This window comes from Rhinopithecus roxellana, chromosome 10 (assembly GCF_007565055.1).
Source record: "Rhinopithecus roxellana isolate Shanxi Qingling chromosome 10, ASM756505v1, whole genome shotgun sequence".
NCBI lineage: Eukaryota > Metazoa > Chordata > Mammalia > Primates > Cercopithecidae > Rhinopithecus > Rhinopithecus roxellana.
In genome coordinates this window covers 10,306,890-10,368,648 of record NC_044558.1, presented here as the reverse complement: position 1 = coordinate 10,368,648, position 61,759 = coordinate 10,306,890, and the positions used below count along the sequence as shown (strand labels likewise).

At 37.8% G+C, this 61,759-nt stretch overlaps 1 protein-coding gene across 2 annotated transcripts; it reads right to left on the bottom strand.

Annotated features, from left to right (window-relative positions):
* Positions 1 to 23,676: 23,676 nt before the first annotated feature.
* Positions 23,677 to 36,404, bottom strand: KLRB1 (killer cell lectin like receptor B1). Of its 2 annotated transcripts, none has more exons than XM_010376693.2 (6): positions 36,233 to 36,403; positions 29,979 to 30,077; positions 29,189 to 29,263; positions 27,923 to 28,077; positions 27,468 to 27,583; positions 23,677 to 24,544 (listed from the first exon to the last, which is right to left on the bottom strand). In XM_010376693.2, the coding sequence occupies exons 1-6, from the start codon at positions 36,315 to 36,317 to the stop codon at positions 24,391 to 24,393; spliced, it is 684 nt and encodes a 227-aa protein (XP_010374995.1). In that variant the 5' UTR covers positions 36,318 to 36,403; the 3' UTR covers positions 23,677 to 24,390. The 2 variants fall into 2 exon arrangements, with proteins under 2 accessions (XP_010374995.1, XP_030795579.1); XM_030939719.1 differs by lacking the exon at positions 23,677 to 24,544 and adding an exon at positions 24,572 to 25,607 and having other exon boundaries at positions 36,233 to 36,404.
* Between the last annotated feature and the right edge of the window lie 25,355 nt (positions 36,405 to 61,759).

The window sequence follows — 61,759 nt, the reverse complement described above, 5'->3', positions numbered from 1 at the left end:
CAAGACCAGCTTGGGCAACATAACAAAAACTTGTCTCTACTAAATTTACACAAAGAGTTAGCTAAGCATGGTGGTACAGTGCCTGTACTCCCAGCTAGTCAGCAGACTGAGGCAAGAGAATCCCTTGAACCCAGGAGGTCAAGGCTGCAGTGAGCCGTGATCATGCCACTACACTCCAATCTGGGAAATAGAGTGAGATCCTGACTTAAAAACAAAAATTTACTCAAAGATTATCCTAGCTTACAGAGGTAAGTCCTTTACAATGGCAATATCTCTTCAAAAGACATATTTTCATTCCAATTCTCAGAACTTCAGGTTGTTTGGTATGGGGTTGATAGTATGGGGTTGAAGAAGAGGGAGAGGGTGGGTTGCCACCAATGGTGAATGGTGTTAAAGTTAGACAAGACAGGAAAGACAAAACAAATATGTAAATGAAGTGATGATTAAAGTTTGATATATATTAAGTATGAGGTACTGCTGTACAACAAAGAGGTGATATCAAGTTGAGGGTTGAAATAAATTTCACACTCTGGAAAAGAGAGATTTAGCTATAGATTTGGGAATTATTGTGATATATAGATAATATTTAATATTAAGGACATTATAAAATTACACAGGGAAACCATTTATAATGGGAAAGAAGGTAGCCAATTATAGGAAAGACTGGTGAAGATCTGACTACTCTGCTACTTGAGCTGAATGATAACTACAGGCATGGGGCAATGTTAGCTAATTTCCTTAGTGCCACTGAGTTGAATGTAAGACAATGCCTTGAAAAGTTGCTTTGACATTATATGCTTTACAAATTTTTAAACAACAGAAAACATTTCGTTGATTTTCCCAGCTGCACCATTAGTCATAGTACATTTTAAGCATCAAAAATATAGAATCTATTTCAGTTCTTGAGAACATCTTGAACTTCTGGTTCACCTTTATGAAGTGTTTTCACCAACACTACAAATAAAAGTATTGCCCAAGTCCAGTAATGTGTAGGCAGTTAATCATGCTGGAATACAAATAAAACTGTTCCATTCTTGATATTGCAATCCATTGAAAGGAAATCACTTTTTCCTCATAAAGAAATAAGCTGCTTGACAAGTGAAATTGCTCCTCTTGAAGTCAGATGTTTATCTCTAGCATCAAAGATTGATTGTCATAGTTGCCAAGAAATTTCTAGTTATAACACCCACCTGTGGATGAGTGATCAAAAAAGTAATGGGGGAGAGGCAAGTGGATAGTGAAGAGCCAGGCATGTATGATGTGACTGGGTTTGGAGAGTCATATTTTTTCAGCTCTGCAAATTTCAACAGTGTCAAAGATACAATTTTATCCAAGGTCATTTAGGATCAGTTTTTATCGTTTCATTTGCCTAAGAGTCTTCTAATCCTGAATGATATCACACTACCCAAGCAAACAGACTGTCAGACATGTAAATAAACAGACAAATGTCAAACAGAGTCTTACTAAATGCTACCACCATTATGGTAGTTCAAACATCTTTAATTCTTTTTTTGCGTTAATGAAATGCAACCGTTATCAGTTATATATATTGAGGTTACATAAGATTGGATTCAGGGGGAAATGGTTTCACTGTTAACAAATGCTTAAGAACCACTGATAATATAAACACGAGAACTCTGGGCTTGAAAAATGAAGACTTTGTTTCATACCCATAATGCACCAGTGCCTACCTAGCTCAGTGATCTTGAGCAAATTACTTAAAAGTTTTGGTCTTCAGTTTAAATCTATGACACAAGAGAGAATTGTGTTAGCATTTTTTTTTTAAATCAGGAAAACAAATAAAAATAACCTATATGAGTAATACTATTTGAATTTATGTCCGTGCCCCTTGCTGGGGGATGGATTTCTCCTTTGCTGTTCTCATGATAGTGAGTGAGTTCTCATGAGACCTGGTTGTTTAAAAGTGTATAGCACCTTCCTCTTTGCTCTCTTCCTCCTTCGGGCGTGTAAGACATGCCTGCTTCCCTTTCCCCTTCCACCATGACTGTAAGTTTCTCTTAGGCCTCCTCAGCCTGTAGAACCATGAGTCAATTAATCCTCTTTTCTTTATAAATTACCCAGTCTCAGGTATGTCTTTATAGCCATGTGAGAATGGACTATTACAATGAGGATTAAAAATCTCAAGAGATATCTGAATATTTAAAAAGAAGCTGGTTGGTGCAAAAAAAAAAAAAAAAAAACTCTAGTAGGTGACAAATGTGGAAAAATGATCTTTTTCTCAGATTCGTCTTAACTCATTCATCTCATCTCATTTGTCTCATCTAATCTCAGCTACATAACACTCCCTTGCACTTTCTTTACTTTAGCTAGTGACCCTACTTATCATGATGCTCAGAAAAATATAAAGGCCAGTATAGAGAATTCATAAATACCCAAGGGCACCATTGTAAGGTGTATTCTATGCCTACTCTTGAAGACTTTGAGGTTGACTTTCACTAGATGTGCAACATACTTGATGAGATTCTCACACCCTGAACTTGCCTGATCTCATCAGACATCTTTAATCCCACAACTCTTTTCTTTACTAGAGAACATAGTAAAAGCTGGAGGTGGTGTATAGATGAGGTGGTGGAAGAATGCCAAATAATGATTTAAAAACATAGCATTTATAATTATGAAATTCACTACTAAAACCACTCTCCCTCTGAAAATTTTGCTACCTTACTTGCAGAAACATGGCCTTAGCAAAACAGATGTGATAATATTATGCATTCAATGTAGAGACTTATTCATTGACTCAAGAAATATTTACCAGTATGTATTTTAGGTGTTGTGACTGAATGGAAACTAAGAAAATGATATATGATTTCTTTTCCTCAAGCATATAGTGATATGCTTAGTGAGATAAACACACAAAAAAACCCATTCCAGCTCATGTAAGACAATGGAGAAACAGACAATTTAGGAAATCCACCTTGAGGAGGGTAGGATCAAACGTGATTCCACAAAAGGGGTGCCACTTGAAAATCTTCCCACTTCAGCCTCTTGAGCAGCTTGATCCACAAGAATGCACCATCATACCTGGCTAAGCTTTGTATTTTTTTTTTTGTAGAGACAGGGTTCTGCCATATTGCCCAAGCTGGTCTCAAACTCCTGGGCTCACGCAATCCTTTTGTGTTGGCTTCCCAAAGTGCTGGGATTACATATGTGAGCCACCATGCCTGGACAACATTTATTTTTATCTAAAAATCAGAGATCTTAATCTGATGTTGTATTTCATAACCAGGACTTTAACTCAAATAAGCTAGATAAATCAGCAGTAAAGAAAACACAGAAGTTGGATTATGAAACTTTAGAGCCACAGAAAAATTTGAATTTAGATAGTGGATGTTAGTTAGGCTTGAAAATACGATATTTTTTCTTTCCTCCTTATAATAAAAGGAGAGAAAACTTAGCTAACCTGGCATTCTGGGTTCCTCTGAACTGGTGGAACTCTTCCTCCTTCAATCATTAATTCCTAGAATGATAAAACCAATTAAAGTAGCACTCCTTTGAAGAAAAGGAGAGGGACTGGGAAGTTGTATCTTTATTTTCTTTGTATCTTTTTTCCTTTTCTTGCTATAACGAAACAGTAAAATAAAGTAAACCAACATTAGCTAAGTAGGTCTGACCTAGTGCACTGTGATTCTGGGCAATCTTCAAACTACCTTGAGTAATATTTCTGGCCTGGACACCTAGCTCACCAGGATTACTGTGGTGATACTTAAAATATTGTTTATATATGACTCATTACATATTTCACAGAATTTTACACTTCAGTCATTCTATCACTTTCTAGTATCATAGTGATACAGTAATGACACATTTAATGGAAATAAGTTATATTACCCTAGCCAGAATAGTATTTACAAAAGTCCTTTGTCACATCCTATTTGCCCTAAGGTAGTCCAAATTTCCTTCTGACTCTGACGTGCCTCCAACGGTAAATATCAAGCCTATTAAGTTGAATTGTTATTATGACACTCATGGAACAAGATACGACATAATTCAATAATTTGGCACAATTACTACTCTACAATCAGAGTTTTTAAGGATGGCTCCAGGTAGATTACCAGGTTGCTAACTGTGCATGACACACGAGAGTTCATCATTTCCGCCTTTTCTTTGGAGTCTTGTCAATGTCTGTAACCAAAGTGTTGATCGAAAAGGCAGTGAACTGGGCAGTGAAATAAAATACAGGATAAAGTTTGCAAAATAATTACTGAATATTTACTATGTTCCAAGCATAGAAAAAGGTACTGGGAATTCAACAATTAAATAACAAACATACATGACTCCCACTCTCAGAGGTTTTACAACCAAATGGGAGAGATATTTTAAAAACTGGTCTTGTACAATGTGACAAGTGCCCTGAGAGGAGCAGTGTCAGGTGCAAGAGGAACCTGTAAGAGTGGTGCCTACCCTGGACCTGCAGAAGAAGAGGCTGCCTTCTAGATGTCACTGGAGGTCATTGTCTTAAGTGGAATAGCTCAGAAACAGAAAATCAAACACCATATGTTCTCACTCATGAGTGAGAACTAAATAACATGTACAGATAAACAAAGAGAGTAGAATAATAGACGTTGGAGACTTGGAAAGGGTGGAGGTTTAGAAGGGAATGAAGGATGAGAAATCACTTAATGGGGACAGTGTACACTATTTGGGTGATGGTTACACTAAAATCCCAGACTTTACCACTATGAGATATATCCATGTAAAAACACTGTACTTGTACCCTCTAAATCTATTAAAAAGGAAGAAGAAAAAAAGTATGATATCTCATGTGAAAAATAGGTATACATTTATAATGGAAAGATATATCTGTTGTTAGAAAAAATAGTTGGTACCTGCTATGGTTTGAATGTGTTCCCCAAGAAGCATGTGTTGGAAACTTAAGCCCCTGATGCTACAGTTTTGGGACATGGAGTCTAATGGGAAGTGTTTAGATCATGAGCTTCAACCTCATCAATTGATCAACGTCAATTATAAAAGGGCTTGATGCTGCATGTTTAATCTCTTGCTCTCTCTCATCCACTCTTTGTTCTTCTGCCATGACATGACACAGCAAGAAGACCCTTGTCTGATGCCAGCCCTTGTATCTTTTTCTTCCCAACTTCCAGAAATGCAAGTCAGTAAAGTTCTGTTCATTACAAATTTACTCAGTCGTAGGCCTTCTGTTGTAGCAGCACAAAACAGACTAAGACAGTCCCTGATGAAGGTAAAAAGTATGCCACAACTTGTAAGTAAGACAGAGTCTGTCAAGTACAAGGATTTAGAGTGGCCAAAGTGGCTAGAATACCAAAAGACAGGGTAGGATGCAGTGAGACTTGGGATAACAAGAAAATTGAGGTGCCAAATTATAAGGTCATTTTGCTCTGTGTCCAAATGGCAGCTGGAATCTATTTAAATGTTTTAGGTATGGAGTGACAGAAACAACTTTTTGGCTAGGAACTGGGATAAGAAAACTCCTAAACTAATAATATTTATTCAAATTAGCTGATTAAATTTTTTAGAAAATCTAGAACAAAAATGCTGTTTTACATCTGTCAATTCAATCAGCATCTCTTCAGCATGTAAGAGCACGCTTTTTCCTTTTGGGGGGAATGTTCGGTGAATTGTTTAATATACCTTATTAAGCTCAGTGATGGATTTATACTTGGAGAACATATTTGACAAACAAAAGATTTAGAAGCAAAAATAAGAAAGCAACATTTAGTTAACATTTATTACATGCTAGACTCTACTGGGTACTTTCATGTAAATTTTCTCATGCAAATTTAGACAGGGACAAGGGAGCAAACGAGGAATGCATTGGATTAAGTGACAACTAACTCTGCTGCATATGGCTTCTGATATGGTTTAAAGTCACTAACTACAGTCATAAAACAGGAAATGAGGCAGTGATGTTTCTCTAGGAAGACTTGCCCTGTAGTTTTACAGACCCACCGTCTTGACACAGGAATATCTTTAATTCTTTAGTCTCCAAAAGCAGGTTTTCTCAGTCCTTCCACTATTGGGCTTCATATATGGCTCACCCTCCACACATAGATCCTGATACTTCCATCCCAGGAAGCAACAAGGAAAGGAATAATTGGAAGGGAAGATAGGAAGGGAAAATTAGAAAGGGACAGTGGGAAGGTTATATATTTTATTATTTATTTTAGTCAGGAGTTTCGTGAATTACTTTTGTAAAGTCAATCTTTTTCTTTGCTCTCTTTTTTTCTTTGTAAAAGATATCCATGGTTGTCTTCTAAGCTTGTTTGGGTTAGAGGGCTAGTTATGCGTAAAGAAACATCAAATGTTGAACCCTTGCAGGATGAAGGTAAGGAAGTGTGGCCTGTATTGTAGAAGTCAATGAAGGTTGCAGGAGAAGAAAACAGAACTGAGGCTTGACCTATGAGGGCCTGTAAGGCTGGATACTGCCTACTTCTGTATCCTCAACTGCCTGGAGGAGAATTATGCAACAATTAATGCTTCATTCAGGTAACTTGCCTCTCAGCCTCCAGGTTAGAAGAGTAAAGGACCTTTATTCCTCCCCTTCCGCTTACTACTTGGGTGAGAACACTTCCCATCAGATGCCTGGAAGTCTTCTCACATTCCCTAACCCAATCCATGGGAACTCCGGTCCTTTCTCTTTCAGAAACCCATGCTTCTGTTGGCAACCCATCCATCTTCATCCCCCCAAACTGTCAAGAACTATGAAGAATCTAAGATGTTTATCCTACTTGCAAACTAATAAGTTAGCCTGTGGGTTTCATGAATTCTGACAAAAGACCTGAACCTCCTGAGTCAGAGAAAAAGGACCCTTATTATTCATACATAGCCAGAAGAGTAAGTTGTACTTTTGCTTTAGTTCCCCTTGTCCATTCAAAGTCTGAATATTCATTTCATATATCATTATCTGTGTACAAACATTTCAAAGTATCCTTCTGAATTTTCCAGCTACACAATAATATTACCTTCAAAGAATGACAGTTTCTTACACATATATTCTGCTTTTATTTAGGGAGAAAATTCTCCAGATTATAATTATGAAAGAGGAAATTCAGATTCTAGTTATGGGCATAGATTTTTCCTTTCTGCTTATTGATTAACTCATCACATTTACTGGGTGTGTTCTGTGTATATGAGTCTGGGAATCCTTATCCCAAAAAGCAAAGAAAAGGAAGAGGCCGGGGTTTTGTTCGTGTCTCAGGAAAAAAATGCATTATTTGTTTGTAAATTAAGATTTACTGATATTTACTCTGCTGCATATGGCTGATATTCTGATTTACTGATCAGAAAAGGAAAAAGGTTTGGTAGTATTTGATTTGCAAATAAGCATTTGTTGCTTATTTTTGAGGTATACTATATTAAGTGAATTTAGTGTTGAACTGCTTGCTACATTTCATAAAAAGGTCAATGATGAGAACAGACATGCAAAAGCAATTCACCACTGTCTAAACGGATAAATACAATTCTATTATACTAGATTAAATAAATATAATATAGTTTAAATTATATTGTTAATAGTAAAGAATAAGAGATGTAAAACATGACTACTATATTCATATAATAGTAAAAAAATTTCTGTACAGTTTTACCATTTGAACACATTGATTGGGTAACACTGCTAGATATAAAGTATTAGAGAGATGGAATATATTGTATTTAAAGTGTAGACTCTGAAGTCTGATAAGGTTCAAATATAGGCTTTTTTACTGACAAACTGATTGACATTGAGCATGTTGACATCTCTTGGGAATCGAATTTGTTCATCTGTAAAATGAGAAAAATAATAATGCCAACTTTATAGGGTTCTCATAGGGATTAAATGAGTTACTGAAGACAAAGTGCTTAGAACAGTGCTTGGCACATAGTAAACGTTCAGTACATGTTAGGACATATAAGGTGAGAGATGAGAAATTGAATTTGAGCAAAGAAGCAAAGTAAAAGTCTTTGACCTGGCCTCATTTCTGCTTTTGTAGAATGTGGCCGTTGTACAATCTCTATGATTATACATTGTGCAATCTCTATGATTCCATCTAAGTTTATACAGCCTATTTCTGTGGTTAGATTATTCAAACTTCCAGCCAGAGACAGGATCAATTGTTAGAAAAGCAAATGGTCACTTGCTTGTTGCCAGGGCAATGATTTGCATTGTTCCAGGAAGAAGGAAGGAACATAAATGTTTTGCTATGAACTGGACTCTGCCTAATTGATCTGGCATTGTGTAAACTACTGAAACAATATTTGCTTAATTTAGTCCAACACAAACGTGGAGAAATGCTTCTTCACCTACTGCTTCCTCCAAGATTCAAAAAAACAAAACAAAACAAAAAATTCAAGTGCTACTGAGCTCTTATAAAGGCGAGGCATTTCTTTTGTGAACTAAAGATCGTGTAAGGCATTATTGGGGATTAGAATATATTTTAGAATTCATCTAACACTAACATCTTTGTTAAAAGCCTTCTAAAGATGTGAATTGTGTGTATTTCCTTTTGTCTATTGACCAGTTATATCTTAAAGTATTATAAAGAAGAGAGGACGTTCAAAGAAAGAAAGAAAAAAAAAGAAATGGAGCACCTTTTTTTTTTCTGATAAAATCTTTATTATTTAAGATAACCCTGACCAAGAGTAATATGCTCTTATTTTTACTCATGGCCCAGTAGTGAAGAAATAAGATTCTAAGTAAGCAAAGTGGATCCTTTTGGTGTTGTGGAGAACTGGTGCTCTTTCTTTGTAAGGATTTCATTTACACAGCTTTCTAGCAATACAAATTTTCTATTTATAACTTTCTTTCATGTTTCAAACCCTAATATACAATTTAGAAAGTCTGAACTCAAGAAACTCTGTAACAAAACCAAATGGTTTAAAAAAAATTTTGCCCCACTTCAGGTTGGGTGCAGTGGCTCACGCCTGTAATCCCAGCACTTAGGGAGGCTGCAGCAGGTGGATCACTTGAGACCAGGAGTTCAAGACCAGCCTGGCCACCATAGTGAAACCCCATCTTTATTAAAAAACCAAAAAATTAACTGGGTGTGGAGGCACCCGCCTGTAATCACAGCTACTTGGGAGGCTGAGGCACAAGAATTGCTTGAACCTGGGAGGCAGAGGTTGCAGTTAGCTGAGATTGTATCACTGCACCCCAGCCTGTGCGTCAGAGACAGATCCTGTCTCCAATAAATAAATAAATAAATAAATAAATAAATAAATAAATAAATAAAACTTTGCCCCACTTCAGACCTAGTGACTTCTTCCAACCCTCAAATACCAACGGCTTTCTCACCACAAGATTTTTAACTATGCTGTGATCTATGACTAAAATGTTTTTATTCCTCATTTCCTAGGAAATCCCTAAGTGACATAGGCTATAAATATTTTGTCACACTGAATCTGAATGGCAGTATAATCCTTCCCCACTGAAATATTTTTTATTTCGTGTGGCATCTTTCTTTTTCCCCTTTCTCCTACATACTACATTGTATTGTTGATTCAATATTTGTCTTCCCTACTCAAATGTGAACTCAATGAGGGCAGAGAACAAAAAATTATGTGTTCTTTTCTAGTATTTTCACTGCCTGTTACTATATAACAGGGGTTCCTAACCCCTGGACCATGGACACATAATGGTCCATGGCCTGTTAGAAACTGGGTGGAACAACAGGAGGTGAGCAGCTGGTAAGCCAGGGAAACTTCATCTGTATTTACAGTTGCTTCCCACCACTTGCATTACTACCTGAGTTCCGCCTCCTGTCAGATCAGCAGTGGCATCAGATTCTCATAGGAGTGCAAATCCTATTGTGAACTGTGCATGAAAAGAATCTAGATTGCGTGCTCCATATGAAAATCTAATGCCTGATGATCTGTCACTGTCTTCCATCATCCCCAGATGAGACAGTCTAGTTGTAAGAAAACAAGCTCAGGGCTCCCACGATTCTACATTATGGTGAGTTGTAGAATTATTTCATTATCTATGACAATGTATTAATATTAGAAATAAAGTGCACAATAAATTAAATGTGCTTGAATCATCCTGAAACCACCCCTACCCAGGTCCATGGAAAAATTATCTTCCATGAAACCAATCTCTGATTCCAAAAAGGTTGGGAACTGCTACCACATAAGATATGGTAGTTAATAGATATATTTCAATAAGTGAGTTGTTATGTTAGAACTGAAGAGACAGTCATTCAATGAATAACTATAAATCAGATTTAACTTTTTGTATTACTTTATTCCTATATCCTTTCATGAAAATAGGTTTTGGGGTCTGGTGCTGTGGCTCAAGACTGTAATACCCGCACTTTGGGAGGCCGAGGCAGGCAGATCACCTGAGGTCAGAAGTTTGAGACCAGCCTGGCCAACATGAAACCCCATCTCTACTAAAAATGCAAAAATTAGCCAGGTGTGGTGGTGCATGCCTGTAATCCTAGCTACTCGGGAGGCTGAGGCATGAGAATCTCTTGAATGAAGGAGGCTGAAGTGAGCCAAGATCGCACCAGTGTATTATAGCCTGGGCAACACAGGGAAACTCTGCCAAAAAAAAAGAAAATAGGTTTTTGAGAACTAAAAAATGGAAGCAGAGAAACCACTAAATGAGGCTCTGGAAGAGATATACATGAAAGGCTATGGTAACTTTGTACTGAGATGGTGCCTGGGGAGATTGAATAGACAATATTTGGAACATGTTACGAAAGTGAAGTCACCTGGATTTGCTATGAAGGATAAAGGAAAGGGAGGAGTAAAAAATTAATCCTTTGTTTTTGCTAATGGTACTGAATAAATAATTAATACGAATTTCTGAGATGGAGCATTAATGAGCAGATAATTAAGAGTTCCACTCTACATACTATATATATGTAATATAAATTTTTTTCAGACATCATGTAGCAAACTCGAGTAGGCAACTGGAAAAATTAGTCTGGAGTGCAGGGGAAAGATGGGACCCAAAGATGCAAATTTGTTTTGGGCCTCATTGACATATATAGTTGACCCTGGAACAATGTGGGGTCCAAAGAGCATGGACCCCTGCACAACTGAAAATCCACATGTAACTTTTGACTCTCCCAATCTTAACTACTCTTGTAGACTGGAAGCCTTGCCAAAAACATAAACAATCAAATAACACCGATTTTGTATGTTATATACTGTATTATCACACTAAAGGTAAACCAGAGTGGAGGTGGTCATCATAAAGATTTTTGTCCTTGTTTTCTTCACATTGAGCAGGCTGAGGAAGAGGAGGAAGAGGAGAGGGAGGGTCTTGCTGTCTCAGGAGGGGCAGAGATGGAAGAAAATCCAGTGTAAGTGGACTCATGAAGTTCAAACCCATGTTGTTCAGGGGTCAACTATAGTTCATATCCATATTAAATATTGGCCAAGCTGAGCCAGTTAGATTCTCATCAATTATGAAATCAATAGCTACAGTGCTATTATTTACCTTACAACTACATAGTGTTTATATTATTTTATGTTATCTTTATATTTATATTATATTATAGTGTTTATATTATATATTAATACTTTTAGAGTCAGCAGATTCTCTGCTAGTTTCTCTTAAAAATGTTTGACATGTGATCATGGGTGACTTAAACAAAAAGTTCATATGTAATTTCCCCCTAAGCTTTACATACTTTCCCAAGGCATTTGGATTTAAAACATAAATCCTGTTATTTTAGGCCAATATTTTCTCTTAGGAAACAAATAAGTAGCTTTAGAACCCTAATGTCTATAAATCTTAGAGGATTATACACTGTGTTTTGGTCATAAGAACTTGTACTGCCTTTATTCTTTTTCTTTTTTTAAAGCATTGTAATTATACATACTTAAAGGATACAATTTGGCTGGGCGCAGTGGTTCACGCCTGTAATCCTAGCACTTTGGGAGGCCAAGGTGGGCAGACCACTTGAGCCCAGGAGTTAAAGATCAGCCTGGGCAATATTGTGAAATCCCATCTCTACTAAAAATACAAAAATTAGTTGGGTATGTGTTGTGTGCCTGTAATCCCAGCTACTTGGGAGGCTGAGGCAGAAGAATTGCTTCAAAGTGGGAGGTGAAGGTTGCAGTGAACTGAGATCATACCACCGCACTCCAGCCTGGGTGACAGAGTGAGACTTTGTCTCAAAAATAAAAACCAAAGTGGGGGTACAATTTGATGTTTCAATACACACACACCCACACAAACACACACATCTATATGTATAGTGTAATGATCATATTGGAGCAGTGTTACCAGTACTTCATTCATTAATCTTTTTTTAGTGGTAAAGACATTAAAAAATCACTCATCTAGCTATTTTGTAATTTACTAAATCTTACTGTAAACTATTGTCACCCTACTGTGCAATATAACACCAGAACTCATTCCTTCTTCATTCTTTTCAGATTAAATGAAATTTTAAAATACTTGTAGAGTGTCAGATGTGTTCCAAGGACTGAGCCAAATGTTCCAGGCACAAAAATGTATATGACATGATCACAGCCCATATTAGCTTAAAATTTTAAGACATTGTGCTCCTTGTTACTATAGTCGTATAATTTTCTTGCATTATTGCTGCAATTCACATTCTCTAATCAGAGTATAGATGTCTAAGTAAAGTGTTGGCTTAATAATTGTTGTTCTAATCAAAGTGAATTACACATTAACAAAACTTACTAAAATTTTCCTTGCATATTTAATTCTATCTCTTCCCAGCCCAAGTCAAAAAAATATGAACCTTGGAAGAATTACATTTAGAAATGACAAGTCCTAGTCTAAATATTTAAATACATAACATGAGGAATTCAGGCCAAAAGTTTATTCTGCTAGGTCTATTTTTCGATGTAGTAATAAAACTGGCCATCTCTGCTATAGTTTTGCTAACATGTTGCAGAAGTAATGTCAAGAAGAAAATAGCCCTATTTGATAATGTTTAGGATGGATAGTTCAATATACATTTTGGCAAAATGTTATATTGAGTTTACACAAATAAACACACACAAGCTGTCATAAGTTCATTTAACAATTGTTTTAGGATAGATTTTTATTCTGGAAGATCCATAATGAATTGTATTTTATATGAAGATAGGGCTACATTTTGCTTCAGTATTTTGCTAGTAAAGAGTGCTTGTGCATCAATAAAGTACTTGTCTATTAAACAAATTAAAGATGTTTTGTGAACTAGCTATGCCTTGAAGACTCACAGGGCTTGGGATGTAATACTGTCATTCTCAGAGATAATAAGCTCCATATTGTTATTTCTGCTGGAGTTGTGAATTGCAAATCCATTCTTATCAGAGTGAAATCAGAACTTCAAACCTAATCAAAATTGATTGAATTATTGAGTGTTACAAAAGTTATGAGATGAAGGGCCCTCATATTTTTGACATTCATTTTTATTAGATCCTTCTTATCTGGAGATTAGGTATATGAGAAGCTCAGAGAAATAATCTTAGAAGAGCCAAGCAGAATTTCTATATCTAAATCCGTGTTATTTACATAGAGTATATTGTTCTTTAAATATAAAAATCTATAAATCTGTACAAGATCAACTGATACAAGTGAAAAAAAAAAGTCTGATCCTGCTTGAAATGAATTATCAAAGCCATCTACATTTAGAGATGGAATATATTAGTCAGGTCTCTCCTCCTAACTTGAGGAGTAAAGGAATTTATTAAAAAGTTACTAGGATCTTTTTATTCCTATTTATTTATTTATTTTTGTTTATTTATTTTGCTTGCAGTGAAGCCCATAGATCATTAAGATTCTTTACCAGTTGTGTGGTCTTAATTTCACAAATCGAGGAATCTGATCCATTGATGGTCCTACTTGAACGGGGTGGGAGGGTAACATCCTCCTGTTAAATGTAAAGACTGCATTGTGGGACGTGGCGGGGCTCCATGAGATCCATTTAGTTGCCTTCATCCTCCTGTCCCCAAAGTATATCAGTAAATGTATTGTTTCTTAAGAGTTTAGCTGTATTATCCCAGAGGTCTGGACGTGGGAATTTCCAAACGGCCAGATAATAGTCTCAGCTTCCAATTCAGTGGAACTATTCTTAAGCGTGTTAATGAAAATATACTTCTTTCCTGGATCCTAAAATGTCTAAATGAAAAAAACTCCTATTCCTGAAGATTTAAAACAAGTATTTTGCAAAAGCCACTACCAATCCATACCTTGGTTCCCAGACATATCTCTAGAAGAGACAGAAACAAGCCCTTTCATGTAATTCATTCTTCAACTTCCTTGGAATCCGTCCCTTAATATGTCTTGTTCTAAATCCCTGATCATCTTGCCACACATTTGTTAAGGCTTATAAAATAGTGTACGTCTTTACCTCAGGCCATTTGTAGACTTGTCATTTACTTTGGTAATTTCCCAACATATGTGTTTCACTTCCAATAAAGAAGTTAAAAGACTCTATTCCCAGATTACCTTGAATCCAGAGGGCAGGTAAATGACAGGCTTGACCAATGAGACGCACTGTTCTGAGACTGGGAATCAGAAGCGAGTGAAATAGGGAGGCCGTGGAAGAGTTTATTTTCAGGGAAGTGTGAGTACAATGGCAACTTCTAGTTCATTGAGGATAAGATAGGCAGAACCTTTTCACATCCACTCCAATGTGTTTATTCCACACATGGAGGAGCCACAGTGGGAATTCGGATCACTGCTAGACATGTCGTATCTTTTTCACCAGTGTGTAATAGGGACTGCTGAATTTTCATGCCTTAATATTTATATGATTTTCACTGGAGTCCACTTCAGTTAGGCAGACATTCAGCCCTAACGTCTCCCTCCTATCTTTCTCAAAGATATTCTGCCTCATTATACCTACATATTTGGAAAATGAATAAATAACCAGAAGATGAATCCGGTCTCTGTTAGGCCTGCAATGAAGACAATTTGGCCCCAAATTCTGGTTATTCCTGATAGTCATAATCTTTGCCTCTCACCTCAGATGTTATTAGTGAGGTAATATTCAATAATGTATAGAATATTTAGATATTTCTCTTTCCAGGAGCTCGTGTGCTTTGGTAATGAGGCAGAATATCTTTGAGAAAGACAGGAGGGAGACCTTAGGGATGGGTGTCTGCCTAACTGAAGTGGACTCCAGTGAAAATTATATAAATATTAAGGCATGAAAATTCAGCAGTCCCTATCACACACTGGTGAAAAAGATAATCAAATAATCTTCTGTTCACCATTGACAAAGTGCGCATTGACAGCAAGCATTTAGGGATCACAAATTTCCACTGCTATAGAACGATACCATTTTGATCACTTCTAAAAGTTCTGGGAAAATTAAGGAAAAGAAAAACAAGCTAGGAACTCTAAATTAGCCCTTATCATCCAGAGTTCTGTAACAGAATTATCTCTAAATCTCCAGTACAGCCACTGAATGGAACAAATTAACATTACATTTATTGATGCATAAATAGTACCATTCTCTCCTATGTATCCTGAATGGTACCATTTATGCATCAAATGGTCTCTCGAAACATTCTCTGTGGAGTTAAACAATTAAGTAATTTTCTCATATAACGGTTGAGAAAGGTTGCTCTAAATTTTTGGTTGAAGATATACTTTGAAAAGTGAGTACTTTCAATTTTGTATGTCAAAACTCTCATTTATCGCAGAGCAGTTCTGTAATCAAAATGCCTCATTATTGTATGTGCTTAGATAGAGGCTGATAATTTACCTGTGAGGGATTTTTTTTTTTTTTTTTTTTAAATCGCTGACTGTGATAAAAGGTTGGGAAAGATGTCTTTCAAGATGTTTCCTAAAGCAAAGTTCTATAATAATTAAAGTCATTACTTACTGAACACTTACCATGTTCCAGACACTTCTAAGTGCTTTACATGTGAACCTCAGTTGAAGCTCACTATCAGTCCTAAGTGGTAATTAATATTGCTATTGTACCCATTTTACAAATGAGGAAACTGACGCATAGAGGGATTAGTTAAGTTGTTCAAGGTCAGGTAGCTAATAAGTGGCAGATTCAGGATAAGAACTCATCAGACGGGCTTCAGGGATTGTACTTCCTCTTTTTTTTTTTTTTTTTTTTTTTTTTTTGAGACAGAGTCTCACTCTGTTGCCCAGGCTGGAGTGCGGTGGCGCGATCTCGGCTTACTGCAAGCTCCACCTCCTGGGTTCAGGCCATTCTCCTCCCTCAGCCTCTGGAGTAACTGGGACTACAGGCGTCCGCCACCACGCCCGGCTAATTTTTTTGTATTTTTAGTAGAAACAGGGTTTCACCATGTCAGCCAGAATGGTCTCAATCTCCTGACCTCGTGATTTGCCGGTGTCAGCCTCCCAAAGTGCTGAGATTACAGGCGTGAGCCACCACACCTGGCTGGGACTGTACTTCTTAACCACTAAGAATATTGGTTTCTTAGGTTGTATATGTAATGTGGTTTGCCCTAATATTCAAATATTTGTATTCTAATTCTGAAATTTTCAACACCGCTGTGATTCTCATATATTACTTTACCTCTCAAGCCTATTTTCCTCAGTTGAGTTAGTTGCCAATAGTTAAATTAGTCTCTGGGCTCATTACCAGTTCTGGCTTCTTAGAATTTAATGAAAATAAGAGTCTATTATTAAAAAGTCAAAAAATAACAGATGCTGGTGAGGTTGCAGAGAAAAGGGAACACTTATACACTGTTGGCAGGAATGTAAATTAGTTCAACCATTGTGGAAAGCAGTATGACGTTTCCTCTAAGAGCTAAAAACAGAGCTACCATTCAAGCCAGCAATCTCATTACTGGGTATATTCCCAGAGGAATATAAATCCTTCTACTATAAAGACACATACACACGAACATTCATTGCAGCACTATTTACAACAGCACAGACATGAAATTAACCTAAATTTCCATGAATGACAGATGGGGTAAATAAAATGTGGTACATATACACCCTGGAATACTATGCAGCCATAAGGAAGAATGAGCTCGTGTCTTTGTAAGAACGTGGATGGAACTGGAGGCCATTATCCTTAGCAAACTAATGCAGAAGCAGAAAACCAAATACTGCATGTTCTCACCTGTAAGTGGGAGCTAAATGATGAGAACTCATGGACAGAAAGGGAACAACAGACACTGGAGCCTCTTTAAGGGTAGAGGTTGGGAGGAAGAAGAGGAACAGGAAAAACAACTATTGAATACCAGGCTTAGAATCTGGGTGACGAAATAATCTGTACAATAAACCCCTGTGACACGAGTTTACTTATATAACAAACCTGCACATGAACCCCTGAACCTAAAATAAAAGTTAAAAACAAAACAACAAAGGAAAGAAATAATCTATGCACATGGTTGAACTCAGGTTGCAAATAGAAAGGGGTTCTTTGGGGTATGAAAAGAAAACTGCATTTCAACTTTTTTTTCTCATAAGCTATTTGTATTGAAATAGATTACAGATAATGAGTGAACAAGAACTATGTTATGCATTTTTGTACCTAACTGTGGCCATGCCTTGAAACCCACTGAGTGCCCTATATGCACCTTCTCAATTGTAAATATTTAGTATTAACATGATGATACTAAATAGATGAACTAATCAGTTCATGAAAACTTGCTCTTTGGCCCAAATCACTTAATACTAATGTGAGAAAGGACGTAAAAATAACCTTGCATTCTGTGATTTCTGATTCTTCCAAGATATCACAACCACAGCTCTGTCCTGAGAGAGCAAAGTCCTGAGGGCTATTTATTTTGTGATGTTGCGGGTCTGCCCACATCAGTGCCCACCACGAAAACTGTTGCTATGTTATCAAGAATGTAAAGGTAAGAAACCATATCTATGTAGGTAAATGTTTAGACTCTATTCAGAAGATTATTTGTCTGTAGGGGGTTAGGTTAAGTATTATTATATTTTGTAGATATTGATAATAATTATCTAGATAATCCCTGGAGAATTAAACAAAGCAATGTTGAAGATGTCCTGCTTATATATTGTGCTAAAATTCAGTTTACCCTTGGTTTGAAGTGGGAGTGCAAAATTTAGCCTGAAGACATGTATATTTCATTTGAATTGTTCAAACAGGCTTGGGGTTTGTAGGTTTTGATTATGTTTGAATATTGAGTAAACTCAGTAATATAGTATATTTTTTCCATTCAAATCCTGAGAAAATATATTGGCACTGCCAAATGCAGGCATGCTGAATGAGTAATGAAACTAATTTGGTGTTTGTATTGGTCAGGATCCATTTAGAAGACGGAAATCATACCAGCAATCTAACAGGAAAATTTATATAAGGAATTATCAGCATGGTTGAACCTGGGAATTAATATAAATGATTGAACATTTTTGGTTCATTATTTACAAAGAAACATGAATACATATGCAGGATACTAATTAGTATCTGTTAATTAAGGACATCTTAATACTTTATTAGGATAGCAAATTGAATATCATATAGACATTGCTCTATTTAACATACTTACCAGTTAATTATTATCTTTTTAAGGCTTTAGGTAAATTTATCATCTATTTGCATATATATCTTTCTATATGAAAATGCATGCATAGAAAAATGTTAAATTCTTTACTGGAAATTTTCACATAAATAGTACACATTAGTAAAATTAGATTTGTCCTTTTCTTCTGTAAAATGAGCAAATTTTCTGTGTTCAGATAACAGATACTCATTTTTTTCTAGCAATCTCTTCTTTGCTTTTGATGTATTTTAACAAACAACTTGTCTTTGGGAATGTTAAAAGTCCCTGCTAATCTTTGCCCCTGTTGGTGGTATTGTGTTTATATCTTGTTTCTTTCTTTCTTTTTTTTTTTTTTTTTTTTGAGACGGAGTCTTGCTGTCACCCAGGCTGGACTACAGTGGTCAGATCTCAGCTCACTGCAAGCTCCGCCTCCCGGGTTCACGCCATTCTCCTGCCTCCGCCTCTCGAGTAGCTGGGACTACAGGCGCCGACCACCACGCCCAGCTAGTTTTTGTATTTTTTTTAGTAGAGACGGGGTTTCACCGTGTTAGCCAGGATGGTCTCGATCTCCTGACCTCGTGATCCGCCCGTCTCGGCCTCCCAAAGTGCTGGGATTACAGGCTTGAGCCACCGCACCCGGCCTATATCTTGTTTCTTTTGACCATACTCAATTTTGCCTTTTTGAAATTTCGGCCCTAAATTAGAAAGAATAGAATGGTTGTGAAGTCTTTTTATATATAATCAATTTTTTAGGTTTCTTGGAAAGGCCCCCAAGTAACATATTTGTTCCTTTGTTTGTAACTATGTTACAATGATTGTTTACTTTTCAAATTAAAAGAAGTATACTCATATTTAAGCATAGACTGGTATAATTGTTTACAAAATATTTTGCTTTTTAGAGCCTAGATTTATTAAACTCTTGTCAATTAGTGGCATTCTTTTTTTTTTTTTTTTTTTGAGATGGAGTCACTCCTGTCACCCAGTCTGGAGTGCAATGATGCAATCTCGGCTCACTGCAACCTCCGCCTCCTGGGTGCAAGTGATTCTCCTCCCTCAGCCTCCCCAGTAGCTGGGATTACAGGTGCCTGCCACCAAACCTGGCTAATTTTTTATTTTTATTTTTTGTATTTTTAGTAGAGATGGGGTTTCGCCATGTTGGCCAGGCTGGTCTCGAACTCCTGACCTCAGATGATCCACCTGCATCGGCCACCTAAAGTGCTGGGATTACAGGTGTGAGCCACTGTGCCCGGTTGGGGCACTCTTCTTATACCTTATGAAATAAATCAATAAACTTGCAGTTAAAGTTCCCACACTATTTCTCTTGTCTTCACCTATCAGTATCCATCACTGTAACATGCCGACTCCAGGACTCCTTCCTCTACTAAGGAAAAAAAAAAAAAAACCTCTCAATGATTTAATCGGTATGAAAATATTTTCTAGGCTTTACATAGGCTTAATGTAGATTTCCTTGAACAATCCTGATTTAATTTTGTTTTATAATGGCTTGCATTTAAAAACAAAAAGTTGAAATTATCAAGCAGGCTATCCAATTACAGATTCAAATTCAATCTTGGAACATGAGACTCTCCTGGAATTTCTATTGGTTCATATAACTGAGTTCATTGTCCTCATCTGAGCCTCCCCGGTGAAAAAAAACAAAGATCAACTTATACACAAATAATAGGCACGTTGTAGTATGCTCGGTCATTGCTTATTTTGAGGACTACCTTTCACTGAGAATGTTATTAAATACCTTGGGAAAGCTTTACTTTCTACTCAAAAACTTCCTTGTTCCTATCTACAATCTTGATAGATTGCAATCTTTATAGAGTAGAGATAACAAATGTAATTCAAAACCAAAAATTGGCAACACGCTCAGAGACTTTAGAACTTCCAAGTCCTAAGATATTGCCATAAGCCTTGATGACATACGTAGATTCTTTCTTAGGGCTTAATGCCAGGCCATTCCAGGAATTTAGGATACTTCCCTATGGTAAATGGATATGACTAGATATCACCAGTCTTATCATTAAACAGGCACAAAAATCATTTCTAAGATAACTACTCATGATCTGGAACATGGAAATGTAGTCTTCTTAAAGGAACCTCATAAAAAAATCCACCCTTACACTTCTATGGAAAGGACCTTACCAGGTATGGTAACAACCAGCACAGCAGTAAAATTCCAAGAAGTTGATCCTTGGATTCATGTTTCTTAAAAAGACAGACATCATTTTCGTTTGACCGCTACGTATCATCTTCTTTTAATTGCTGAGAGTCTGTTGAATTAGGGGATTTTCAGTTGAGGATTCTTAACTGTCTTCTAAAATCAGAAAGCTCTAGGGAGTAGAAAACTGCCATCCAGCATGAACAAACAAAATCAGTTTTGTGATTCTTCTTCATCCTATTCCTTTCTGTTCGCTCTTCTTTAACCTTGCCTGCTATTGTACTGTAGCATACCATATTGACAAGAGACCAGTTTCTCAACATGCTTCCTCTCCATCTTTTTACTTTGGGCACCTGTGGTCTTCGGTTGCTCAAAGAGAAACAAAATTCTCTTGTGCATTTTCTTCAGACCATTTCTATCACTTTGAATTAACTGATTGTTGACTCTGTCATCCTCCATCCAACCCTGCTGTTATGGATTTAACAGCTGTCTCTTTAAAACATTCATTCTCAACAGGAGTGGTATTACCCTCACAGAGGCAAAAATCTGTTCTTATGAATTAAAAACGTCTTATCCTTTTTATGTATAGTCATGGTTCTACACATGGTACGTGAACAGGTATGCATCTGTATGGTATTAAAATTTCTTGGGTATGGCAATTAGAAACAAAATGTCTAAAAAGGCTCTTTCAAAAATAATATTTTAAAAAATTGACAAACATTACTTAAGTATTTCAGAAGATCAATTATCTTTCAGAGGTCTTGTCTGTACTTAAATTGCCCTTACATTATTAACTCCAACTTTTAATCTTGTAAAAACTGGATCTTAACCCTACTCAATGAAATGCTTCCATTGAGGTCATTATATCCTCATCAGCTAGACGTAGCTCATCAGATGCAGGTACTAATTTCAAGGCTATCATTACTATAGTAGTCTTCTGTTCTTTCAAAAACACTCCAGCCTGCTTTGCAGAAATTATTTCGCTCTACATAGAAAATCTGAACAACTTAAGGTACCAATGATTGATTCACTTCTGTTCAAATGAAGGCTACTTATATTACCAATGGGGCTGTGCTCTTCTAGGATACTGTTTCTTATGTGAACATCACTTCTGCTCTGAAGACTCAACAAACCATTTAAAATCCATCAGCCAAGTTTGGTATAGTTCTTGATTCCCTTTTAAGGAATTCCCAAGCAAGTGCTTATGCTATAGCAAAATGGTTCTTTCTGCACCTCTTAAATACAGTCAAGTAAATAGCCATGACTAAGCTAAAAGAAAAAGCCATCCAGCTCTTTGAAACAGACCCAGCAATATATTGGGATGTTTTAATGGTCTGGGTTTAGTTCTGGGTCCCTGGTTTTGTGGTCTATTCCAAGGACTAAAACAATTGTGCAGGGAGTCGTCTGTGTTGCAGTTAGCTGTTTACATCCTATCCAAAATTTTAGTTGCTGTTTGCACAGCCATTGTCACATTACATGATTGAACAACTTACCTCATAACAAAAGCAGCAGGAAGGATTCACTTTAATCCAACTTCAAACAATATTTTTCTGGAAAATCTCCTGATTCACAGAATTTCAGCCATGTATTTTATTGATTGAAATTTCCCTCCTTCATCCCTTCTAGTTTTTGTGGGTGAAATCATAGAATTGTTGAATCCTAATGTTGGAAAACACCTTTAAGGCTATATAGTACCAACACCCCAATTAATATCAGAAACTTCTCCACTAATACTTTGTGAAGTCTGGTATAAAAAGAAATAATTTTAAAGGTTATGTGTCATTTGAGTAAAAAATTAGCATGAGTTCTGCTTCTCTACACCTCCCTTGCACCTATGCCCTGTGTAATGTGACTTCACACCTCCTCTCATCAGGACGAGAAGTCTATTTCTCCCACCCCTTGAATCTGAGCTGGCCTTTTCACTTGATTTGTCTAATAGGATGTGGGGGGTGATAGTGTTTAGTTGCAAGTGAAGGCCCCTCTACCTCTTTGAACTCTGCCCAGCCACCATGTGAACAGCCTGGGCTAACCTGATGGAGAATTAGAAACACATGGATCTAGCAACCAAGTGGACAGTAAACTAACTGTCCCAGATGTAACTGAGGTTATCCTAGACCAGCCAGCCCTCAGCTGGCCAGTCAGCTGCCCTTAGATGCATGAGTGAGCCCAGAACAAATCAGACGAGCAAAGACCAGATCAGTAGAAAGTTTCAGCTAACCTGTAATCTCCAGAGCAAAACTAAAGCCTTTTGTTTTAAGCCACTAAACTTTGGAGTAATTTGTCACGTAGAAATCCTAACTGACATAGGCAGCAAACTACAATTGTAATTATATGTATTTATTCTATTAGAACCCTATTTTAGCATTATATAATTCCGTTAATTATATTTGAAATGATTTCGAGTAATTTGTTTGCTCTGATTTGATTGGTTAATTTTTTTTTTCTTAGAAAGTATTCCTTTGGGTTGTTTTTGTCTGTGTTTAGCTGATAGCTGCAGTAAATCCTAATTTAGGAAAGAATATAGAGAAACCAGAAAGGTGGACATTCAAGAGATCTATGATAATAAATACTTCTGTTTTTCAACTTTAACTTCAAAGTTAAAAGGTATAACTTATTTTCTGTCAGAATAACTAAAGATTTAATTACATATTTTCTATAGCTTGTGTGTGTGAGCCGTGGGTAGAAGAAGATGTGGAAGAAAATGATGTAATAATAAAATTAAAATGGGAAGAACTATGGAATGGCAGGAAGAGTTAAGGTCCCTTTCCAAACTCCTTTAATTATGTGTTTCTGATGTCAGAGTTAAAAGAATGGAATTTAATCAATGTTCTGCCACAATTCAATTGGGTAGTGGTTTAAAACATGATAGACTATGATAGATGCACAGGGATTTAGCAATTATTTACTAAAACTTTCCTGGAGATGAGCCATGACATGGAAGGGATCAATGAAGGCCACACATACACATCAGGATTAGAATCTAATTCTCTTCAGCTGGTCTGGGGTTCTTCCCATTGAAGGGGAGCCAGAGATCACCTCCAAAGACCCTTTTAAGCTCGTAGTGGGCTCTTCTGTTGGATCTAGAAACTAAATTGGCACCAGGCAGATGAACAAAATGAAAGTATACACATTTTATTCATTTTGCATGTACATGACGAACTCACAAGAGAGTGAAATCCAAAGAAGTGGCCTAAGCAAGATGCTTGTATGCTTTTTAGACCAAGAATGATAAATGTGAAAAGAAATGACAGGATGAAGAAAAGCTGGCTGGGGCAATACACTTTCTAGAGGAGTCACTAGGAGATATATTAGTTGTGGGGGGCTGTCAAATAGGCGAAAGATAAGTGTTTATTAAGTATCTTTATTCAGGTTCATTGCAGCATCCAATTCCAGGTCTCTGTCGGTAAGAGCTATTTTCTTGCCCTTGCATGACTAGGGTAGCCCTCCCAGAAGAATCTTTGTGCCTTGCCACATGTGGGAAGTGACAGGTCAGCGCTCCCTTTCTGAATCTACAATTTCTCCACTGTTTTAAACACAAAACAATCAATATACCAATTCAGCATATTCAGGGACATCCTTCACTCCTTCTCCATAGACCATCACTGTTTCTTTAAAATGATACGTGTTTTCTCTATGTCTCTGTTTCCTCATTTTGTAGAATGAATATGATAAACATGAACTTCCATAAGATTCATACCAGTTGAACAATTCTCAGAATTTGTTCACTTTGTGCCACTGAATATACATTAGGTAGTACCAATAGTATGTGCAGTTAAAAGTACAGAGATCAGTAATGGGAAGCAAAGAAATTGAGATGGGATTCATAGCCAAGAGTCAGGAGACACTTTATTTCTCACAGGTGTTAGTTCTTTTTGGCAGATCCATTTGATTTCTGTACTACAGTGCTCAGAATACACAGATGTATGTGAGATGTAAACACAGCTGTTTTCTTTAGCATCACCTGTAATTTTTAAGCTGGAGAGGAAAAGAAAAGTCTGTCTTAGTGCTTAGGATTTTCTCATTCCTATTCTCACTTAGCCATTATTTCCTAGGACTCTCAGGAAGCAGTAGAAAGATAAACTGTTAAACAAAGAAGGTACACAGTCACAAATATAATGGTATGAACTTTTAAGATAAAGCTAATGGAAACCTCTGGAACTTTCAAGTTCATCTTCATTGGAAACAATCCCTCTAACAAGAAACTTCACAACTACATTTAAAAAAGAAAGAAACTTTGGAAACTGGGGATTCAGTCTTCTTATTGTTCTACTAACAAATCACGTTAAAAATGTTTCTTTACTGAGCCACAGGTTTCTTAAATATTTAGGCTATAGCCACCTAATATTTAGGGGAGGCATGGAGATGAAATATGAAAATGTGACAATACTTCAAAAATATGTGCTCAGTAAATATGATAGATATCTGGAGGCATGATGGATATTCAGGGTCTATAGAATTTGAAAGTAGTGAGAAAAAGTGGCTCAGTTCATGGTTATGCAGTCAGAGGTTCCTTTCATTCTCATTCCAAACAGAGGTGAATGGGTGTCTGCAGCAATATAATATTAGTTTCAAACAAGCATGAGTCCTGTGGCTCGCTGCAGGTAGGAGGTGGCGATATAATTCAAACAATGGGACAGGCTGTATTAGGGTTGAGTTGCAAAGATGATGTGAGTTCAAGACTCTCCTATTTGTCTCAAACGGATGAGGTGGTGGCAGCGTGCAGGGCTCCATCACAGCTTTTCTTTAGTCCTTTGTTTCATTTTTTTTTCATGTAGCCTCTTGGGGCTGCTTGTCTGATTTCTTCCTACTGCCCAACCTTCTAGTCAAACCAAGAACTTCTTTCAACTGGGCTATTGCAAAAGTTCCCTGTATTTTATCTCTTCCACCCTTTTAATTCTTTCTTAAATTATCAGGGTAATTTTTTAAATGCCAATCTGGCCAAGTCAACAATTTCTTTTCCAAAAGGCCCTCAGTGGTTTTCCAGGCCTTCCTTGATGAGACATCTTGTACACTGTCTCCTGCAGCCCCCAAAACAATCCTGTAAAAAATATTATGATTCTTTCCTTTCTTTCCTTGCCTTGCAGATAAAAACAGAGTCTAACTGGTGCTATAACATGATACCTTCCAGGTTTACCTGATCACTCCTATCTTAAAGCATCATCTTTCTCCTCAGAATAAAATGAGACGTTCAACTGAATTTACTCCATCCACTTTATACATATTTATGTTCACATTTCAATGTTTTCCAATTTTATTTTTTACTGTGAACCACAATAAAATAAACATTTTGCATTATGACCCCATTAAGAAACACACACAAACTATATTTAATAAATGCTAATGCACCAATACCATGTATGAAAAGAGAAAAATAAATTAATAGCAAATATACTTTCATTTATTTGTAAATAAGATATAGAAAATAACCCCCAGAAAGCAATATAAAAACCAAGACAGTTGTTTTTAAATATAATGTGTATGTTTGGCTTTTCATACATTTATTCTAGTCCAGAACATTTATTCTTAAATCATCTTTATTTTAAAATCTTACACTTTATAAATTTGTTTAGAATGTGAGTCATATAATGTTAAAACTTTGCCGATTGAGCCAACATTTATTTCTTTCAGTGTTTAATACTTTCCATACTTAATAAATTATTAGTATACTTTAGACAAACAATCTCCTGTGTTTTAAATTTTGACCTCTTGTTTTTTGAGTGACGGAAAATACATTTTAAATGTAAATTCTGCCAATTTGACTAAATCATTTACAGACTCATTAAATATAACTCTTTATATTATCTCTTTTGGAAAACTCATTAAAAGTTCTTTACAGAAATGTGGTTGAAGGCCTACACATTTTTGCTTGTGAGGGAAGAAAATACCCTACCCTTTTCTGCAAAATGATCCACAAATTCTGCTAAAATAAGAAATTTGCCTGTGTTGCATCAACGCTCATAGTACGTTGATGGTAATTTTGACCATCTTACATAAGATAAAAGCACGTAACACTGAAGAGAAAACAGCAAATAGCTCTTTTGTGGCTTATACAGGTTTTCATCACATCCTCTCATGTACCTCTGCCTTTCACACCAGTGGTTCAAATATACTGCAATTTTTGTCACAACGTGGGTGTCTGGGTTCCACGCTCTGATATTTACTATTTTTTCTCTTCTTTTTTTTTTTTTTTTTTTTTTTTTTTTTGAGACGGAGTCTCGCTCTGTCACCCAGGCTGGAGTGCAGTGGCCGGACCTCAGCTCACTGCAAGCTCCGCCTCCCGGGTTTACGCCATTCTCCTGCCTCAGCCTCCCGCGTGGCTGGGACTACAGGCGCCTGCCACCTCGCCCGGCTAGTTTTTTGTATTTTTTTAGTAGAGACGGGGTTTCACCGTGTTAGCCAGGATGGTCTCGATCTCCTGACCTCGTGATCTGCCCGTCTCGGCCTCCCAAAGTGCTGGGATTACAGGCTTGAGCCACCGCGCCCGGCCCCTTTTCTCTTCTTTTAATGCCAGCTGTGACCCACTAAATTGGTCTCATTACCTACTAATGTATATTTTCCCACAGTTTGAAATATACAATGTAAGACATTTTGTGTGCCAGTGGTCTCCAGATAATCACTATTTTTAATTTAATGTGCCCCTTCCAAATAAGTTAGTCTATTTCCTGTCCCCTAAAACTCCATTGCAGATAAATATATATTTTCTTATAAAGAGCTGTTATATTTTCATATAGAGAACTTTCCAACCAACTTTGAAATCATCCATTTTCTTAGCGTATTCTGAACCTCTGGAGAGTTTTTAAATCAAATTAAAACTACAAAACTCAATCTTCAGTGTTACCATTTTGCAGTGTAAACCTGATATAAATTGAATATTAAAATTAGCTCATCTAATACTCACTCATTAGAATTTAAAAAAGAGCCATTTATCCACTTCCAGTTCTTCTCTGATAATGAAAAATTTAATCCAATCCAAAATGCAATTGCTTTGTCATGTATCAGGTTCTGTGTGCGTGTCTATAAATGGAACAGAAGAATATTAAATCTGCTTATCTATTCTTGGTTCGATCCCCTAAAACCTAGTTCAAGCATCACCTCATCTCTGAAGTCTTTCCTAACTCCTTGTCAGCATTAATTATTCCTTCTTTGTGATATTTCTTTCTATGTTTTTATTTCTATTATTGTATTCATCACCTTATATTTAATTATTTTTTTACATATCCACTTAGTCATTCAAATTGTGAAGTCAAAGTCATCACTTCCATTACATAAAACCCCTGGGCTAATGCACAGACGTATTGGTATGGTTTAAAGAAAGTGTTAAGTTTTATTAAGGTATTTTATTTAATGATTTACCAATTCATCCTTATCTTGAATAAGCAGCAAACTGGATTCTTTGGTGGAACAATCAGCTAGACTGTTATTCCAACGGTTGACAGTGCGAGAAAATAGCAAGCATTTCTCTTGGACTTGTTGCCAATATATTGGGCAGTTTAAGAGATCCGGTCTTTCTAAAGTGAAAAGCGGAAATAAGAAATAAATGTTATATTTCTAACCTATCCCTGACACACCACAACCAATCACACACACATATCATTATAAATGTTCAAAGTTTTTATTATCACTGTGAGAAAAATGAATTTGTTATAAAGTTGAGGTTTTCAAGACCTACTGTTCATTCTGGTACCAAGAATTGGGAATTAGTGACCAGTTATCTTGAGCATAAATGGAGTCATAAAATATTAAAGTAGGAAAATACCATCAGAATAATTTAAACTGCCACATCTTTCATTTTAAGACAGCGAGAGACAGAATAACTTGTTTAAATTCAGCCAGTCAGATGAAATATTTCTATTTCTCAGTTTCCTTAAATTCATCACCAGTGCCTATTCCACTACACAGGCAACAATATAAAACTCATGTAAAAAGTGCTGATTTTAAATGATGCACAAAATGCATAGCAAATAATTATTTTCACTAAATTAATGAGAAATACCATGGAGAAAAAAGTATAAGAAAATTTCTAATTGCTGAACGAGGTATTTACCTACTTAATGTGATCTATTGGATAGAATTTTCCAGAGGGACTTTCAGGTTTTCTTAAAACTTCCATTCTGTGAGAATGTGAACACAGATCATACTCCACTACAGTCACTCAACAACAGTCACCTTTTTTTATTAACACACGCTGGAACAAGACTAATGTGGCTGCATGGTGAGGAAATATAATAAATAGTAAAGAATTCGTTCTATGTTTAAGTTCTATCAATTATCTTCAGGCCAAACTTGACAGCTCACTAAGATAATCAAATGTTTCACATATTTTCCTATCAACAATGGAGTATCCTAGCAGAGGCTTCTCATGAGGCAGCATGCTTTGCTGGTTAAAACCTTAGGTTCAGAAGTCAGACCACGTACGTATAATTCCCAGCCTCCTCACTTGATGCTTATGTGACCCTCAGCAAGTTGTTGAATCCTTTTGTGCCTCAGTTTTCTAATTCAGAAAAGCAGAATGATAAGAATATCTTAACATATGGATTGTTATGAATTGTACCAAAAGTAACACATGAAATCTACCAAATATTAATTGTTATTCTTAGGAAATTCAAGCCACACAATTACCTGTTGTTTTAGTCCTGTTCTGTTGGATGTCCACACTGCATTTTCCTATTGATGATTTCTGTAGTAAGGATATCACTAGTACATAACGAAAAGCAATTAAGAGTATTAAATGCTGAAATGTGTGGTGGAGTGGATATATTACATTTGTTACTTCAGGAAACTAAATAATCTCAACAAGCTTGAATATGGACAGAAGATAAAAGTATTAGCAATGTGGTAAAAAAAAAAAAAAAAAAAAACAAAAAAAAAGGGTCTCACCTACAGGAAGCATACAGAAAAAAGTAAGAAAAAACAAAACAGGTGGACTCACACAGGCATTAGGTTGCCTGTGTCTACTAGATAAGTCAATCTAACGGCATTACTTAACTCTTAAATTGCCTACAGTCTCACCCAAACTTTATCATCTTCAAAATGAGTCTAATTGTGCCTGTTCCAAGGGAGAGATTGTCTGCTGCAATCTGGAATTTTAGTAGGTACATAATAAGCCATAAATAACTGGAAATGTTTCTTTTCTTTGTTATCATCTTTGTGGCACAATTGTGATCTTTTTCAAAAGTTCTTGGGCCACATATATAATACCCCGTGATGACTCTCAGGGCAATTGGGAAGACAAATATGAAAGGCTGGTATCCAAAGTGGATATGGACTGACTGTTAGAAGCTTTGCTTCATGACTTTTTATTCATTGATCTTTCACTAAGATTGGGGTGGCCAAATTATGTTGAGATGCTCTAAGACACATGATGGAAGTAGAGTAACTATTATGCAACAAATGATGTTGCCTCACTTACCTGAAAGACTCAGCCCAGTAACAACCAAGACAAGGAGAATAATCCCAGCACAGCTAAGTTTCAGGGCAAATTGATGCCAAGGTGAACCCTGACAGACATCTGAGAAGTTAAGAAGAAAAAAAACAAAAACAAACAAAAAAACCCAAAAAACCTCAGTTAACTCAGTGGAGTACATCTGGCACAAAAATGTACTTGGGGTAGCATAGGGACAATTAGATTCAGCTTAGGGGATGGGGGCAGGGAACAACCTGTATCCATCATTCTAAAAGAAGAGTCCTGCAAGATGGGTTCTCAGATCGAACAGAGTTTGCTCATGGATAAAATACAAACACTTATGCATGTGTGTATACAAAGGATTGGTATAAGAATCAAATGAGATAGGTAGAAAGATGTTTTGGAAATTACCAAGTGCTATACAAAAATGAAGTGCATGTCTTAATATAGGTAGTAAGTCAAAGCATTTCGTCCAAGAAGGAAGACCTTCATTTAGTCAAGATATTTTTTGAGGCTCTATTTTGTGCCAACCACCATGTTAGGTCCTGGTGATATACAGAAATTCTGTTTTTGGACATGGAATCCTGTGCTTTGCTGTTGCCTAGAACAAACATCTCCAAGTTAGATCAAATGTATGGCCATCAAAGGAGAAGGAGAAGGTTTTGTGACTGTATATCATTTTCAATATTATCACTAGTATAACATAACATGCGCTTATGTCTACAACATTGCATTGTCTAAACCGAGTGTCAGATGTCTCTGCTTTTCTCTGTGATCATTTCAATTACTATATAATGAGTCTCCCATGTTCTTCAGAAGTTATGATTATATTGATGAAATGTTATAAATTCATCACAACTTTTTCAATATATTTTGCTCTATATCTTTGAAAACATGAATTAATAGAAAAAATAATAAAGAGAGACTTACTTATAAAAATATTCTGGAGAAACATGGGGACATAGCTTCCAAAATTAAATCAACTCTGATAAGGAATTACTCTGGTAGTATATGCCTCAGTTACACTGCTAGAAGTTGTACCTAAATAGCTCCCATATCTCTGATTTAATTGTAAGACTCCCTCTGCTCTCACTTGGTTTTTAACTTATTAGATCTATTATAATTATAAATTACTTTATAAATTCTATTATGAGAGCCAGAAGCTTTTATAAGTAAAGGTTTTCTAATTTATCTGAAGCTATGGATTTATTTGTATTATCCATTCTTTTTTATTTTTTCTAATATTACTCCATGTAAGTGATTCCTTGCTATGAGTTACATGTTAAAAAATTTAGCATCAGATATACTATAATATTATCCTTTATTCTCATTATATGTTTCAGAATGGCCATGAAGCCATTTCTACTTTTCATGGTCCATTATCCTTGAGGATTAAGTCATGCAGTCCATTTGCAGACCTGATAATCTCTCACATTAACATGCTCACAGTGATATAAGTGAATTAGCTCTCTCTAAAACAGCCCTGAGGAGACAGAATTTAGTAGCATTAGAGGTGATCAGAGATTATGGGAGGAAACATAATACATTGGAGTCAGGGTTGTAACATATGGATTATCATCTGGAACTATTTAGGACATGCTGTATCAGTGGAGGGGGCCAGGGAGGAGTAGATATCTAGAGAAGACTCCAAGGCCCCAGGGATACCTCTGAATGTGAGGAAACCAAGCTGGGTTATATTGGCATAGAACTTCTAATGAGAGCTATGTGATACAGGAATGGCTACATGCAGTCAATGAGCCCAAGACAGCACTGGGATGGCTTTCCTTCCAGTTTTATGGACATACATTATTTCATCTTTCTGTCTCTTCTCTCCCCCACCCTTCTCTTCCTTGAAACTCTAAGTTTGTTTGTCAAGTGGAGAAAGCTCTGTAAAGTCACTATTTTAATTGCTAAATTACTTAATTCTATTTATTTATTTATTTATTTATTTATTTATTTATTTTTGAGACGGAGTTTCACTCTTGTTGCCCAGACTGGTGTGCAATGGTGCAATCTCGGCTCACCATAACCTCCGCCTCCTGGGTTCAAGCGATTCTCCTGCCTCAATCTCTCGAGTAGTTAGGATTACAAGCATGCACCACCAGGTCCGGCTAATTTTGTATTTTTTTATTTTTGTTTTTTTTATTAAAGACGAGGTTTCTCCATGTTGGTCAGGCTGGTCTCGAAAGTGCTGGGATTACAGACGTGAGCCACCATGCCCGGCCCAATTCTGTTACTAACATTAATTTAGTAATTTTTCATTACTAAAGTCTAACATTGATTAAGAACAGTCTTTCCAATCTAGCAGATCTGAGCGTGAACATGCTATTTTGGAAAATACGTTCAACCTTCATAACCCACACATTTCCTCATCTGTGAAATGTGGAATAATATCTATGTCATAATATTTTGGAGAGGATTATATGAAACAATTCTTCTAAATGCTGGGCACAGTGTCTGGCACATGGTAACTGTTCAATGAACAGCAGTTCTTTTTCCTAAAAGGTTTTTTTTCTTAGCTATAGGTAAAAGGCAACTTGGTGACTTTTAAAAACTGTTATTCGTTCATGCTAAAATATAAGGAGTTGAGTGGAGTGTACTGTGTCTGGGAGGAATGTACTCCTGTACTGTGTTTCTGTGGCACCACATGACATTAGAATTAATGGAGTTACAACAAATCACTACAGAGGTCAGGCAGACGTTAGTTATCTGGAAATACCTACCTATGGCTCTTCTCCATTTGAGTTTAAAAAGTATGTGAAATCATCTCATTTCATTGTTCTAAACCTTCCAATGGCTTTTCATCAGGCAAATCTGAGTCTGTAGAATGGCTTGTATGTCCCTGTTTAAGCTGGCCCTCACTTCTATTGGATGTTATCACTCACGTCTCTCTCTCTGGTTTCGTTGACTGCCTTAGATACAATCACCATGCTACAGAGTGACCACAGCCTCACCAGTTTAGCCAGAGTCTAGTAGTGGTTTTACATTTTGCCCTCACCCCGTCTAGCCTCCACACGCACACTCTGCATGCAGACACCTCCTACAATATCACAGGCATGTTTTCATTTTGAGGTTTTTGCACTTGTTGGTCACCTTCATAGAAGGCTCCTTTCTCAGGGTCTTATGTCTTTGTCCCTCATTTCTGTCAGGTTTTGACTCAATGTCATCTTCTCAGGGAGGCCTTCCTTGATTATTCTGTTTGATATGCCACCCTCCCCGAAAGCTAAATCCTATTTTCAAATTTTTCTTAATAACACTAACACCATCTCATCTTTTATACTGACTTGGTTATTTGTTTATTTGATAGATTGTGTGCCTTCATTGTTTTTTTTTAATTTTTATTTTTTATTATACTTTAAGTTCTAGGGTACACGTGTACAATGTGCAGATTTGTTATATATGTATACATGTGCCATGTTGGTTTGTTGCACCTGTTAACTCATCATTTACATTAGTTATTTCTCCTAATGTTATCCCTTCCCCCTTCCCCCACTTCACGACAGGCCCCAGTGTGTGATGTTCCCCTTCCTGTGTCCAAGTGTTCTCATTGTTCAGTTCCCACCTATGAGTGAGAACATGCGGTGTTAGGTTTTCTGTCCTTGTGATAGTTTGCTCAGAATGATGGTTTCCAGCTTCATCCATGTCCCTGCAAAGGACATGAACTCGTCCTTTTTTATGGCTACATAGTATTACATGGTGTATATGTGCCACATTTTCTTGATCCAGTCTCTCAATGATGGACATTTGGGTTGGTTCCAAGTCTTTGCTATTGCGAATGCTGCCACAGTAAAGATACTTGTGCATGTGTCTTTATAGTAGCATGATTTATAATCCTTTGGGTATATACCTAGTAATGGGATCACTGGATCAAACGATATTTCTAGCTCTAGATCCTTGAGGAATAGCCATACTGTCTTCCACAAGTGTGCTTCCATTTTACTATAAACTCTATGAAGGAAAATAATTTTCTCTATTTTGTTCACTGCTGTATTCACAGCATGCCTGGCACAGAGTAGGAGTTTATTTTTGAATAAATGAATAAACTCTAGAGGCATATTTGCAAACACCTTATCCACTTTTCTAACAGACCAAACCCTTGGCCATTTGACCATAAGCAAGATAGGTTATCACTCACATCTCTCTTTCTGGTTTTGTTGACTTCCTTAGGTACAATCACCATGCTACAGAGTGACCACAGCCTCAACAGTTTAGCCAGAGTCCAATAGTGGTTTTACAATTATTTAATATCAGACCAGTGTTCTATAGTCACATACTTTGCTCTGGCTTTATTCTACTCTTGCTTTTTCTTTCAAGTTTACTCTCAGAATGACATTTTATAGGATAATTATTACAATCCAAGTAGAAAAAAATTTCCACATCCTTTGGGATCATAGCAACATTTGGGAAGAGTCTCACTATCTCTATATTCATTTTCTGACAATGCCCATTTTCTAGCTTTTGCTGGATATGAACAGAGGAAAAGAAAGACTTACTCTTTAAAAAAACCTCTTGCTCAACCAAATCCTCCCTATAGTTATTAGAATCCTCTAATTTTCTCTACTCTTATATGAAAATTGTAGTGAAACTTAACTGACGGCTCTAAGATTTTCTTCTTGACTTAAAACTTTGAGAATTCAATAGTTTAAAACTTAAACAGTCTTGAAACAGCACAAGTCAAATGCTCGGCATGATATGGAATGAGTATCAGAATGGTAAACAATTGTAATATTATCGATGATAGTAAATCCAGTTAGATATCAGAAAATAATTATGTGTCATCATAATTTCATACTGATTTTCTGCCTCAGTTTCTAGTTTCTTCCCATCCACCCACAGGCCATGCAGTGCATCACGTATTACCTCACATTGGTGTTCCCCACTTCTTTCACTCAGAATCTTAACTCTTCAGAGACACAGGAAAGTGCCAGTTTCAACAAATGGTAAGAAGGTTCATTACTGATATGCTTGAGTATTTTGTGGCTTGTCTCTTTCTAAGCTGTGATACTTTTCAAACTAGAAACTATCAGATAGTAATGATATTCAAATCTTTGATCTTGAATTTTTGTTTTCCAGGAAGTTTTCTGCTCTCTTGAGAGAGTGAAGTATGTTACTAATTAAGCCTATATTTTATATATATATTTATATATAATATATAATATATGTAAGATATATGTATAAAATATATATATATATATATTTTGAGATAGAATCTCGCTGTGTCACCCAGGCTGGAGTACGGTGGCACAATTACAGCTCACTGAAGCCTTGATCTCTTGGGCTCAATCAATCCTTTCACCTCAGCCTCCCGAGTAGCTAGGACCACAGGCGTGTGCCACCACACTTGGCTATTTTTTTGTATTGTTTGTAGAGATGAAGTTTTGCCACATTACCCAGGCTGGTCTTGAACTCCTGGACTCAAGCAAACCACCCGCCTCAGCCTACCAAAGTGCTGGGATTACAGGCATGAGCCACTGCAACTGGCCTACATGTTGTATTCTGAAAGGAATATTATGGATGAAAATGCACTGGGACCTAATCATAGTATTGATATTTTGTAGAGGAATTTGGAATAACGTACGTTGTTATTACAGCAAGTTTGCAATGTGTGTCTTAAATATTCCTTAGTTCATACATGCAAAATATTTTTCCTTCCTTCCTTCTTCCTTTACTTCCTTCCTTCCTTCCTCCTCCTCTTTCTGTCTCTTTCTCGCTCTCTTCCTTTTTCTCTCCTCTTTCTTTCTTTCCTTCCTTCTTTCTCTCTCTCTCTCTTTCTCTTTCTTTCTTTCTTTCTTTCTTTCTTTCTTTCTTTCTTTCTTTCTTTCTTTCTTTCTTTCTTTCTTCCTTCCTTCCTTCCTTCCTTCCTTCCTTCCTTCCTTCCTTCCTTCCTTCCTTCCTTCCTTCCTTCCTTCCTTCCTTCCTTCCTTCCTTTTTCTTTATTTCCTTGTGGAGCAGGGGTAACCCATAGGCAGTGTGCCCAGTGTAGCCTAAAGTGTTGTTTCTTCAGAGTCTTTTAACCAAGGCTCAGTAAGACAGGTGATGTCTGCTTTTCATGCTAACTGGATTGAAAAAAAGAAATGTATGAGGCTGAAAATTTTTGTCCAAAGTTGTGATTACCTACAGGCAAGCCATCCAACACCCATTAAACATTAATATAAAACTACTGCTCATCTTTAAAGCAATGATTTAAAGCCATAAATGTAACAGGAAGATCTAATTCTGGAAGATATACAAATGCAGAAAGGAATATTAAAGCCACTTACCCCGAGGAAGAGATGAAGGTGAAGAATTTTCTGGGCCTGAGTCCTTGGGTAAGGTTAACTCAGCATATATCATGTGTTGGTCCATTGCAGACAGAGGAAGGTGGCATTAAACTTGCGTATAAGAAAAAACTCTCAATTCTGTGAGGTAAAATCAGCAAAAGGAAGCGTTCTGCCTGAAGTACTTTGTTGTCTCTCTTTTGTCCCCACCCACCTACACTTCTTGTTGGTGGTTTTCTCCATAAATTGCTGAGACAATCCACTCACCACATGTTCATTATACCTAGCTATGTAATATCTACTTTCCTTAATTAACTGGCCTGTTGTTTGGCAAAATTCTGGGAGGCTCGTTTGTTCTTGTTTTTCTAACCATTCTTTTTCTGTTCCTCTCTCAGGGCCAGTACCAGAGTGAAGCAGATAAGGCATAGCCTGGGGTTCCAATTTAAGGGGCCCCCACAAAACTCAGTAATTAACAGAAATAATATTTAGCACAATTTTGTAAAAGTAAAAATTAATGTAAAAAAGTCCATAATGCTATTCAAAGACTCTAAAATCTTCCTGAAATATCTGTGCTCCAAAGAAAGTTGTGAAATGTGAAAAATGGGAACATAAATGTGAGAAAGCCCAATGAATAACACAACAGAAAAAGCAATGTGCTAAAGATCAACAGCCTACTGTTAGCTTAGTTCTAGAGGCACTGCTGGATATGATAGCATTTCACATAACTAAAAGTATTTGGAAGCCATCAGAATTGTAGGAAGTGGAGCATATGGAATTTTTTTTCTCTTTCAAAGATTTTCTTTTCCTTTCAAGGTGATTATAGAATGTGTGTACTTTTTTTCCTTTTTCTTTTTTTATTATACTTTAAGTATAATAAAGTATATATACTATATATACTTTATAGTATATATAATAAAGTATAACCTGTACGTTGTGCACAACATACAGGTTTGTTACATATGTATACATGTGCCATGTTGCTGTGCTGCACCCGTTTACTCATCATTTACATTAGGTATGTCTCTTAATGCTATCCCTCCCCACTCCTGACACCCCATGACAGACTCCACTGTGTGGTGTTCCCCACCCTGTGTCCAAGTGTTCTCATTGTTCAGTTCCCACCTATGAGCGAGAACATGCACAGTTTGGTTTTCTGTTGTTGTGATAGTTTGCTCAGAATGATGGTTTCCAGCTTCATCCATGTCCCTACAAAGGACATGAACTCATCCTTTTTTATGGCTGCATAGTATTCCATGCTGTATATGTGCCACATTTTCTTAATCCAGTCTATCATTAATGGACATTTGGGTTGGTTCCAAGTCTTTGCTATTGTGAATAGTACCGCAATAAACATACGTGTGCATGTGTCTCTATAGCAGCATGATTTATCATCCTTTGGATATATGCCCAGTAATGGGATGGCTGGGTCAAATGGTATTTCTAGTTCTAGATCCTTGAGGAATCACCACACTGTCTTCCACAATAGTTGAACTAGTTTACAGTCCCACCAACAGTACAAAAGCATTCCTATTTCTCCACATCGTCTCCAGCACGTGTTGTTTCCTGACTTTTTAATGATCGCCATTCTAACTGGCGTGACATGGTATCTCATTGTGGTTTTGATTTGCATTTCTCTGATGGCCAGCTATGCTGAGCATTTTTTCATGTTGGCTGTTGGCTGCATAAATGTCTTCTTTTGTGAAGTGTCTGTTCATATCCTTTGCCCACTTTTGGATGGGGTTGTTTGATTTTTTCTTATAAATTTGTTTAAGTTCTTTGTAGATTCTGGATATTAGCCTCTTGTCAGATGGGTAGATCGTAAACATTTTCTCCCATTCTCTAGGTTGCCTGTTCACTCTGGTGGTAGTTTCTTTTGCTGTGCAGAAGCTCATTAGTTTAGATCCCATTTGTCAATTTTGACTTTTGTTGCCATTGATTTTGGTGTTTTGGTCATGAAGTCCTTGCCCATGCCTATGTCCTGAATGGTATTGCCTAGGTTTTCTTCTAGGGTTTTTATGGTTTTAGGTCTAACATTTAAGTCTTTAATCCATCTTGAATGAATTTCTGTATAAGGTGTAAGGAAGGGATTCCAGTTTCAGCTTTCTACATATGGCTAGCCAGTTTTCCCAGCACCATTTATTAAATAAGGAATCCTTTCCCCATTTCTTGTTTCTGTCAGGTTTGTCAAAGATCAGATGTTTGTAGATGTGTGGTATTATTTCTGAGGGCTCTGTTCGGTTCTATTGGTCTATATCTCTGTTTTGGTACTAGTACCATGTTGTTTTGGTTACTGTAGCCTTGTAGTATAGTTTGAAGTCAGGTAGTGTGATGTATCCAGCTTTGTTCTTTTTGCTTAGGATTGTCTTGGCAAGGGGGGTCTTTTTAGTTTGATATGAACTTTAAGGTAGTTATTTCCAATTCTGTGAAGAAAGTCATTGGTAGCTTGATGGGGATGGCATTGAATCTATAAATTACCTTGGGCAGTATGGCCATTTTCACAATATTGATTCTTCCTATCCATGAGCGTGGAATGTTCTTCCATTTGTTTTTGTCCTCTTTTATTTCATTAAGCAGTGTTTTGTAGTTCTCCTTGAAGAGGTCCTTCACCTCTTTCAAAGATTTTCAGGCATAGAACCTTAGAGCAAGACCTTAGGTGGACTGGGTTCCAAGATGGCTGAATCAGAACAGCTCCAGTCTACAGCTCCCAGTGTGAGCGACACAGAAGAGGGTGATATCTGCATTTCCAACTGAGGTACTGGGTTCGTCTCACTGGGGCTTGTCAGACAGTGGGTGCAGCCCATGGAGCAGGGTGGGGCATCACGTCACCAAGGAAGCATAAGGGGTCAGAGAATTCCCTTTCCTAGCCAAGGGAAGCTGTGACAGATGGTACCTGGAAAACTGGGACACATCCACCCTAATTCAGCACTTTTCCAACAGTCTTAGCAAATGGCACACCAGGAGATTATATCCTGCACTTGGCTCAGAGGGTCCCACACCCATGGAGCCTCACTCACTGCTAGCACAGCAGCCTGAGATCAAACTGCAAGGTGGCAGTGAGGGTGCTCGGGAAGGGGAGTCCTCCATTGCTGAGGCTTGAGTAGGTAAACAAAGCTGCCAGGAAGCTTGAACTGGGTGGAGCCCACTGCAGCTCAAGGAGGCCTGTCTGGCTCTATAGATTCCACCTCTAGCGGCAGGGCATAGCTGAAGAAAATTCAGCAGAAACTTCTGTAGATTTAAACGTCCCTGTTTGATAGCTTTGGATAGAGTAGTGGTTCTCCCAGCATGGAGTTTGAGATCTGAGAACAGACCGACTGCCTCCTCTCGTGGGTCCCTGACCCCTGAGTAGCCTAACTGAGAGACACCTCCTAGAAGGGGCCAACTGACACCTCATACAGGCAGGTGCCCCTCTGAGATGAAACCTCCAGAGGAAGGATCAGGCAGCAACATTTGCTGTTTTGCAATATTTGCTGTTCTGCAGCCTCCGCTGGTGATACCCAGGCAAACAGGGTCTGGAGTGGACCTCCAGCAAACTCCAACAGACCTGCAGCTGTGAGTCCTGAATGTTAGAAGGAAAACTAACAAACTGAAAGGATATCCACACCAAAACCCCATCTGTATGTCACCATGATCGAAGACCAAAAGTAGATAAAACCACAAAGAGGGGGAGAAACCAGAGCAGAAAAGCTGAAAATTCTAAAAATGAGAGTACCTCTTCTCCTCCAAAGGAATGCAGCTCCTTGCCAGCAATGGAACAAAGCTGGATGGAGAATGACTTTGATAAGTTGAGAGAAGATGGCTTCAGGCAATTGGTAATAACAAACTTCTCTGAGCTAAAGGAGGATTTTAAAACCCATTAAAAAAGAAGCTAAAACCCTTGAAAAAAATATGAGATGAATGGCAAACTAGAGTACAGAGCATAGAGAAGACCTTAAATGACCTGATGGAGCTGAAAACTGTGGCATGAGAACTACGTGACAAGTATACAAGCTTCAGTAGCCGACTTGATCAAGTGGAAGAAAGGGTATCAGTGATTGAAGATCAAATGAATGAAATGTAGTGAGAAGAGAAGTTTAGAGAAAAAAGAGTAAAAAGAAATAAACAAAGCCTCCAAGAAATGTGGGACTATGTGAAAAGACCAAATCTATGTCTGATTGGTATAACTGAAAGTGAAGGGGAGAATGGAACCAAGTTTGAAAACACTCTTCAGGATATTATCCAGGAGAACTTCCCCAACCTAGCAAGGCAAGCCAACATTCAAATTCAGGCAATACAGAGAACGCCACAAAGATATTCCTCGAGAAGAGCAACTCCAAGACACATAATTATCTGATTCACCAAAGCTGAAATGAAGAAAAAAATGTTAAGGGCAGCAAGAAAGAAAGGTCGGGTTACCCACAAAGGGAAGCACATCAGACTAACAGCAGATCTCTTGGCAAAAACTCTACAAGCCAGAAGAGAGTGGAGGCCAATATTCAACATTCTTAAAGAAAAGGATTTCATATCAACCCAGAATTTCATATCCAGCCAAATTAAGCTTTATAAGTGAAGGAGACATAAAATCCTTTACAGGCAAGGAAATGCTGAGAGATTTTGTCACCACCAGGCCTGCCTTACAAGAGCTCCTGAAGGAAACACTAAACGTGGAAAGGAATAACTGGTACCAGTCACTGCAAAAACATGCCAAATTGTAAAGACCATTGATGCTAGGAAGAAACTGTAAAGACCATTGATGCTAGGAAGAAACTGCGTCAACTGACGAGCAAAATAACCAGCTAACAGTATGATGACAGGATCAAATTCACACATAACAATATTAACCTTAAATGTAAATGTAAATGGGCTAAGTCCTCCAATTAAAAAACACAGACTGGCAAACTGGACAAAGAGTCAAGGCCCATCAGTGTGCTGTATTCAGGAGACCCATGTCACATGCAGACACACATAGACTCAAAATAAAGGGATGGAGGAAGATATACCTAGCAAATGGAAAACAAAAAAAAAGCAGAACTTGCACTCCTAGTCTCTGATAAAACAGACTTTAAACCAACAAAAATCAATAGAGACAAAGAAGGCCATTATATAATGGTAAAGGGATCAATTCAACAAGAAGAGTTAACTATCCTAAATATATATGCACCCAATACAAGAGCACCCAGATTCATAAAGCAAGCCCTTAGAGACCTACAAAGAGACTTAGACTCCCACACAATAATAATGGGAGACTTTAACGCCCTGCTGTCAACATTAGACAAATCAATGAGACAGAAACTTAACAAGGACATCCAGGAATTGAACTCAGCTCTGCACCAAGGAGACCTAATAGACATCTACAGAACTCTCCACCCCAGATCAACAGAATATACATTCTTCTCAACACCACATCACACTTATTCCAAGATTGGCCACGTAGTTGGAAGTAAAGCACTCTTCAGCAAATGTGAAAGAACAGAAATTATAACAAACTGTCTCTCAACCACATCACACTTATTCCAAGATTGGCCACGTAGTTGGAAGTAAAGCACTCTTCAGCAAATGTGAAAGAACAGAAATTATAACAAACTGTCTCTCAGACCACAGTGCAATCAAACCAGAACTCAGGATTAAGAAACTCACTCAAAACCACTCAACTACATGGAAACTGAACAACCTGCTCCTGAATGACTACTGGATACATCATGAAATGAAGGCAGAAATAAAGATGTTCTTTGAATCCAATGAGAACAAAGACACAACATACCAGAATCTCTGGGACACATTTAAAGCAGTGTGTAGAGCATTTATGCCCACAAGAGAAAGCAGGAAAGATCTAAAATTGACACTCTAACATCACAATGGAAAGAACCAGAGAAGCAAGAGCAAACACATTCAAAAGCTAACAGAAGGCAAGAAATAACTAAGATGAGAGCACAGTTGAAGGAGATAGAGACACAAAATGTCTTCAAAAAAATCAATGAATCTAGGAGCTGTTTTTTTGAAAAGATCAACAAAATTGATAGACCGCTAGCAAGACTAATAAAGAAAAGAGAGAAGAATCAAATAGACGCAATGAAAAATGATAAAAGGAAAATCACCACTGATCCCACAGAAATACAAACTACCATAAGAGAATACAATAAACACCTCAACGCAAATAAACTAGAAAATCTAGAAGAAATGGATAAATTCCTGGACATATACACCCTCCCAAGACTAAACCAGGAAGAAGTTGAATCCCTGAATAGACCAATAACAGGCTCTGAAATTGAGGCAATAATTAATAGTCTACCAATGAAAAAAAGTCCAGGACCAGACGGATTCACAGCCACATTCTACCAGAGTTCCAAATAGGAGCTGGTACCATTCCTTCTGAAACTATTTCAATCAATAGAAAAAGAGGGAATCCCCCCTAACTCATTTTAGGAGGCCAGCATCATCCTGATACCAAACCCTGGCAGAGACACAACGAAAAAAGAGAATTTTAGACAAATATCCTTGATGAACATCAGTGCAAAAATCCTCAATAAAATACTGGCAAACTGAATCCAGCAGCACATCAAAAAGCTTAGCCACCATGATAAAGTAGGCTTCATCCCTGGGATGCAAGGCTGGTTCAACATATGCAAATCAATAAACACAATCCATCACATAAACAGAACCAATGACAAAAAAAACACACAATTATCTCCATGGATGCAGAAAAGGCCTTTGACAAAATTCAACAGCTCTTCATGCTAAAAACTCTCAATGAACTAGGTATTGATGGTACATATCTCAAAATAATAAGAGCTGTTTATGACAAACCCACAGCCAATATCATACTGAATGGGCAAAAACTGGAAGCCATTCCCTTTGAAAACTGGCACAAGACAGGGATGCCCTCTCTCACCACTCTTATTCAACATAGTGTTGGAAGTTCTGGCCAGGGCAATCAGGCAGGAGAAAGAAATAAAGGGTATTCAATTAGGAAAAGAGGAAGTCAAATTGTATTGGTTTGCAGATGACATGATTGTATATTTAGAAAACCCCATCATCTCAGCTGAGAATCTTCTTAGGCTGATAAGCAACTTCAGCAAAGTCTCAGGATACAAAATCAATGTGCAAAAATCACAAGCATTCCTCTACACCAATAACAGACAAACAGAGAGCCAAATGATGAGTGAACTCCATTCACAATTGCTTCAAAGAGAATAAAATACCTAGGAATCCAACTTACAAGGAATGTAAAGGACCTCTTCAAGGAGAATGAGAATACACTGCTCAATGAAATAAAAGAGGATGCAAACAAATGGAAGAACATTCCAGGCTCATGGATAGGAAGAATCAATGTCATGAAAATGGCCATACTGCCCAAGGTAATTTATAGATTCAATGCCATCCGCATCAAGCTACCAATGACTTTCTTCACAGAATTGGAAAAAACTGCTTTAAAGTTCATGTGGAACCAAAAAAGAACCCTCATTGCCAAGACAATCCTAAGCCAAAAGAACAAAGCTGGAGGCATCATGCTACCTGACTTCAAACTATACTACAAGGCTACAGTAACCAAAACAGCGTGGTACTGGTACTGAAACAGACATATAGACCAATGGAACAGTACAGAGCCCTCAGAAATAATACCACACATCTACAAACATCTGATCTTTGACAAACCTGACAGAAACAAGAAATGGGGAAAGGATTCCTTATTTAATAAATGGTGCTGGGAAAACTGGCTAGCCATATGTAGAAAGCTGAAACTGGATCCCTTCCTTACACGTTATACAAAAATTAATTCAAGATGGATTAAAGATTTAAATGTTAGACCTAAAACCATAAAAACCCTAGAAGAAAACCTAGGCAATACCATTCAGGACATAGGCATGGGCAAGGACTTCATGACCAAAACACCAAAAGCAATGGCAACAAAAGCCAAAATTGACAAATGGGATCTAATTAAACTTAAGAGCTTCTGCACAGCAAAAGAAACTACCACCAGAGTGAACAGACAACCTACAGAATGGGAGAAAATGTTTACAACCTACCCATCTGACAAAGGGCTAATATCCAGAATCTACAAAGAACTTAAACAAATTTATAAGAAAAAATCAAACAACCCCATCCAAAAGTGGGCAAAGGATATGAACAGACACTTCTCAAAAGAAGACATTTATGTAGCCAACAGACACATGAAAAAATGCTCAGCATAGCTAGCCATCAGAGAAATGCAAATCAAAACCACAATGAGATACCATGTCACGCCAGTTAGAATGGCGATCATTAAAAAGTCAGGAAACAACACGTGCTGGAGACGATGTGGAGAAATAGGAATGCTTTTACACTGTTGGTGGGACTGTAAACTAGTTCAACTATTGTGGAAGACAGTGTGGTGATTCTTCAAGGATCTAGAACTAGAAATACCATTTGACCCAGCTATCCCGTGACTGGGCATATACTCAAAGGATGATAAATCATGCTGCTATAGAGACACATGCACACATATGTTTATTGTGGTACTATTCACAATAGCAAAGACTTGGAACCAACCCAAATGTCCATTAATGATAGACTGGATTAAGAAAATGTGGCACATATACAGCATGGAATACTATGCAGCCATAAAAAAGGATGAGTTCATGTCCTTTGTAGGGACATGGATGAAGCTGGAAACCATCATTTTGAGCAAACTATCGCTTTGGTTTAGAAAACCAAACAGCGCGTGTTCTCATTCATAGGTGGGAATTGAACAATGAGAACCCTTGGACACAGGGTAGGGAACATCACACACTAGGGCCTGTGGTGAGGTAGGGGTATGGGGAAGGGATAGCATGAGGAGATACACCTAATGTAAATGACGAGTTAACAGGTGCAGCACACCTACATGACACATGTATACTGTCATGTGTGTCCGTGTGAAGAGACCACCAAACAGGCTTTCTGTGAGCAATAAAGCTTTTTAATCACCTGGGTGCCGGCGGGCTGAGTCCGAAAAGAGAGTCAGTGAAGGCAGATAAGGGTGGGTCCGTTTTATAAGATTTGGGTAGGTAAAGGAAAATTACAGCCAAAGGAGGGTTGTTCTCTGGCAGCCAGGAGTGGGGGTCACAAGGTGCTCAGTGCAGGAGTTTTTGAGCCAGGATGAACCAGGAAAGGGAATTTCACAAGGTCATGTCATCACTTAAGGCAAGGACTGACCATTTTCCCTTCTTTTGTGGTGGAAAGTCATCAGTTAAGGCAGGGGCAGGGCATTTGCACTTCTTTTGTGATTCTTCAGTTACTTCAGGCCATGTGGGCGTATACGTGCAAGTCAAAGGGGATGAGATGGCTTAGCTTCAGCTCAGAGGCCCGATATATACATTTGTAACAAACCTGCATGTTGTGCACACGTACCCTAAAACTTAAAGTGTAATAATAATAAAAAATAATAAATTAATAAATAAAAGATTAGGGAGGAGGCGGCCAGCTTCTTCACGCACTATGTACACATAGTCCTAACCAGTTTTTCTCTCACTGGTGGGACACACCTGGTGGGACAAATCTTTCCTGCTCTATGTAGATCAGACACTACCCCCTCAAGCTCATCTATAAAACCTTCTGCATTTCACTGCTGAAGTGGCAATCCATTTCTTCCGCACCCCCTCTCTCTGCAGCAGAGAGAACTCTACTCTTTCTTTTGCCTATTAAACTTCTTTTAGCCTCACTCTGGTGTGTCTGTTTTTCGTGGCCATGAGACAACAAATCTTGGGTATTTACCCAAGACAGTGATGTCACTTCACTGGTAAGCCGGAGTGCTGATCATTTGGGTCAGAGATAAAATCACAGGGAGTTGAAGCTGTCTTCTTGCGCTGAGTCACTTCCTGAGTGGAGACCACAAGATCAAATGAACCATTTTATCTATCTGGGTGGTTCCAGGTGATCCTTCAAGTGTAGGGCCTGCAAAATATCTCAAGCACTTATCTCAGGTTTTACAATAATGATTTTTATCCCCAGGAGCTAGTTGGGCAGGATCGGATTTTTGTAGGCCCCCCAGCTGCATGACTCTTAAACCCTAATTTTTTTTTTTTTTTTTTTTTTTTTTTTTTTTTTTTTTGAGACGGAGTCTAGCTCTGTCGCCCAGGCTGGAGTGCAGTGGCGCGATCTCGGCTCACTGCAAGCTCCGCCTCCCGGGTTTACGCCATTCTCCTGCCTCAGCCTCCCGAGTAGCTGGGACTACAGGCGCCCGCCATCTCGCCCGGCTAGTTTTTTGTATTTTTTTTTAGTAGAGACGGGGTTTCACCGTGTAGACCAGGATGGTCTCGATCTCCTGACCTCGTGATCCACCCGTCTCGGCCTCCCAAAGTGCTGGGATTACAGGCTTGAGCCACCGCGCCCGGCCAAACCCTAATTTCTAACCTTGTGGCTAATTTGTTAGTTCTACAAAGGCAGTCTAGTCCCCAGGAAAGAAGGAGGTTTCTTTTGGGAAAGGGTTGCTATTATCTTTGTTTTAAACTATGAACTAAGTTTCTCCTAAAGTTAGCTCAGCCTATACCCGGGAATGAACAAGGACAGCTTGGAGGTTAGAAGCAAAATAGAGTTGGTGAAGTCATATCTCTTACACTGTGTCGGCTATGATTTGGTAAAAATGGTTTTAAGAAAATTATGACACTGAAAGAGATCTGACCTAACCAACTCCGTCGTTCCTTTAACCTCCAGCTGCCCTTGGTCATTTCTGGGTATGGACCAAGCTAATTTTGGGAGAAATTTAGTTTATAGTTTAAATGATAGTAGCCCTTCCCCCAAAACTAAACTGTCTTTGTAAAGCTAATGAAAGTCCACCAGGCTAAGAGAATGAGAGGAAACTGAATTCTGTCAAGGTGTAGACATAAATGATTACTGTCCATTATTCCAGAGGTCCAAGATTGGCAACTTCCCCAGTTACTCCTGTAGATAACATCACTGTGGTAGAACCTACGATTGGCCTTTTGAAATGTCTTTTCAGGTTTCTGCATTTCTGATGACTGATGACTCCACCCATACCCGCCAGGTTGCAACGAGCCAAGATTGTGCCACTGAACTCCAACCTGGGTGACAGAGCAAGGCTCCATTTGGAAAGATTTTTTAGGAAGGTGAGTGAGGAGAGGAGAGATGGTTAGCTGTTCTGGGTACTTCCTTCCTGCCTCTGGTGCAGCTGGGAGGTGGATAAAGGAAAATTCTCTTCAAAAGTAGGTGGAAGAAATTAGGGGTTCAGGAAAGCATTCAGTAGATGGTGTCTCCAGGGAGCAGGTTATAGGAGAAGGTAGGAGTTTTAGTTGCCAGAATAATATGTCTATTATACTACCTGCTTCTACATCATACAGACAAAAATCAAACTGTCCACAACTCAGACCAGACCTTATTCCCTGTGATGAGCTTTAGTGTTTCTGGTTCAAAACTGAAAATGAGAACCCCTTCCAGGTCAAAAATCTTACCTTTGGAATAATGACTTTCCACCCTACTTCACAAATTACTTAAATGACACTTTTTGAATGACTGAAGTTTGCCAAATATACTTTGTACATATAAATTGTTTTCATTTTATAGTCACTGTCCAAGGTAGACAGTATAGTCAACACATATTGAGCCTTCCAGGAACTACCCTGCAATGGGCCCAAGCTCTTTCTTTCTTTTTTGGGGAGAGGGGGTGGCAGGAGAGACAATGTTTTTTTCTGCTGCCCAGGCTGGAGTGTGGTGGCGGAATCAGAAGCTCTGTTAACCCTGAAACATATATTGTCTCAGTCAGTCTCCACAGAGCACTGTTATCTCCAGATTATTCTGATTAATAAAAAAATTTTGAGAGTTTAAATATCTTGTCCAAAATAACAGAATATGTAAGTGGAAAAGCTCATACGTGAATCCATGCAGTCTGATTCTAGAGTCCATGGAAACTGATAGGTGGAGGACCAAATATGATGCAACTACTAAGTGACAGGTACAATTTGTAGGGGCGGAAAGGTGTGGTACATTGTGTCACCCATCATGTGGGTTATAGCTACACTCTTGTAACAAAAGACAGGTTAACAAGAGAAAAGCATAACACATTTACTTAATCAAAGTTTTCTATGATGTGGGAAATTTCAGATATGAAGACCCAAAGACTCGAGGAAAACTCTCCACTTTTGTACTTCGATTTTATGGAGAATGTGATTGGAACAAAGAGTGTCATCTAAAGGCACAGACTGAGGGAGGAAACCCTGCAAGACCTGTTTGTTCCAGTCTTGGCCTCTGTGTCCAGCATTCCTTCCTCTGAGTAGAGGGCAAGACCCATTCTAGAATGAGGCTCTTATAATCTACTATTAGGTAACGAGGGCAGATAATTTCTTTATGGACAGATTATATGGAAAAATAGAGTAAACTTAGAGTAATATTTCTAGTTTCTATAATTAGCCTTTAGAAAGAGGAATTCTCATTTCTATGGCATGCCTGGGGGGAAAGGGGAGTCAGAGACAGGAGGACAGAAGAAGATCAAAGAGAAACTTTGCTTCTGAGGCCCTTCCAATGTTTTCCATTTCAAAGTACTCAGCATGCCAGAGTGCCAATCTTTGGAGGATCATTTTCTAAGCCCAGAGCAAATTCAAACACACCTGTGTAGGTCTAACTCAAACACTATGATCACTCTTTTGCTCTGAACTGGTTTAGTACACTTAAACCAAAAGTATGTATGAAGTTGACCTGAAACAAAAAATGACTACATAATTTCATAGAATAAAATGCAAAAAATAAGTAAATGGTATTTTCATATATTTAATTAGCAAGTATAGATAAATAAAAATATAATATTTGGGAGTAAAAAAGACAAATAAGAAAAGCACTGTGATGGAGGGGTACAATGGCAACATGGTGGAGTAAGAAGTCCCGGACCCTCCTTCTTCCAACAAGCACAGTAATTAAGAAACAATTCATGGAAAAATTTCCTTTTTGAGAGATCAGAAACAAATCGAAAGGTGACTACACTTTGAGAGAATGCAAAACTACACTCACTAAAGCTAGTAGTGAAATTCAAAATAACCTCTGACCAAAAACTCTTCTCAGTGCCACATAATTAGGAAGAAACTCTCTAGCCCTCAGCTTCACCCAGGGAAGAGAAGGGACTGATTTGTGCATCCAGTACTCCAACTTTTCTGAGGGGGTTCCCCAGAGGACTGGCTTCTGTCTTGCCATACTTGGAACTCTGAGGTTTCCAGCACAGTCTAGTCACTTTCAGGAGAACAAAGGTGGTGGCTTAGGCTGATAGATGCCATCGATCCTTCCCTCTGCTCAGCACACAGCAAGTAGATGAAAAATTCCCATCAGCTTCCCTTCGGGAATAGAAAGAGTTAATTGACGTATCCAGTACCTCAGTTTCTCCGGGGCTGCCCAAAAAATGAGCATCTGACTCACCAGTCCTAGAACTCTACTGAGTCCCGCGTATACTAGTCACCTGGGAAAAAATGAAGGTGGTAGCTTGGCCTGGTAGACACCATAGCTCTTCCCCAATCCTAGCTCAGCAAAGAGTGAGTTGGCAAAAATCCCAGTTACCTTCTTCTTCTTGGGGAGGGAAGAGTTGGTAAAGACCCCAAAATATGTGGCTGGGCTAATTTGTGGGAGTCCTTTCCTATATAAAGCCATGAAGACTAGGAGAGATGCCTACTTTGTCTAATGCACAGGCACCAATACAGAGAATCACGAAAAAATGCAGGCAAAGATGTTTCAAAAAAGACACATTTTCAGAGACCAACCCTAATGAAACAGAGTTCTATGATTTACGTGACAAGACTAAAAGTCAAAGATGCTCACCAAGGTAAAGAGAACAACACATTAGTGAAATAAGAATTTCAGGAAAGATTTAGAAAATATTTTAAAAACTACCAAACAGAAATCATGGGGCTGAAGAATACAATAACCTAACTGAAAAATTTAGTAGAGGAGTTCAAGAGCAGACTAGATCCAGAAAAAGAAAAGACCAGTGAACTTTAAGAATGGCCACTGAAAATAGTTTAGTCAGAAGTGCAAAAAAGAAAAAAAAAAAAGAGTGAAAAGGAGTGAAGAAAGCTTAAGGGAATTATGGGTCATGTAAGACAAACTAAAATAAGCATTATCAGAGTCTTAGAAGAAAAGGGAAAGAAAGGACCAGAAAACTTATTCAGAGAAATGTTGGCTGAAAACTTCTCAAATCTGAGCAAGGAAGTGAACACCCAGATCCAAGAAGCCTAAAAACAAACAAACAAACAAACAAACAAACACCAAACCAAATAAGACTCCCCTGCAAAATTCATACCAAGAAACATTATAATGAAATTGTCAAAAATCAAAGACAAAAAGAGAATTTTGAAAGCAGCAAGAGAAAAGTGATTTGTCAATGCAAGGGAACCTTCATATGACTATTAGTAAATTTTTCAGCACAAACCTTGAGGGCAGAAAAAAGTGGGATAACAAATCAAGAGTGCTGAAAGAAAAAAACTGCCAATGAAGAACACTATACCCAACAAAACTGTCCTTCAAAAATACAGGTGACATAAAAATGATCACTACAATACCTGCCTTATAAGAAATGCTAATGTGAGTTATTCAAGTTGAAACAAAATTACACTAAAGAGCAACAAAATAGCAGAGGCAAGCAAGAAACTAATTGGTAAAGGTAGATATATAGACAAATACAGAATCCCACATTACTGTCATGATGATGGGCAAATCCTTTTTAGCTCTGGTATAAAAGGGAAAAGCAAAAAAGCCAGGCATAGTTGCACACACCTATAGTCCCAGCTACTTGGGAGGCTGAGGTATGAGGATCACTTGAGCCAAGAAGTTAGGGAATAGTCTGGGCAACATAGCAAGATCCTGTCTCAAAACAACCCCAAAAGTTAAAAGATAATACTACTAAACTAATTATTTAAAAGTTAAGAGCTACACAATATGAATAGATATGAATTGTGACAACCATTTCAAACAGGAAATTCTGCAATATGGAACGACTTGGATGAACCTGTAGGATATTATGCGAAATGAAATAAGCCAGACACAGAAAGACAAATGTTGCATTATTTCACCTATATGAGGTATCTAAAATAGTCAAATTCATAGAATTAAAGCATGTAAGGGTGGTTGCCAGGGAATGTAGAGAAGGAAAATGAGTTACTAGTGAAGGTACATAAAGCTACAGTCAAGTAAGATGAATAAGCTCTAGAGATCCGCTATACAACATTGTACCTATAGTCAAAAATACTGTATTGTACTTTAAAGTATATTAACAAGATAGCCTCATATTGTGCTCTTAACCACAATAAAATAATTAGAGAAGAAAATAATTGGCACTGCTATTCACAATTGTTATGAGATTAAATTGACACAAAATTTCTGGAAAGCAGTTGACAAGATGTTAAGAATCTTAAAAATGATCAGACCTTTAAAACCAAAGACAATGTGAAAAGCGTTCCACTTCACCTTATTTGTTTCCTAAATACCACACAGATTGTATTATTTATGTGGTTAAAAATGCTATTCATTGAGCATACATTCTGAAATAGTAATGTAGCATGTCCCTCTGGATTCTGGAATGCTTTGCAAGAGTGTTAGTAGCATAAGTGTTCAAAAATACATTTTGATTTTCCTTTTTTCAAGAGCATGATAGGATTACACTTCTCTACCTTCTTAAATTTAGGTATGGCCCTATGAGTAGTTGTAGTCAATTAAATGTCAGTATGTTTTACTTTTGGAAGTTTTAAGAACCAAAGTATAATTTGTCAAGTTCTCTTCCCCCTGCCACAGCAGACAAGATTCCCAGTGGTATCTTTTGTGTGCTCTGGGTCCTGTAGTGAGGTAGATACAAAGCAGAGCCTTCAGTTAACTTTCTTAAAAAAAAATAGGTAGGGTCTCACTCTGTCATCCAGACTTGAGTGCGTAATCTCAGCTCACTGAAGCCTCAACCTCCCAGGGTCAAACAATCCTCCTAATTCAGATATGTGTTACAGGTACACTTCACCACACCTGGCTAATTTTTTTGATTTCTTTACAGAGATGGGGTCTCGCTATGTTGCCCAGAATAGTTTTGAACTCCTGGGCTCAAGCAATCCTCCTGCCTTGGCCTCTCAAAGTGCTGGGATTATAAGCATTAGCCACTGCACCTGGCCTAGTTAACTTTCTTTCTTTTTTCTTTTCTTTCTCTTCCTTCCTTCCTTCCTTCCTTCCTTCCTTCCTTCCTTCCTTCCTTCCTTCCTTCCTTCCTTCCTTCCTTCCTTCCTTCCTTCCTTCCTTCCTTCCTTCCTTCCTTCCTTCCTTTCTTCTCTCTCTCTCTCTCTTTCTTGAATGGAGTCTCACTCTGTCACCCAAGCTGGAGTGCAGTGGTGCTCTCTTGTCTCACTGCAACTTCCGCCTCCCAGGTTCAAGTGATTCTCCTGCTTCAGCCTCCCGAGTAGCTGGGATTACAGGTATGCACTCCACGCCCAGCTAATTTTTGTATTTTAGTAGAGACAAGTTTTCACCATGTTGGCCAGGCTCCTGGCCAACTCCTGGCCTCAAGTGATTCTGCCCACCTCGGCCTCCCAAAGGGCTGGAATTATAGGCATGACCAACCGTGCCAGGCCCTGGCCTAGTTAACTATCAACATATGTGAAGCATGGGGAAAAATTTTGGAATTTGAGGGTTATTAGTCATGACCAGATTTAACCATTAAAAAGCATCTCTTGCTTACTTGTCCATGAGATAAACATCTCAACTCAGAACACCTCTTTTTCATTGTCTGAGAATATCTGAAGTGGTTTTAAGATGTGTGAAAAAGTTTTATCACTCTATATCAATGACATATTTTCATGATACCTGCAGTGTGAACAAAATGTTTAAATTTCACATGACTCTTAGCTCTAAGGAACCAGACTTGCAGCATAATTTAGTCTGTCCTTACTGATAAAGGGAGTTTTTAGATCAATATTGAAGAGTATACTGATTATCAAAGTGGTTAAATATTTAAGTTTGCAAATTCAATTGTGATTAGTTAGCAAACATCAAAACATCATTGACTATACAGTACATACACCATCCATGGTTTTAGGATATGCTGAATGTATAGTTGAATAAACCTGATTCCTAACCTCAGTAATTTAATGGAAGATATGGACATGTGCTCTCTAAGATAGTCTGGAATGGTCCCAGCCTCCTGGTAATCATACCTTTGTGTAATTCCTTCCCCTTGACTGTGGGCAAAAATAATGGGTGTCACTTCTGCAATTAGATTAAAAGAACCTCTCTGTCTCTTTCTCTCCCCACCTCTTTCTTCCTCTATCTCTCTGTTACCACAGCTGCCATAAAAAATTAACGTAAACTGAATGGCCTAAAACAAACAAACAAAAATATCCTCTCACAGTTTTGGAGGCTGGAAGTTGGAAATCAGAGTGTGGACATAATCATGACTTCTTGAAGCCTCAAAGGAACATCTGATGGATGCCTCTCTCTTGCATTCTGGTGTCACTAATCATCCTTAGCACTTCTTGGCTTATATCTGCCTAACTCCAGTCTCTGTCTTCACCATCACATGGCATTCTTCCCTCTCTGTCAGTGTTCAAATGGCTCTCCTCTTATAGGAAGAGAGTCATACTGAATTAAGGGTTCATCTCACACTACTATAACCTCATCTTAACTAATTACATCTGCAGCAGTGCTACTCCTGAATAAGATCATATTTTGAGGTACTGGGGGTTAGGACTTCATTTGGAGGTACACAATTCAACTGATGACATTCTAGAAGTCCTAATTCTGAAAGAGGCGAGCTGCCATGTTGTGAATAGCCCTTTCATGGCAAGAAAAGGATCTCTTTGGCTACCATAGGCCTACCAGTTTCCATGTGAGATGACTTCAGCCCTGTCCAGCACCTTACTTGAAGATGTGTGAGAAACCTTGAGTCACAGCACCCATCTAAGTTACACCCAGATTTCTGACCTACAGAGACTGTGACATAACAAGTGTTTATTGTGTTAAGCTGCTAAGTCTGGGATAAATTTGTTAAGCAGCAATACAAAACCAATATATCAGTCAAAAATGAATGAACCAATAGAAATAACATGTCAGGTGTGGTTAGGAGAGGATTAAATGTAGCCAGTATGGAGCTACTTTGCTAAAGTTTCCAAATTAGAATAGTATTATTATTAATACTTAAAGTACTTTTCTAATAAGTGACACATTAAGCATTAAATAATTTATTCAGGAATCTGGAGGTGAAGACTATATGAATGCCATCATAAAAGTATTTTCTGAAAAGGAGCTGACTTTAAAGAGTTCTGCAAGGGTGTTTCGAGATAGATGATGGATTTTTCTTCTCATTGGTTGTTTAAAAAAAGGTATCATATTAATTTATATTGTTTCTTTTTAAATACCCACATTCTATTTGCATTGTTCTTAATGTTCGCATATGTAGTCTATCTACCTCTTAAAATCCTGTGGTGATTTCATATCACACCTGGTGTGAAATTGAAAACTTGCGGTTCATTTATCTGACTCTACCCATCCCTGTCCAAACTATCTTTGAACAAACTGCTGGCCTGGATAGCTGTTTCTACGCACAATGCAGAATTTACACAAATAGCTTACAGGGGACATAGGTATAAGCACTGACCTCACATTGCTTTATCCCCACCAAAATTAGGGGAAAACAAAACCAAAAGCAGATGAATGATTTGTATTAGCACAAATAATTTGGAGAAATAAGATAATTTCATAAAAAATACTCCTTCATACTCTAAGAAATTACAGACAACTTAGACTGATGAAAGAACTCCTAAAACATGAAATTAAAATAGCAAGACAGGCTAGGCGGATTTTTAAAAATGAGCTGGTAGCATTCAGCAGAGAAATGGAAGGTGACAAAGATTAAAGAAAGAGAAACTATATCAGAAATACTACGATGTGCTGGGCGCGGTGGCTCACGTCTGTAATCGCAGCACTTCGGGAAGTCGAGGCGGGCAGATCACGAAGTCAGGAGATCGAGACCATCCTGACTAACGCGGTGAAACACCGTCTCTACTAAAAATATAAAAAATTAGCCGGGCGTGGTGGCGGGCGCCTTTAGTCCCAGCTACTCGGGAGGCTGAGGCAGGAAAACGTGAACCCGGGAGGCGGAGCTTGCAGAGAGGGGAGATCACGCCACTGCACTCCAGCCTGGGCGACAGAGCCTTTTTTGAGACCCTGTCTCAAAAAAAGAAAAAAGAAAGAAAGAAAGAAAGAAAGAAAGAAAGAAAGAAAGAAAGAAAGAAAGAAGAAGAAAGAAAGAAGGAAGGAAGGAAGGAAGGAAGGAAGGAAGGAGGAAGGAAGGAAGGAAGGAAGGAAGGAAGGACCGTAATTGAATGACGTCATTCCGGCCTTCCTGCCGCCTGCCGGAAGTCAGTCCTATACCCCAATCACATACCGCACGCCACACAAACCCGACGTCCCGCCAGCAATCACTCCCACCCTACATCCACCCCTCCATCACTACCTCCCTAACTCACTCCACTACCATGCTGTACGCTTTCCCCTGACCCCCATTCCCCTCCCTTTCCACGTTTCTTTTTTCTTCCTCATCCCTCCTTTTCTCTCTTCTTTTTCTCACCTTTTTCTTCCTCCACTCTTTCCCCTCCGTCCCCTTCATCCTTACTCGCCCACCTCTTTAACTTAACTACTCAGGGGCAACTAATCTGACAATCCGGAATCGGGTGGAAGCCACATCTTGGTGACGTTCCTTATTTTCAGTATAAAGAAAAAATATGTTGCTTACAATGGGAAACAGCCTTGCCTCAGTCTTTGTCACAGCCAGATCAATGGCTGGAAATAAGAGAGTCATCTCTATAGTGTCTGAGGAAAAGTGAGTGAGCCAAGTTGTTACACCCATCCAGTTCTCAGACAAACGTAAAATCAAAACTTAATGTAAGGAAACTTTTGAATACAATAAAACCGGATACTTCCTGTCACTAAACTATTTAATGAAGAAATCCAGTGATCCAATGGATATTTGAAAGTACATGTTACAGGAAAGGAAAAGACATTGTATCAAATAACTAGAACTACATATTCTCCAGTAGGGTTAGTGATTATCCTTGACAGTGAAATTTAAACTAAGTAGCACACAACTAATATTACACTGTCTCCAGTGGAGTACAGAACTAAGACTAAGTCACATTTGAAATTTTCATTACCTTAAATAAGACATAATTGGCCTAGTGCAGTCTCTAGGGTGGTGACTGGGGTCTGTAATCCCAGCACTTTGGGAGGCAGAGGTGAGTGGATCACCTGAAGTGAGGAGTTCAAGACTAGCTAGGTCAACACAGTGAAACTGTCTCTACTAAAAATACAAAAATTAGCTGGACACAGTGCTGGGCACCTGTAGTCCCAGATACTCAGGAGGCCAAGGCAGGAGAATCACTTGAACCTGAGAGGCAGAGGTTGCAGTGAGCTGAGATTGTGCTACTGAACTCCAGTCTGGGTGACAGAGCAAGACTCCATCTCAAAAAAAAAAAAAAAAAAAGAAAAGAAAAAGAAAAAAAAGAAATGTAAATGTGGCTAAGTTCTTTCTCTAACAAAGATAATTCATCTGATAGACATGTTGATCACCCAAAAAATATAAGAGTAAGTATATTAATTTAAGTTATGAAAGTTACCACTAAAAGACTTTAACAAGATTACAAAATTTTATGTATTTCAAAAAAAAAAAAAAAAAAAGATGTGGACCTACACACTATGCATGCAAAGAAAACAAAGATCAGATTTTTTAAAATAACTAAACACACACACCAAACAAGGTGCTAAAATTATGGTTAACTTGTCACATTGACAAAAGTATAAAATCATATATCGATTGAAATTCATGCTTGTATCAAACAAAAACCACTTATACCAAAATTCATATAAGCAAAATGACTAACGATATTGAAAATATAATTGTGAACAAATACATACTTCAAACTTAAAGAAAACAAAACTATGGATGGATAAGTGGTTTTACTATCACTTTTGTCCCCCTTTTCTCTATATCAGGTTAAAAAATGAACAAATAAAATTTACAGACACAACTAATGGCATTTTTCCCTTTACTTTTCGCCAGAGGTAGCATCTAATCTGAAGTTGGTACAGAGTATTTGCAGGCATGTTCTCTCTGCTTTTATTATAAATATTTTATTGCTAGATGAGAACTATTTCATGTAATTTTTTTCTTTTCATGGCATTCAAAATCCAAGCTTCTTGACCACTTGTTTTAGGATGTTATTTGCTTCAGAGAAACTCTCTTACCTTTACCACCATTAAGAGCACCACAACCATCTTTGCAAAATCAGCCGGAACTTACCACTTCCTTTTTTTCTGAAGACACAGCTTGTATTTTACATTGTTGTTGCTAGGTTTCTATTATGCATTTGTATTTTATATTTAACATTTTGGTATAACCCTCCCAACAAATAATGTGGAGTGTAACATAGTAGATGCTTTCTGAGCAGTAATTGAAAGACTGAATTGGAGTCTCACATGAATCTCATAATAAGGGGATCATGTTACTTTACACTTTGAGAATTTGACTTCCAGCAGCTGCTTTATCCCCCATCCATAACCTTTGTATTTGTATTTGATAACACAAAAATGAGAGAACTGTGTTATTCTAAAAATAAACACAATTCTTAGATTTCAAAAGTGAGCTTTAACAATATGTATCCCCATCTTAGTGAATGGATGTCAGGCTCATGCTTATAGCTCCACTGATAGCTGACATGCTGATTGATGATAGCTTATAAAACTATCTTTCTGTGGAGACTTTTGTGGTAAATATTTCCTGTGCAACTGACCTCATTTTGTTTGCAGTGGAAATTTCTGAACCTTAAACATCAAAAACTTTCATACAGTATCTTTTTTCATCATGATTTTGACAATGTTCTGAATACTGGTATAATGTATTATTGAACAGGTTATAGAAAGCACGTGTATTATTGGAAAGAGTTTGTATTTCAAGTCTTGATCAAGTAGGTTCAGTTGCTACTTAAAATCATATATTTTGCTGTATGATTTTCTTACATTAATAACGGTGAATTCAGTTATAATGCCCAATCACAGACACACAAAATTATCTTTGGAGGACAATATAACCATTCACCTAATAAATGTGGAAAATTTGTTAGTAGGTGTTATGGGCTGGAATTGTGTTCCTACCTTTGTCCCAGAAATTCATAGTTGACCTGTTATGCCTTAAAAATGATCTTTTTTTTTTTTTTTTTTTTAGGAGTCTCGCTCTGTCGCCCAGGCTAGAGTGCAGTGGCCGGATCTCAGCTCACTGCAAGCTCCGCCTCCCGGGTTTACGCCATTCTCCTGCCTCAGCCTCCCGAGTAGCCACCTCGCCCGGCTAATTTTTTGTATTTTTTTTTTTTTTGTAGAGACGGGGTTTCACCGTGTTAGCCAGGATGGTCTCGATCTCCTGACCTCGTGATCTGCCCATCTCGGCCTCCCAAACTGGGATTACAGGCTTGAGCCACGGCGCCCGGCCAAGATGGAGTCTTTAAAGAGGTAAATAAATTAAAGGTGAGCCTTAATCCAGTATGACTGGACTTCTCGTAAGAAGAGATTAAGACACAGATCCTTACAGAGGTAAGACCAGGTGAAGACAAAGAGAGAAGATGAGCATCTATAAGCCAAAGAGAGAGACCTTAAAAGAAATCAACTCGTGGCTCATGCCTGTAATCCCAACACATTGGGAGGCCGAGGCTGTTGGATCACGAGGTTGGGAGTTTGAGACCAGCCTGGCCAATATGGTGAAACCTCGTCTCTACTAAAAATGAAAAATTAGCCGGGCATGATGGTGCATGCCTGTATAGTCCCAGCTACTGGGGAGGCTGAGGCAGAGTCACTTGAACCTGTGAGGCAGAGGTTGCTGTGATTGTGCGACTGCACTCCAGCACGGACAACAGAGCAAGACCCCGTCAAAAAAAAAAAAAAAAAGAAAGAAAGAAAAAAGAGAAGAAATTAACTCCACCAACACCCTGATCTCAGATTTCTAGACTCTAGAACTCTGAAAAAAATTATTTTTTATTTAAGCCACCCAGTCTGTGGCATTTCATTATGGAAGCCCTAGAAAACAAATATAGGAGGTTTTCCAGAGCTACACTCCAGTACAAATAGGAAGCATAGAATAAGCTCAATAAATACACCACATATCCATTCTTCCTTCAATATACATTTGTGTTGTTGCTCTCTGGCATTACAAAAACAGTCACAGTTCAAGGGAAAATTTTCATTTCCTAGCAAAAATAGACATCTGTTTATATTACCACATTGCAAATACATTATAAATGTATTTATATGTAAAATCCATAGGAACACAGAAAAAAGAAAGAACTGAGACTTAAAACAGGAGAAACTTAACTGGTACATCTGCACTCTGATGAGTGAGAAGTCCAAACAGATAGAAAAGTCACATCCAAACGGTGAGTTCCTTCTATGGTTAGAACACATCTGTCTTAACTCAGAAATCACGCCTAATCTTGTTAATAGCTTACATTTTTCTTAGGTGTCAATAAGCACTTTTTAACTGTTTAAATTTTGCAAGAAACATTTTGTTTGTAACTCTGAATGTCAATGGGCTAATTATGGTGCACACAGGCGGTAAATAACAGATGAGGTAGAAGATAAATGGAGTGATGGTGCCACACAGTCTTCAATCCTCAGAGGCTTTCACTCACTCCCCATCTTCATTGTCTTACTGCACTCTTCTGATATGATTGATCATCTTCCAGTTCTGTGGATGGAGAAAGAGAAGACATTTCATTGAAAACACTGTCCTTACATTCTCAATCTTCTCAGACATATGCTTCCTCTTTTATTTGTCATCACTGAACACTAGAGCTCCCCCAATGACACAACTTTTCTTGTGTATATTTTTACTATGGTTAAAAAAAACACATAACATAAAATGTGCCAGCATAACCGTTCCTAAGTGTAGAGTTCACTAATGTTAAGTTACTGACATTGTTATAATACAGATCTTCAGAATTTTTTTCATCTTACAAAACTGAGTCAGTGTACCCTTTAAACAATAACCCCTCATTTATTGCTCCTCTCAGCTCCCGGAAATCACCATTTTACTTCTTTTCTCTATGAATTTGACTTCTCTAGGTACTTCATGTAAGTGGAATCATACATTGTCTTTTTTTTTTTTTCTCCGAGACGGAGTCTCGCTCTGTTGCCCAGGCTGGAGTGCAATGGTGCAATCTAGGCTCACTGCAACCTCTGCCTCCCAGGTTCAAGTGATTCTCCTGCCTCAGCCTCCCAAGTAGCTGGGATTACAGGCGCCACCATTACGCATAGCTAATTTTCATATTTTTAGTAGAGATAGGGTTTCACCATGTTAGTCAGGCTGGTCTCGAACTCCTGACCTCAGGTAATCTGCCTAACTCGGCCTCCCAAAGTGCTGGGATTACAGGCGTGAGCCACGGCGCCCAGCCCATTATCTGTCTTTTTTATAACTGGCTTATTTCACTTGGCATAACATTCTCAAGGTTCATCCGTGTTGCAGCGTGTCAGAATTTCCTTCCTTTTTAAGGCTGAATAATATTCCACTGTATGAATATACCATATCTTAGACTCCGCAACTTCTAGTGGACATTGACAGGCCTCTACTTGCTGGCCCTGTAACTAGTATGCTACTAGACTGGGTGGAAAAATATCTACCGCATTGAGACTGTGGTTAAATCCATTTGTGGTATAACAAAAACCAAGACGGGGTAATTTATAAAGAACAGAAATTTATTTATTACAGTTCTGGAGGCTAGAAAGTCCATGAGCAAGGTGCTGGCACTTGCTGTCTAGCAAGCATTCTTGCTGCATCCTCACATGGTGGAGGGAGTGAAAAATGCGAAAAGCATGAATGCTGTGTCTTCACAGGGCAAAAGGCAGAAGAGCAAAAGGGTCTAAAGCTAGTTCCCTTCATCCCTTATAAAAGGCACTAATCCATTTATGAGACTGGAGCCCTCATAACTCAAACATTCGCCAAAGACTTCACCTCTTAATATCACTGCAATGCAGATAGTTTTAACATAAATTTGGAAGGGACACATTCAAACCCTAGTAGAGACCCTGCTTGCTTTCTCTCTCTTTCTTTCTCTCTCTCTTTCTCTTTCTTTCCCTTTCTTTCTTTCTTCTTGCTTTCTTTCCTTTTGTTTCGTTCTTTCTTTCCTCTTCTTTTCTTTCTTTTATTCTTTTTCTTTCCTTTCTTTCTTTCTTTTTCTTTCTTTCTTTCTTTCCTCTTCTTTTCTTTCTTTCTTCTTTTCTTTTTCATTTCTTTCAGGTCGCTCTTTCTTTTTCGTTCTTTTCTTGCTTTTTCTTTCGTTTTCTTTTTTCTTCTTTTTTCTTTTTCTTTTTCTTTCTTTTCTTTCTGTCTTTCCTTTCTTCTTTCTTTCTTCATCTTTTTCTTTCTTTTCATCTTTCTTTTCTTTTTTTGCTTTTGTCTTTCTTTCTTTTGCTTTCATTTCTTTCACATTCAAATTCATGCTCTTTCAACTTTCAAAACATTTTCGTCTTTTTTCTTTCTTTCTTTTCACTTTCTTTTCATTTCAATTCAGTCTTCTTCTTTTTTCTTTTCAATCTTTTTCG

Coding starts and splice junctions, on each gene's coding strand:
- KLRB1 (XM_010376693.2), bottom strand. CDS start 36,317: ATGGACCAACACATGATATATGCTGAGTTAACCTTACCCAAGGACTCA. Junction 28,078..29,188: donor GAACAGGACTAAAACAACAG/GTAATTGTGTGG, acceptor TTTTCACTTTAG/AAAGACCGGATCTCTTAAAC. Junction 27,584..27,922: donor TTCAAGATAAGGATGAATTG/GTAAATCATTAA, acceptor TTCCATTTATAG/ACACGCACACAGAACCTGAT.